The 63,524-nt window shown below is 36.9% G+C and overlaps 8 protein-coding genes and 1 pseudogene across 12 annotated transcripts; all 9 read right to left on the reverse strand.

Moving 5' to 3' along the window:
• Nucleotides 1-7,337: 7,337 nt before the first annotated feature.
• On the reverse strand, nt 7,338-9,460 carry LOC132644498 (ankyrin repeat-containing protein BDA1-like). Its single transcript, XM_060361092.1, has 2 exons — nt 8,378-9,460; nt 7,338-8,075 (listed from the first exon to the last, which is right to left on the reverse strand). Exons 1-2 carry the CDS (start codon nt 8,951-8,953, stop codon nt 7,338-7,340), a joined length of 1,314 nt encoding a protein of 437 aa, XP_060217075.1. The 5' UTR covers nt 8,954-9,460.
• Nucleotides 9,461-10,206: 746 nt separating this feature from the next.
• On the reverse strand, nt 10,207-11,817 carry LOC132600072 (ankyrin repeat-containing protein BDA1-like). The gene is made up of 2 exons (XM_060313201.1): nt 11,218-11,817; nt 10,207-11,132 (listed from the first exon to the last, which is right to left on the reverse strand). Exons 1-2 carry the CDS (start codon nt 11,788-11,790, stop codon nt 10,314-10,316), a joined length of 1,392 nt encoding a protein of 463 aa, XP_060169184.1. The 5' UTR covers nt 11,791-11,817; the 3' UTR covers nt 10,207-10,313.
• A 2,030-nt stretch (nt 11,818-13,847) lies between these two features.
• On the reverse strand, nt 13,848-16,315 carry LOC132644499 (ankyrin repeat-containing protein BDA1-like; annotated as a pseudogene).
• Nucleotides 16,316-17,676: 1,361 nt separating this feature from the next.
• Nucleotides 17,677-19,300, reverse strand: LOC132645821 (ankyrin repeat-containing protein BDA1-like). The gene is made up of 2 exons (XM_060363035.1): nt 18,728-19,300; nt 17,677-18,635 (listed from the first exon to the last, which is right to left on the reverse strand). The coding sequence occupies exons 1-2, from the start codon at nt 19,298-19,300 to the stop codon at nt 17,820-17,822; spliced, it is 1,389 nt and encodes a 462-aa protein (XP_060219018.1). The 3' UTR covers nt 17,677-17,819.
• Nucleotides 19,301-21,539: 2,239 nt separating this feature from the next.
• On the reverse strand, nt 21,540-23,143 carry LOC132645822 (trihelix transcription factor ASIL1). The gene has a single exon (XM_060363036.1). It carries the CDS (start codon nt 22,773-22,775, stop codon nt 21,828-21,830), a length of 948 nt encoding a protein of 315 aa, XP_060219019.1. The 5' UTR covers nt 22,776-23,143; the 3' UTR covers nt 21,540-21,827.
• A 7,134-nt stretch (nt 23,144-30,277) lies between these two features.
• LOC132645824 (ankyrin repeat-containing protein BDA1-like) lies at nt 30,278-34,630 on the reverse strand. Its single transcript, XM_060363043.1, has 3 exons — nt 32,024-34,630; nt 31,235-31,477; nt 30,278-30,915 (listed from the first exon to the last, which is right to left on the reverse strand). Exons 1-3 carry the CDS (start codon nt 32,594-32,596, stop codon nt 30,538-30,540), a joined length of 1,194 nt encoding a protein of 397 aa, XP_060219026.1. The 5' UTR covers nt 32,597-34,630; the 3' UTR covers nt 30,278-30,537.
• A 149-nt stretch (nt 34,631-34,779) lies between these two features.
• On the reverse strand, nt 34,780-41,053 carry LOC132645823 (uncharacterized). Of its 5 annotated transcripts, none has more exons than XM_060363041.1 (12): nt 40,518-41,053; nt 38,105-38,661; nt 37,935-38,024; nt 37,590-37,829; nt 36,853-37,074; nt 36,492-36,777; nt 36,099-36,409; nt 35,880-35,989; nt 35,686-35,792; nt 35,490-35,566; nt 35,307-35,400; nt 34,780-35,107 (listed from the first exon to the last, which is right to left on the reverse strand). In XM_060363041.1, the coding sequence occupies exons 1-11, from the start codon at nt 40,735-40,737 to the stop codon at nt 35,308-35,310; spliced, it is 2,313 nt and encodes a 770-aa protein (XP_060219024.1). In that variant the 5' UTR covers nt 40,738-41,053; the 3' UTR covers nt 34,780-35,107; nt 35,307. The 5 variants fall into 5 exon arrangements, with proteins under 5 accessions (XP_060219024.1, XP_060219021.1, XP_060219020.1 ...); XM_060363038.1 differs by having other exon boundaries at nt 34,932-35,154; nt 40,518-41,051; XM_060363037.1 differs by having other exon boundaries at nt 34,932-35,162; nt 40,518-41,046.
• A 5,087-nt stretch (nt 41,054-46,140) lies between these two features.
• LOC132645825 (uncharacterized protein At1g28695-like) lies at nt 46,141-48,535 on the reverse strand. The gene is made up of 3 exons (XM_060363044.1): nt 48,221-48,535; nt 47,759-48,139; nt 46,141-46,851 (listed from the first exon to the last, which is right to left on the reverse strand). The coding sequence occupies exons 1-3, from the start codon at nt 48,380-48,382 to the stop codon at nt 46,300-46,302; spliced, it is 1,095 nt and encodes a 364-aa protein (XP_060219027.1). The 5' UTR covers nt 48,383-48,535; the 3' UTR covers nt 46,141-46,299.
• A 3,545-nt stretch (nt 48,536-52,080) lies between these two features.
• Nucleotides 52,081-56,161, reverse strand: LOC132645826 (rac-like GTP-binding protein RAC2). The gene is made up of 7 exons (XM_060363045.1): nt 55,710-56,161; nt 55,509-55,596; nt 54,606-54,715; nt 54,409-54,472; nt 53,351-53,415; nt 52,660-52,725; nt 52,081-52,382 (listed from the first exon to the last, which is right to left on the reverse strand). The coding sequence occupies exons 1-7, from the start codon at nt 55,845-55,847 to the stop codon at nt 52,284-52,286; spliced, it is 630 nt and encodes a 209-aa protein (XP_060219028.1). The 5' UTR covers nt 55,848-56,161; the 3' UTR covers nt 52,081-52,283.
• Between the last annotated feature and the right edge of the window lie 7,363 nt (nt 56,162-63,524).

Consider the following 63,524-nt stretch of genomic DNA (forward strand, 5'->3'; position numbering starts at 1 on the left):
TTCTCTTGAAATCTCCATATTAAGGATTTTCTTTGCAGCTCCCAAATCATTCATGTCAAATTCCTTACTCAACAGTTTCTTCAAAGCATTTATCTCTGTAATGTTGTTAGCAGTAATAAGCATATCATCAACATACAGTAGTAAATAAAGCATTGAGTTACCAGACATCTTCTTGTGACACACGCAGCTATCAAATGCACTCCTTGAGAATTTATGTGTAGTCATAAATGCATCAAACCTCTTGTACCACTTTCTAGGGGATTGCTTCAAACCATACAAAGACTTCTTCAGTTGGCATACATGATCTTATTTTCCCTCAGCTAGAAAATATTTAGGCTGATCTATATAGATTGTCTCATCTAGATCACCATGTAAAAAAGTAGTTTTGACATCAAGTTATTGAAGCTCCAAGTCAAATTGTGCAACCAATGCTAGTAGCATACGAATTGAGCTATGCTTCACGACTGGATAGAAAATCTAATTGTAGTCAATTCATTCCTTTTGACTGAAACCTTTTGCAACCAATCTCGCCTTGAACCTAGCATCTTCCACTTCAAGAATTCCCTCTTTCTTTCTGTAGACCAATTTGCATCCAAGTGTCCTCTTGCCCTTTTGCCTTTTCACTAAGACCCATGTATGATTCTTGTGAAGAGGCTCCATCTCTTCATGGCTAACCACCATTGTGCAGCATCCTTGTAAGAAGTTGCTTCAACATACGAGGAGGGCTCCGGATCCTTAATCTCTTCTTTTGCAACTACGAATGCATATGCAATCAGGTTTGCTTGATCTATAAGGCATTCCGGTCTTCGTATCTGCCTCTTCTCCCTTCCCTTCGTAATTGTGTATGGTTCATTGACAACAAGTTCTTCAAGATCTACATCTTTTGACTCATCTTTCACCTGAGTCTCTTGATCCTTTTTTCCTGACATGGAAACTTTACGGGGATCAAGTATAGAAGATTCATCAAAGGTGACATCTCTACTAACTAAAGACAAACACCAAAGTTTGTACCCTTTTACTCCATCCACATACCCTACGAATATGGCCTTTTTAGCCCTTGGTTCAAGCTTTCCTTCGTTAACATGATAATAAGCTGGACACCCAAATACTCGTAAGTATGAAAAGTTTGAGGGTTCACCTGACCATACCTCATTCAAAGTCTTAAAGTCAATCGCCGATGTTGTAGATCGATTGACAATATGACTAGTAATGTGAACTGTTTCAGTCCAAAATACTTTGGACATTTTGGCTTGTAGGAGCATATAACGAGCCTTTTCAAGAAGAGTTATGTTCATCCTCTCGGCAGCTCTATTTTGTTGTGGGGTGTGCCTGACAGTCCTATGTCTTGAGATCCCCATGAACCTTGTAGAAATCATTAAACTCTTCGCTGCAAAACTCCAAGCCACTGTCGATGCGAAGATATTTGAATTTTCACTCCATTTGATTCTCAACCAAAATCTTCCGCTCTTTAAATGCTTCAAAAGCATCACTTTTTTCCTTCAAAAAACACACCCTAACCTTTCGTGAGAAATCATCAATAAAAGTGAGAAGATACCTTTTTTTGCCCTTTGACGGAAGTTTAGAAAGACCTCATAAATCTGAATGGATGTAGTCTAGCACCCCTCCTGTCTTATGCTTGCCAGTGCTAAAGTTGACCTTCTTCTGCTTCCCTAAAACGCAGTGCTCACAAAATTCAAGTGTACTAATCTTCTCACCTTTCAAAAGGTTACAGTTGCTCAACATATCTAGTCCACGTGCGCTCATATGACCCCAATCTCATGTGCCATAATCTTGCCTTGTCATCATTAGATAACTGCACTGTAGATGCATTTAGGAGCCAACAATGGTGCTTCCTTCTAATGTGTAAAAGCCATCCTCCAGCTTGCCTTTTAGGATGACTAAAGAACCATTAGTCACCTTCATAATTCCTGCTTCACTCATGTACTTATAGCCTTGTTCATCTAGAGTACCCAGAGAGATCAAATTCTTCTTCATATCAAGAACATGACGGACTTGTGTAATAGTCCTCACAGCTCCATCATGGCAGCGAACCCGAACTAAGCCAATGCCAACTATTTCACAAGTTACATTATTGCCCATTACTACTGTTCCTCCACTTTTCTCATAGTTGCTAAACCATTCTCTTCGGAACGTCATATGCAGAGTACAAGCAGAGTCTAACACCTATTTGTTTCTATAACTTTCATTATTGCTTGATGTTGTAAGTACATAATCATTATCATAATCATGCACATGTTCAACTGTGGATGCAGTCGCCTTTTTCTTGGACTTTGAAGTTGGGCAATCTCGTTCAAAGTGCCCCTTCTTGGCGCAACCCCAACAATCTGCATTCTTCTTGTTCACAAGAGACTTTGATCTATGCTTTACTTTGCTCCTTCCCTATTGGTTAGTCGTACCTCTCACAAGGAGCCCACTTGCCAGATCATCTCTGTCTCCTTCAAAATGCCTCCTCACATCACTAGAGTTAAGTGATTTCCGCACTTGCTCAAGGTTGATAGGCTCCTTGTTGTACATTATTGAATTCTCAATATCGCGATATCCTGAAGTCATTGAAAATAGCAAAGCACATGCATGCGTCTCCTCGTCCTTTTTAATTCCTGTAATATGTAAGTCCATGACAAGTTTATTGAACGCATCTAAATGATCTTCTAATGAAGTACCTAACCCTTTCTTAAATGTGTGAAGATGTCGTTATAACAACATCCTTGTTGTCACCGATCGTGTTATATCCCGTATTTTTGAACGTCAGATTATTTGCTGAAGTGGGGCTCACACATCGAGATTTTTTTTGGGACATCTGAAAAGTCATATGAATCACATATGTGAAGTTAAACACAACTCAAGAAGGACCCTTGGGCCAAATCAAAGTGGAAGTCTTCCAAACGAATATTTTTAAGAAAACGTTTTCGGGTGATCTGACTTTTAGGGGCAAACACGGTATTATAAGTTTGGAATTTGGAAAAATACCAAGAAATATAAGTTGTAGATAATTGAATTAGCTTTCCAACCATAGGTCGTGGGTTCCCAGGTGACGTCGGTACAAGGAGATATGAACATTTTAAGGCAGAAAGGTCGAGATAAACAGTGAATTCGGCCCAACCCGACTTCAAATCGGGTCAGGCCCATTTCTATTGTCATTTAATGAAAATTTTCGGTCTTCTCTCCACATTTCAGACCAAAACACACCCATAAACATTTAGAACATTCTAGAGAGAGAAAGGGAGGAGAAACTTAGAGAAAAATCAATTTTGACCAAAATCTAAGCCCCGAATCGCGAAGCTCATGAAGAGAAAAACGTCGTACGTTGCGTTGCCTTCAATTTGAGCTAAATATTGGTCTTGGGGGATGAAATTTTCGTGGTGGAGCTGCTGCTAAGGTATTTATAAGATTCATTTTATTTTATTAAAGTGTTTATTTAGAGTTTTAACGAATTAGAACGGAGAAAACAACATTATAAACTCGTTTGTTGTTTTGTTGATATTTATGGATTAGGGGCTATTTTAATTGAAATTGATGGACTTATTTGAATTAATATTTTGGTTGTTATAATCAAAGATTATGTGAGGAGAATGAAGGAATTTAATGGTTAGAGTTGGAGTTAAAATTGTTGTGGGTTGTTGTAAGGATTATAGAGATAATAATGTGGTTTTCTTGCATATGAGTAGATGATGTGGTGTCGTGTGGCTGCTGTTGTATTTCCCTGAAATTTGCTGAAAATATTGCATGAAATAAGGTATAAGAAGTGTATATGGGCTGCTTGGTGTATTGTAAGTGTTCGTTAGAATTTCGGGCATCGTTATGTTATAGTTGGGGGTTGTTTTGATATTGTTGTTGGTATGGTTGTTGATATTTGAGCCGAGTTAAATCTCGGGGATGTTGTATTTATAGGGGAGATGCTGCCCAAATTTTTGTAGACAAGTATTGGTTAAGATTGAAATCTTAAAGCCTTACAATTAACATTTGGTAATTGTGACCAAATTGTAGATTTTGGCGAATTTGAAACTTGATTTTGGAGACGTGTATGAAGCGGAAAAGGTATGTAAGGCTTCACCCTTCTTTCTATGGCATGTCTTAGACGTAATAAGTTGGGTACGAGCCTCGGGGACAATTCTATTCCCCGGAATCCGCACCTAAAGTTTCCCCTTTTTCATTCAGTAGAATTGAACTAGAAAGTGTGCGAAATGTTGGAAAAACCTCCTAAACCCCTAGAACTTGCATAAATGGGACCCGACTACCCTAAAACCCTCACAAGTAACGCCATGACATGTAACATATGCAAATCGTATAGGCTACCTCATTCGGCCCGAGGTGGGCCCCATTGCTCTCGGATTTTCCTTATAGTTCTGTTTGACTTACTTTAAGGATCGAATCCAAAGAAAACCTTTGATCCTAATTTCGTTACCAAATGACAAGTACTATAACTACTCTAACGAGAATACTTCTATGACGATAATGATAACGACGATGTTAGAAAAGAGAATATGCCCATGACAAATATGACCAGAATGATTCCATGACTAAGATTTTTAAGCTAAGGATTCAATGTGAACTTGAGGGTGATAAACTAGTTCTTGAACCTTATTTCTATTTCCTAGCTGTGACACTATTTCCTAAGGATTCCAAAGCCTATGAGTTGACGTCTATGATGCCCATGATTTCATTCTATGTTTACTTCTAATGCTATTCTCCGTTGGTAGTCTCGCCTTAAAATACTTGTTCCTTCAAGGAGAGACAAAGCGATCACGATTGTTCCATAATGTAATCGGAGTTCACCGAACTTACGTCACTCCGATGGCTACATGATTTTTCTTTGGGCTCTCTTGCATGCCTATATGATATATGTATATAAGTTATGTAAATGTATATAAAATATGTATATGTATATAAGATATGTATATGAACATGGGATGGGGGGAAGGGATACATGGGGGAATGGGAAGGGAAACATGTTTCATTGCCACCTGGTCAGCTGGCTTATCATCCTGGACGCGGGATGCCCGGACGCGGGATATATGGGCGAGCCGGTATTTCGGCGCTATGTGGGCGAGCCGACACTGTTCGGTGCTATGCTATGACATGACATGCTATGCTATGACCTGATACGCTATGACATGCTATGTTATGATATGATACGCTATGACATGCTATGCTATGACATGATACGCTATGACACGATATGCTATGACATGATACGCTATGACATAATATACTATGATATGATATGCTACGACATGATATGATACGACACGCTATGAGATGACAGGATATAATATGATAAAACATGACATGATATAAACCCTATTTTCTATGCCTATGAAAACGGAACGTTTTAAAAAGGGAAAGACAAGCATGCACGGTATCCGGCCTGAAAGAGGCGTTCCTACGTACAGGTCACTTTCTAGCCCCATTATATGTCCTACGACCTCATGATATTGTTAATCGTACTCTATGTTCCTGCTTGTATTATCTTTTATGCCTTACATACTCGGTACACTATTCGTACTGACGTCCCTTCTTGTGGACGCTGCGTTTCATGCCGCGCAGGTCAGCAGACAGGCGGATTTGGTTCCTAGAAGCTCTATCAGCAGTATTTGACAGCGCTCCAGCTGTTCCTTGAGAGTGCTCCAATTGATCCGGAGCTTCAGCCTATTGGTACTACTTTTGTGTATATAATCGGGCACGGCAGAACCCGGCCCTTCCTATGTATATATGCACTTTTTTTAGAGGCTCGTAGACAGATATGTACAGTTAGATGTGTTGTATTTTGGAATGTTCACGTCGTCGTATAACGTGATAGCAAAGTTTACTAGTCTATGTTTACGATGATGCTACTAATGTTAATGTTCAGTAACGAAAAAAAATATATGGCACAGTTCCTACGGCCCGCTGAGAAGTAAAGGTAAAATGATAGATAAGGGGTGCTCGGTACAAGTATCGGGTACTCGTCACGGCCCCTAGTTGGGTCGTGACAGATCGGTCCAGGTAAAGCGCTTGTGGCTTGTCCCATAACTTCTTAGCCGTTTCTACGGTACTTGTACTCACTTCACAAAGCATGTTAGGTGCAAGGGACAGTTGGATTACACTCAATGCATCCCCTCCAATCTTCTCCTTGTCGAAAGTCGATGTACCATCGGGATACTTTCCGTTAATAGCATGGATTGAACCTTCCCTCCGCAGTAACGCTGTCATCTGGATCTTCCAGATATTGAAGTTGTTGCGTCCAGTGAATCTATCGATTTCAAACTTCATGGAACTCATTTTTGCTTGTTCTTCCTCCTTGGATCGTCAAAGAGCCCTAGCGCTCTGATACCAATTGTTAGCTAAAACGTAAAAGAAAGAACACAATTTAACATGGTTCGGATCAAAATGATCCTACGTCCACCAGAGAACAGTTGTCTTTATATTATTAACAAAGGAAGGGGAGATTTCCCAATTACACCTAAGAAAATTGTTCTATCAACTCTCTACTCACTACAATGTATTATATGATTTTTTTGGGATGATGAACAAAGAAGAATTGACTCTTCTTTTATAGGCAAACAATGACTTGGGCTCTAAGTGTGCTACATGGGCATTTCAATTACCCTCCACATCTTAGCATCCTTTAGCTCCAAGCAATGCATCTTTTGGCTCCAAGTATTCTTTGGCTCAAAGTAATTGAGCATTCTTTGGCTCCAAGTAATAGAAAGTCATCCAACTAAAATTGGCAAATGACTTTTCTATCACATAACAAAAACCAACTCTTTCAAAGATCATATCCAAAGTCCTTTTACCACCATTGCATAATAGAATTGTATCATCTGCAAAAGAAAGGTGTTTGATTCTTGGGCCACTAGTGCTCATATAAAATCCTTGGTACCCTCTTCTTTCATGGAGATTGTTCAGCATTTTTCATTTCGCATTTGCAACTTCGGCTTTCAGAATATAATATCAATAATGTGTTGAGTACGTAAAGAAAGTATTGAATCACCTTTCTACCTGAATAAATCAATTGACTGTCTAAAATATAAAAAAGATAGTAGTAGAAATAGAAGCTGTGGCATCTCAGTTTGCTAATTCATTGCTATCTTCAAGGAAAAATTTTAACTTGATTTTTCCAAATCACTAGAAAGGAAGCATGTCAAGACTTGTGTCATTTCCCATTACTTTCTGAAGACTCAAAAAAATAAGAAGATTACAAGTTCTAGGATGGAAGGTAACGACAAGACATTATGAGATTTTTATACAACCAATATAATGATATCCACATACATAGATCCAAGAAGAGAATTTGCTTCCTAACTCGAACTGACAAGCACTAGTTCATCCTGACTACATTAAACAACTTGACCAATAAAGGGAATTTCAAATTTTGGTGCCTTGAAAAAGTTCCTCAGCACAACAGTCGCGATGGGTGCCACAAATGGCATAACTACAGAGACAACAATGAAGAGAGTGGATAAGCGGGGTGCCATCGCATTCATAGAAGTATTATAAGTGAACACAAGGGATGTAATCGAAACTTGCAACTCAAGTCTCATAGGAAATCCGATTGTGAGGAAATTTATCATGTGAAGAGATGTAAAGAAGCCAACTGAGTTGCAAATCAAGAATATGCGGTATGATTTTGGATTATGATATCCCATAATTGATTCCCCTGCAACATGGTGTGTGCCAGTACCCGAGTTGTCGTCTTGCCAAACACCACCAGGAGGACTAAGCACAGCCTGATAAGTTGTTGTTGCAATGAGTACTGCTAACACAAGCAAGGTATTCCTCACACTGCCCGGAGAATCTTTAATGGTATCATACTTAAAATAGTCAAGCAATTGTTTAGCTGGTGATCTTGATCTGTTTTGTTCATTAACATGAATAGCTGATTCTTGTGCTGTAGTTTGTGATTCTCTAGCCCTCATTGCTCCAGCCTCCCTAAGCATCTCCTCGATTTCCCTCTCACCAGCTTCACTTTGAAATAATCCTAAAACATCCAGGGGCGTTAAACCCCCCTTGTTCGAAGAATTCACCTCCACCACGCTCCTAAGAATAACTTGCTCACGAAGCAGCAACTTAACTACCTAGTTAACCAAAAAAAAATTATCAATTTTGGATAAGATAACAAGACAAGTATTCCCTCCGTTTTAGTCTTACTTTCTTTTTTAGTATGTTCCAAAAAGAATGTCACTTTCTGTATTTAGTAACTTTTTATCCCCAACATCCTACATGGCACAATTTAAGACCATAGGATTCAAAGGGTAATTTGGTACATCACACATCTTTAGTTTAAGACCACAAGTTTCAAAAGTCTTCTTTATTTTCTTAAACTCAGCGTCAAGTCAAACTAAAACAAACAAAGTGAAAGTAACAGAGAAAAACCAACCTCGTATTGTCTTCTTGAGACAGCAACATGCAATATCGTGTTCCCCTGGTCATCCTTTTTGTTAAAGACATCCTCCTTTTTCAAATTCTTGATGTGTTCCACCAAAACTCTGAAGGCCTCGAATTGGTAATTCATTGCTGCAAGGTGAAGTGCTGTCTCATTTCGAGCTGTAAAATCCATAATGCAATCAGGAGAAGCTGTAATAAGTTCTGTAATTACTCGAACTCTTCCCTTAATAGCTGCATAATGTAAAGGAACCCTTTGTTCTCTACCTTTGATCTTGCAAAGATTATGGTCTAAATTTAACAGCAACTTTATGATATCCATGTTCCCATTAGCTGATGCAATATGAAGTGGACTTAGACCATCTTGGTTCAGTTCACCAGAAAATTCTCTCTTAAGTTTAATCAACTCTTTTGCAAAATCAACATGTCCTAAAATACAAGCAATATGAAGGGGATTTTCTCCACCAGCTAATGAAGCAGTGTCCAGCAAAAGGGGGTAATCTTTCAAAAGATTGTGCAAGTATTCTGTATTCCCTGTTCTTGCAGCTTGAAATAATAACCTTTGATCCATTCTTTTGAACCATCCAATAAGAAAAATGCTTTACAAAAAGTTTTAGCTTTCTTTTGAGCTTATATATTCTGCTAAAATGATCTCTTATTTTGCTTAATGGATTAATTAATTTGGTTCGGTTTGACTTGTTTAGGATGAGAGCTATCTTCTTGAATTAATAATTGGCAATCTCAGGTCTATTGAACTAGTAAGATAATGTTAATTATCAATAAGTCGCTCACATTTGGAGATTTCTGCATTTATTAATCGTGTGTTTTAGATCTGTAAGCAATTCAAAGTCAATGAAATGTAAATAATTGCGCTGCTAATCAGCAAATTTGTTGAATAGATTAGTTTAATTCAGTTCACTTTGACTTTTTAACTTTTAAGAGGTTTCTTCTTGAATTAAGTATAGTTAATCTTGAACAGATAATGCCCCATTCTACGTTTTTGCCTTCCCCAGAATTTTGAATTCAGCATAGTGTTGCCACTGGATGCATACTTACTCTTTTTCTTGTTCATACAGCTATCTTCTTATTCTATTTTGAATTCAGATTATGAATTTTAAAGTTTACGTTTAACCACACTCTAGGTTTTTACTTTTGTTACAATAACTCCATCTCTATCCTACTTTTTTTTTTTGTAATATTGTAAGTTTATTAACTTCAACCTAGATTAAATAAGGATTAATATAGTCTTTGGTGCCCAAGCCAGTTTGCGCACGCATCCACTATTCCATTGGGTACCTATATAGGTATTGAGTAACTTTTTTCACAAAAACTTAGAGATGGGAAGAAATCACCTTGCCTTTTTTGGACTCTGTTGAGTTTTTTGGTCTCCCATTATTTTGCTTTACTTCACTGACCACTACGCTACACCTTTTCCCTTGGGAATGGTCTTTGAGAAATTACTGACAACTCCAATACTTGATAGTGAGGTAATATTAATGTTCCAGGTGTACAACAAATTCAAAGTCAATGATACTATAGAATAATGTTCTGTGCCTGAATTTAGGCCTGACTCAGGTTGGTCTTCATTCGAGAGTTTGTTTAACAAATTACTATGAAAACATCAAGAAAACAACACGTCAAGCTACTTTCATGAATGTTAAAGTTTGATCAACATCTATGAGATCCTATCATCTCAAGAACATGGGATCAAATTCAAAAGGACTTCTATGATTTTAATTTGATGAATGATTATGAATGTCAGTGAGTTTTTTTTCCATTATCATCAATTAACCAGGATGATTGGAAGAAAATATCTGTAAGAGATAAAGGAAAAGAGATTGTAATTGAATCTCGTACACGAGTTTTATTTTAGAATCTCAATATATCCTGATTGAACCTCAAAGGAAGAATATAATACAAGAAGATGTTGCTCAAGTAGCTGGACAGTTTATAAATCTTGACAAGAATCTAGGTTTCTTGCAATAGTTTCTCACAAATTTTGTAATGTAAGGCAACAAAATTGGAAAGACTGAAGAAAAGATAAAAAAGAAGAGAGAAATTCCTCTGTTAGGCGTTATGGCAGACATCACAGTATCATAGGTTGCTACCAAGGCAACAAGTGAAACTTGCAGTTCCAATTGCAAAGGAAATCCTATGGTGAGGAAATTTATCGTGTGAAGGGACACGAAAAATCCGATGGAATTGAAAACCAAGAACAAGCCATAGGTAATTGGATTGTTGGTTCCCATCACTGACTGTCCAGCGATATGTGGCAAGGGCATTTCGCCATCATTATTGGTGCTGTTATTGGCCTCGAGCCAATAACTATCTTGCCAAACACCTCCTGGTGGACTAAGCACTGCTTGATAAGTTGCTGTTGCAATTAGAATAGCTATCACAAGAAGGGTGTCTCTTACTTTTCCTGGAGGATCTTTGGTTTTATTGTACTTGAAGAAATCTTGAAGCTTCTTAGAGTGAGATTGACACCGGTCCCTTCTTTGCTCTCTGCTAGGTTGTTCATTTGAGGGACCTTGTACTGGAACAACACAAGATTGGGGCAAAGCTTCTTGTTGCGATGACTGTAAGTTTTCAACAGATACAGCACCAGATGCTCCTAGAATTTCCTCAATATCTCTATCTCCAGATTCCTTAAGTAGTACCTCCAAAGGTGTAAGGCCTGCTTTGTTCAAAGAATTCATCTCAATAGTGCCCGTAGCAACAACATTTTCATTGAGCAATAGATCAACAACCTGGATGATTCATTTATCTCATCTGTTAAATTGGAAGTTGAAAAGCAACATGAAGAGATAAAAGATGCATAATGACTATACTTGCCTCGTATTGCTTAGTCGACACGGTAAGATGCAAAACAGTGTTTCCTTGGATATCCTTCTTGTTTAAGAGATCATACTTGTTAAATTCCTTGAGGTTGTCAAGTAATAATTTGAATGCTTCAAACTGATAATTCTTGACAGCTAAATGAAGACAAGTCTCGCCACGAGCAGTCACTTCTTCTGCAGAGTCCGGAGAAGCCACAAGAAGCTCCATTATGACATGTTTTCTGCCTTTGACTACTGCATAGTGAAGAGGAATTCTTCTGTCCTTCCCCTTGAGAAGGCATAGATTACGGTCAATGCTCAAAAGCTGCTTCACAATCTCTATATCCCCATTTGCTGAGGCAATATGCAAAGGGCTGAAACCGTCCTGGTTTAGTTCTCTTGCAAATTCTGGCCTCAAATGAATGATCTCCTTAGCAAACTCAGAATGGCCACTCAAACAAGCAATATGCAGAGGAGTTCCATTTCCTGCTAATGAAACTGCCCCGAGCAAAAAAGGGACTTCTTTGATCAAGCTTTGCAAGTGATGAACATCTCCTTTCTGAGCAGCCTCCCATAGCCTTCTGTCCATTAACTCTACCAAAGAATTATACAAACTTTTTTGCTTTTTTATATTCTAAAATCAATCCGCAGATTTTAGTTTCTTACTTTCTTTCATCAAGTTGTGCTCATCACAAAGGAATATCTCAGCTCTGAAAATCTCAAATTTAACTCTTTTTGTATGGGAAAAAAAAGAGTTGAATTCAGTTTGACTCGTTTAGGATGAGAACTTTCTTCTTGAATTAATAGTTGGCAATCTCAAGTTTATTGAATAGTAAGACAAATGTTAGTTATCAATAAATCGCTCACTTTTGATATATAAGTAAAATATGTCAAGCAACTTATTTGGAGAATTTACAGTATTCATCTGGTTCAAAAGTTCAATATTTTATGAATAAACTTTTCGTTACTCGATAAGGACTTATACATTTGGAGATTTCTGCATCTATTAATCGTGTGTTTTGATTTGTACGCAATTCAAAGTCAATAAAATGTATATAATTTCTGTGCTAAAATCATCTAAATCGTGCTGAATGGATCAATCAATTCAGTTCACTTTGACTTCAGGTTTTAAGAGCTTTCTTCTTGAATTAAGAATTGACAGACTCAAACAGATAATGCCATGTATATAATGACTTGCTCTTTTTAGTGATTATGAATTTTAAAAGTTGTGTTTAACCAACTTGTATGACTAATGCAAGTCCAATGCATTAAAAAAACCTGAGGATTAGGTTGAATTGTTAGGAAACGTGTACCAATGCCATAATATAATATGCGACATCTACAGGTGAAATTCTAAAATTTCTTTTGAATATACCTGTGGTAGTTAAATAAATTAAAAAAAACTGAGGATTAGGTTGAATTGTTAGGAAACGTGTACTAATGCCATAAGATAATATGTGATATCTACAGGTGAAATTCTAAAATTTCTTTTGAATAGACCTATGGTAGTTAAATAAATTATAATATGCATTTCTAGGTTTCATCCTATACACATTTTAAAAGCCTTTTTTACAAGATAACAAAAACTAAATTGAATATGAATTACCATGGTTTTGGTGTCCAAGCCAGCTTGCGCCCACATCTATTGTTCCACTGGGTACCTGTATAGGCACTGAAAAATTGTCCACACAAACGTAGAGATGAGAAGAAATCATCTACCCTTTTTTTACTCTGTTTGGGGTTTTTGCTCTCCCATGGTTTTCCCTCCACTTTATTGACCATGACGCTACACCTTTGGACGGGTCTCTGAGAAACTATTGACAACTGCAGCCAATACTTGAATTGAGGTGATCCTAATATTCTAGGTGGTTAGCAAATTGAAAGTCAAATTGATAATATAGAATAATGTTCAGTGCCTGAATTCAGACCCGAGACAGGTTGGTCTTCATTTCAGAGTTTGTTTAATAAAATAATACTCCGTATGGAAGAGTCAAGAACACAACACGTGAAGCTACTTTCACGAATGTGAAAGTTTGATTAATATCTATGTTGAAGCCTATGTCACTATGCCTTTTTCTTTCTGGTGTATTTTTACGTGCCTCCACACCGCTGCTGCTAATGTTCCTATGTTCAAAAGAAGAGGAAGATTTCTTGATCTAAACTATATCTTAATTGTATGTTCAGATTGCTAAGCAATTCAAAATGTAAATAATTGCTCTAATGATAATCTGAAACCTGATATGGACATTTGTGCTATTCAATTCACTGGTTTCAGCATCAGGGGGTTTGTGTTTCCTTCCAAACATATCAATATACATGGGATTATGGGGTACTTTGTCTAGCCAAGTATAATTTTGAGAACTTCAAATTTTCAAGAAATATTGGAACAAGCCTAATTGTCCAACATTTTATGTCAGAGAATTGAAGTAAAGATGCAATATAAACATATAAGACCATTTATAGGTAAATTAACAAGGATATTTTATTTGTATCGGTATGAAATGTACCCATGAGTTCATTTTCAATTAGCATAAATTAACCAGGATGATTGGAAGAAAACTATCTAAAAGCGATCAAGGAAAAGAGATTGTAATAAATCTCATAAACAAATTTTAATTTAGAATCTCAATATATATATATATCCTGGTTGAACCTCAAAAGAAGAATAAAATACAAGAAGATGATGTTCAAGTAGCTGAACAGTTTATAAATCTTGATAAGAATCTAGGTTTCTTGCAATAATTTCTCAACAACAGTAATGGAAAGACTATGGAAAAGATAAAGAATAAGAGAGAAATTCCCCGGTTGGGCGTTATGGCAGACATCACAGTGTCATAGGTCACTGTCAAGGCAACAAGTAAGACTTGCAGTTCTAACTGCTAAGGAAAACCTATTGTTAGGAAATTTATCATGTGGAGGGATACAAAAAATCCGATGGAGTTGAAAACCAAGAGCAAGCCATAGGAATTTGGATGGTTGGTTCCCATAATTGACTGTCCTGCGATATGCCGCGTGGACATTATGCCATCGCTACTGGTGCTGTTATTGTCTTCAGGCCAGTGATTGTCCTGCCAAACGCCTCCTGGTGGACTAAAAATTGCTTGATATGTTGCTGTTGCAATTAGAATAGCTATCACAAGAAGGGTGTCTCTTACTTTTCCCGGAGGATCTTTGGTTTTATTGTACTTGAAGAAATCCTGAAGCTTCTTGGAACGAGATCGAGGCTGATCCCTTCTTTGCTCTCTGCTGGATTGTTCATTTGATGGATCTTGAACTGGAACAACACAAGATTGTTGCAAAGATTGCAAGTTTTGAACAGTTACAGCACCGGATGCTCTTAGAATTTCCTCAATATCTCTATCTCCAGATTCCTTAAGTAGTACCTCCAAAGGTGTAAGACCTGCTTTGTTCAAAGAATTCACCTCAATTGTGCCCTTCGCAACAACATTTTCGTCGAGCAATAGATCAACAACCTGGACGATTCATTACTCTTATCTGTTAAGTTCAAAGTTACAAATCAAGATGATAATATAAAAGAGGCATAATGAAGATACCGGAGATACTTGCCTCGTATTGCTTAGCTGACACAGCAAGATGCAAAACAGTGTTTCCTTGGATATACTTCTTGTTTAAAAGATCACACTTGTTAAATTCCTTGAGGCTCTCAAGTAATAATTTGAATGCTTCAAACTGATGATTCTTGACAGATAACTGAAGACAAGTCTCATCACGAGCAGTCACTTCTTCTGCAGAGTCTTGGGAAGCCACAAGAAGCTCCCTCGTGACATTTTTTCTTCCTTTGATTACTGCATAGTGAAGGGGAATTCTTCTGTCCTTCCCCTTGAAAAGGCAGAGACTACGATCAGCGTTCAATAATTCCTTCACAATCTCTATATCCCCATTTGCTGCGGCAATATGCAAAGGGCTGAAACCATCCTGGTTAAGTTCTCTTGCAAATTGTGGCCTCAGGTGAATAATCTCCTTGGCAAACTCAAGATGACCACTCAAACAAGCAATATGCAGAGGAGTTTCATTACCTACTAATGAAACTGCTCCAAGCAGAAGAGGATATTCTTTAATCAAGCTTTGCAAGTGATGCACATCTCCTTTTTGAGCAGCCTCACTCAGCCTTCTGTCCATTAATTATATCAAAGAATTATACAGTTTCTTTGCTTTTTTATCCTTTGAAATCAATCCGCAGATTTTAGTTTCTTTTCATCAAGTTGTGCTAAGCACAAAAGAATATCTGGGCTCTGAAAATCTCAAATTCAACTCTTTTTGTATGGGAAAAAAGAGAGTTGAATTTCATAACCTTCAGAGCTAAATGTCAATTGTGAAAGGAATATAATATTTCTCACTTTCCTTTGCTTTTCTAACTGTGTACAATAAAATAAATGTCAGTGACGGCAAATTCGATCAACTACAATATAGAAGCATTTGGTTGCCTCTTTTTTCCCTTTCTAAGTGTTCCCTTTAGTTCAAATGCTCCATAAACAGATAAAATTTCAAATTCTATGTTAGAGAACTCTCTTGCAACGAAACTTGTGAGACAGCTACGTGCCTTAGTTTGAGGATATCACTATTCGCTTAGTATAGCCAAAAAACAAATAAAATTAGTTGTGGTCCGTGGTAGGGGAAGTATTTCAGTTACAAGCTGCAGATGATTCGCTGATCCTTTGCAACTCCACAGAGGACCAAATGAGGCATCTAAGGCTGATTCTTGTCATTTTTTAAGCAATCTCAGGCCTTCATGTCAACTGGAGAAAGAGTCTCATATATCCTGTAGATGAAGTGGACAACACAGATTTTGGCAACTATCTTAGGTTGTCAGATGTGGTTACTTCCAACAACTTATCTTGGGCTTCCAATGGGGCCGGGGCAAAGACAAAATAAACAGCAATATGGCAGGGGGGAGTTGAAGATGTGAGAAAAGATTAGCAGGCTCAAAGAAGCATTATCTTTCACTTGGATGTAGGCTTATATTAATCAACAGCGTCTTAGACTCTTTGCCAACCTATGTTATGTCCTTGATTCCATTATCAGTCAAGTTTGATAAGAGAGTTGACAAGTTAAAAGATGATTTTTAGAGGGAAAGCAACCAGGAAGAGACGCATTTTAGTTTGTTCAAATGGAGAACTTTAGTCAAGAACAAGAAGGATGGAGGACTAATCAAATATATAAGAGCACGAAACAGAAGTTCGCTAATGAAATGGCTGGCTTTGGAGATTCAACAATGCAAAAGTTAGGGAAGGAAGTTACTAAATGCAAATACGTATGGAGAGTCATTGGTGTACAAAGAAGGACAAAATCCACATTTGGAGTTTCTACCTGGAAGAACATTAGATAGTTATGGCAAGACCACTTTAAATTGGGAGATGGTAGGAGAATACTTTTTCGGCACAACGCATGGTTGGAAAACACTCCTCATAAGGATCAATTTCTAGATCTTTTAGTTTGGCAACCCTCCTGATGCAGCAGAGAGTTCGAGGTATGGAATCTCTCCTTCAGAAGGCGCTTCTTTGCTTAAGAAGCACTTCTTACACAGAACAATCTACAGAGAAAAGGATACTTATTCTGCAGAAATTGTTATTTATGCAGGGCACAAGCTGAATCCATTGTTGGGACTGACAAAGGAAGGAGGAAATGGTTGAACACCATAGCAGCTTGCATTTGGTGGATAGTTTGGAAAGGGAGCAACTTGACACGTTTCAAAGACAAACACAGCTCCACTCAGAAGATATAGGCTAACAGCATCTTTTTGTTTTAATTTTGGTGCAAAATGGAATTTGTAAATGAAGCTGACTCTGTTCTAGAGTTACTCTCTAAATGTCTAGGATGAGATATACTACTATTTATTTTATTTTTTTTCACTTCGCCACATTGTACAGAGCTCCTAACACAGTCTTAGTGCTGTTCTGGTACAATCCTTACCATTTCAAAAAAAAGAAGGTATTTGAATAAGGTTGTATTTACAGTAGTCTTGAACTTTCACTGTTCACTTCCTCAACAGCAAAAGCATTCTCTCTGCCCTTTTAAGTAGAAGGACAAGAAAGAGACAGAGTTCGCTCTTTCTAATGGAAATTCTTAGCGTTGTCTGAGGGTTAAACTCTCCACAGATCAGATCATGAATTCTTTTAGACCCATAGTTCACACTTTGGTCGGGGCAGAGTTTCAGCCCGCCTATGTCTAGTGCACAAAACCCTAGGGCACAAGCTCCAAAGAGAGGCCCGGTGGGTGTCAGATGCAATGCCCTACATCTGATTAAGATCATGTTGGATACTCTTTCTAAAATGTAATATAAGTTCATTTATAGGCAAATTGACATGGAGTTCTCTTAGTTCGATAAATGAGTAAGAACGTCCCAATCTTTAGAGTTGGACGAATGAGTAAGAATGTCCTAATGAGTTCCTTTACCTTCTCCATTATCATCATTTAACCCGAGTGATTGGAAGAAAAACATCTAAAAGCAATAGTGTAAAAGAGACTGTAAATTAATCTCATTGAAAGGTTTCACTTTAGAATTTCAATACATCCTGGTTGACCCCCAACCGGAAAAGAAAAAAAAACAAACAAACAAAAAAAAAAAAAAAGAGAGATAAATTACAGGAAGATGTTCTACTATGTGAACGGTTCACAGATCTTGATAAAAAGTTTAGGTTTCTTGCAATAGTTTCTCAACAACATTGTAATGTGAGGCAAAAGAACTGGAAAGACTATGGAAAAGATAGTAAAGAAGAGAGAAATTCCCCGGTTAGGTGTTATGGCAGACATCACAGTGTCATAGGTTACTGTCAAGGCAACAAGTGAGACTTGCAGTTCTAATTGCAAAGGAAATCCTATTGTTAGGAAATTTATCGTGTGGAGGGACAAGAAAAATCCAATAGAGTTGAAAACCAAGAACAAGCCGTAGGAAATTGGATTGTTGGTTCCCATCACTGACTGTCCTGCGATACGTTGTGAGGACATTTTGCCGTCACTACTGGTGGTGTTATTGTCATCAGGCCAGTGAGTGTCCTGCCAAACGCCTCCTGGCGGATTAAAAACTGCTTGATAAGTTGCTGTTGCAATTAGAATAGCTATCACAAGAAGGGTGTCTCTTACTTTCCCTGGAGGATCTTTGGTTTTATTGTACTTGAAGAAATCCTTAAGTTTCTTAGAATGAGATCGGGGTCGGTCCCTTCTTTGCTCTCTGCTGGATTGTTCATCTGATGGATCTTGAACTGAAACAACCAACGATTGGGGCAAAGCTTCCTGTTGCAAAGATTGCAAGTTTTCAACAGATACAGCACCAGATGCTCTTAGAATTTCCTCTATGTCTCTGTCTCCAGATTCCTTAAATAGTACCTCTAAAGGGGTAAGGCCTCTCTTGTTCAAAGAATTCACCTCAGTTGTGCCCTTAGAAACAGCATTTTCATCGAGCAATAGATCAACAACCTGGATGATTCATTTCTCTTATCTGTTAAATTAAAAGAAAAATCAACATGATGAGGTAAAAGAGGCATAATGGAGATATCGGAGATACTTGCCTCGTATTGCTTAGTTGACACAGCAAGATGCAAAACAGTGTTTCCTTGGATATCCTTCTTGTTTAAAAGATCATACTTGTTAAATTCCTTGAGGTTCTCAAGTAGTAATTTGAATGCTTCAAACTGATGATTCTTGACAGATAAATGAAGACAAGTCTCGCCACGAGCAGTCACTTCTTCTGCAGAGTCTGGAGAAGCCTCAAGAAGCTCCCTCATGACATTTTTTCTGCCTTGGATTACTGCATAGTGAAGAGGAATTCTTCTGTCCTTCCCCTTGAGAAGGCATAGATTACAGTCAACGCTCAAGAGCTCCTTCACAATCTCTATATCCCCATTTGCTGAGGCAATATGCAAAGGGCTGAAACCGTCCTGGTTTAATTCTCTAGCAAATTCTGGCCTAAGGTGAATGATCTCCTTGGCAAACTCAGGATGGCCACTCAAACAAGCAATATGCAGAGGAGTTCCATTTGCTGCTAATGAAACTGCCCTGAGCAGAAGGGGGTCTTCTTTGATCAAACTTTGCAAGTGATGAACATCTCCTTTTTGAGCAGCCTCCCATAGCCTTCTGTCCATTAATTCTACCAAATAAATAATAATAGAACTTTTTGGCTGTTTCTCCTCTGAATTCGAAAAACCAATCTGCAGACTTTATTTCTTTTCATCAAGTTGTGCTCAGCACTACGGAGTATCTCAACTGAAGATCATGAAATTCAACTTTTGTAGGAAGGAAAAACAAAAGAGTTGACTTCCACAATCTTGAAAGAATCAAAGCTGAATTTCAACTACGACAGGAATATAATATTTCACTTTCCAGCTGTGTACACTAGAATAAGTTTAATTGACTAAAAAATGTGATCAACAAAAAAATAGAGAATTCTGGTCGCCACCTTTTCCCCTTTCAATATTGTTTCCCCCGCTTGTTCAAACTTTTAGTCTCCATAAACAGGTAAGTGTTCAAATTCTATTTAATAAAAACTCTTGTGCACCAAAACTTGTGAGATCGCTGTCTGCCCTTATATGAGACTACTGGTACTCGCATACTATAGAACAACCAAAAAAAAAAAGGAACTTTCACATCTATCTGATTTTCTTTTTTCCATTTTTCAGGACTTCTACTAGCATGCGAAAGCAAAGGTTTAAACTTTCTTGTTTCCTAGACTTGAACTCATGAAAGTTTAAACCACAGATCCGCCTAAACCTCAGCGTGAAAGAGAAGCGGATAATTGATGTTGGCATTGGCACTGACAAATTATTTAAGGTGCACCAATATACAAAACTCCATTTTCAGATGGTAATATCTTCTTTAATATATTAAGGAGTTGTAAAACAATACAGGTGACATGAACAAGAGAGCACATGCAAATGCAGAGTGCAATTTTCGGTAGCGAAAGGTTAATTTTGATCTCCATTATTTAAGAGAATTGAGAGAGGACGAGACGGCTATTTCAGCTGCATAATTGAATCTGATCGTAACATGGTTGCTGTGTTTGAAGCTGTATGCTTCTCTCATGCAGACACAGATGATGGTGCATGGCTGTAGCTGCACCAGCATGATTTGGTAAACAAACTGGAAACAAAGTTTATGTATTTGCTGCTCTAGCATTAGTTGAAAATATGTACAATTCAATCTTTGTTTAGAAAAGCAAAAGGAACTTCAATCTTTTTATATGATTCTGCTTCTGAAAACCATACATAAAGTCACCAAAACCCATGAACCTTAAACTTCTTCAAATTGGCAGGCTCACTAGAATTCTGCCGAGTACTCTGTCCCCACGGCATAGTTATGCTAATCAAAAGTTTGCTTGCCTGGCTGGGGAAATATACTCTTCATTTAAGGGTCGCATCACACTAAACACTTGTGACCAGCTACTCTAATGTACCCACTCAAGCAGGGAACCAACCCACCAACCACTGACAGATCAATTCAAAGGCAAGTCATGAAGACAGGACAGCAAGACAGAACAAACGTCTTTGCCAGTCAATAACAAAGGTATTTATCATGTATGATGTTGTCTTCGACAAAGTAATGACATTCTCTCTTACTATCAAAGGAAAGCAAGACTAACTTGCAGTATTACCATTGAACAAATTACACATTACAGCAAAACAGAACCAGCAAACCTACCAGCAAGGCCGCCTATTGTGTTTCCGAAAAAAAGCTATCCAAAAGACACCTTTTTCTAGACACTTGAAAACAAGCTTCCATGACCTTCAATAGCTGGTTTCAACTCATATCATGTCCATGCCCCTTAGAAAATTTGAGGAAACTAAGGCAGGGAAAGGGGGGCATGTTTGATCTTCGCTATCCTAAATGAACTGCAACACATCACAAGGCAATTCACATTCATGAAGAGACCCAAATTCTACTTCCTTGAAACAAGAGGCTGAAAAAGCACCTCTCTCTGAAACAGAGCCACAAATCACTACATTTAACAATGTTATTTGTAACATTCAAATATTACTATATCAAAGTGAATTTGGGACCCAAGCTCTTCATATCTTGTAACCAAAGTATGTATAGAACATGGCTTATTGGTGCCATTTCTTCCGGTGTGATGTTTGTGTAACACTGTTCAGCCAAGGCAGTTAGATAGTGCACTGGTACTGTTTTGTTACAGAATACAGATGTAATGGCTACTAATGACATGCAGAGCAGGCATTTAGTAAAAGAACAAGCAGACATGGCAACGCGGAGTTTATTTAAGCGCAAATTTTCCTCATTAAATGCTTCAGCTCAAGTAAATGAGGAAGCTTCATTAATAGCCGTTGACCAAATTAAACAGGCACTACAAACTACTAACAACAACTCCAATGTCCGAACCCTGCTCTAAACACATTGCATTACATAATTACTGCAACAAGTAATCAGGCAATGCTAGCACAAATTCATAACAAAAAGTTGCTACAACAATGAACTAATAAGTTCCTATTCTTCTTCTGCTACTCAAGTAAATGGTAAAAATACCAAGAAGGAAGTTAAAGGGATATTGCAACCTCACTAAACATGTGAAATTAGTGTAATCCCATACGCATTCTGCAATTCAATGCTGCCAAAGATTCACCAAAAAAAGACAACTTTTATCACACACCTAAGACCAATCTAGCATTCAGGAGTTGGCATTCTCTTCACCTTCTTATGTTTCTTCTCCGACAACGCTTGTGCAAAAGCCTCCACAATCCTTTGCTGCGATTCGAGTATCATCTCGGTTCTTTTCATCTCCATTTCCATTCTCATCTCTTCCAGCTCTCTCGCCATATCCATCTTCATCCTCTCCATTCTCACAAATCCATCCCCTAATACCTTTATCGCCGCCACCATTTCCCCCATCGGGTCCCCTTTTTTCTTCTCCCCAACTCCTTCACCAACAACCCTTTTCCCCAAATCAGCTTTCTTCACAAACCCATCTCTAAACATCTTACTAGTCCCAAAATTATTAGGGTTTTCAACTCTACTATACGGGTTCGCCATGGGTGGAGCTGATCCAGGCATACCGGGTATCCGGATCCGAAACCCACCACCCCCATTACTCACAACCCCTGGAAAACTAGTCCGATTACCCATATTCACATTGTTACCATACAAATCACCTATAAGTTTAACGTTATTCTGTTTGTAATCTTCTTGAACATCCTCATCACTAGGCTCATCAACAGCATTAGGACCTCTTTCCATATTATCCATACGTTTAAAATGTACCCAAGCAGAGCAATAACGACCAGATCTAGCCCCACCATAAGGAGCAGCACGTTGTATTTCATTACGGTAACGTTTCCTTAGCTTCTCCATTTTGTGACGGCACTGCACGGCGGTCTTGGGAACATCAACGGGGGTTCTAGAAGCCACGTCATCAGCAACGTCTTGCCAGTGATTAGCACTGAGATTACCACGACGAAGGGAATACCATTTGTCTCTGTAGGAATCGATTAGTGATATTGTCTCGTCGTGGGACCAACACGGTGGTGGTAAACGGCGAGAAGAAACTGCAACTGTAACGGATGGGGTAACGACGTTAGAGAAATCTTGGGTTGATGGAGATAGAGTTGCCATTGTGAGTTACGGGATGTTTTAGATCTGTCTCTAATGAATGTGTTAAGATGGATTAAGGGTTTGTAATGATGTGGGGAGAAAAAGGGGAAAGAAAAGGGGTGGTGGGGGACGGAGGAGAAGGGAGGCATAATGTGGAAAAAAGGGTAGGTTAAAAGGGGGCGGCTGATGTGGAGATCTAGAGAGAGAGAGAAGAGGCCACCGCTAAAGGTGTCTAGGGGGGGAGGGGGGCTAACGTGCGCGAGGGGCGTATTGACCGAGTGCTTGCTGTGTTCGGCGCCAACCGCCCAAAAGGGGGCGTCAGCTGGCAGAGGGGTTTTGTGGCCTAAAAAGGATAGTTTTGTGGGCGGAGGCAGACAAAAACACTTTTAATAGGCTGATTTGATTGTATTAATCTTCGTGTTTGTTTATCTCTCTCTCTCCTTTAGTTATTTACTAGTAGAGTTATGCGCACGGACCCAACACTTTAGATTATAGTGTATGTATGTGTATGTAATTGTCTTTAAATAGTGATTATATATATTTATATATATAGAGAGAGTATATATTATGTTTAAAACATGACTAATATAACATTATAGTTTGTGCTCCGTATCTAAAATTTTATTATATTAATGTTTGCTATGAATACAAAATCGGCAAATTTATTAATATTTTTTAAAAGAGAAGACTTGTTTAAAAGGAGACTATTTTTCTCTCTTTGAGATAAAACAATAGCAATATTTAAGCATACTTTCAATTTTAATTCGATTAATTTAAAGGTGTAAAATACTTATTATTTTTTATCAAATTTTGATTTGGATAATTCTAATTCAAATCATGTTGTCTTTTACATTAAATTCTATCTTATTTTAAAATATAAATATTTTAAATATATTTATTTTAGTGAACATAACAACTTGATTTTGTCAATATGGGATACTATGTTCAAAACACGATTAATATAACATTGTAGTTTGTGCTCCGTATTTAAAACTTTATTATATTAGTGTTTGCTACGAATACGCATGGTGTTTAATATGGGGCCCATATTTTTTTTTTAACATTGTTTGTTTTTTAAATATGGGATTCACTTTTTTTCAATATTGCTTGATTTTGTTAATGTGGGGTCCACTTTTTTTTTCCCGTGAGCTTGGATGTGGGTTCCACTTTTTTTCTTTTTTTTTAATACTGGATGGTGTTTAATATGGGGCCCACAATTTGGGATTCATTTTTTTTTTATATATTGCTTGATTTTGTCAATATGGGATACTATGTTCAAAACACGATTAATATAACATTGTAGTTTGTGCTCCGTCTTTAAAACTTTATTATATTAGTGTTTGCTACGAATACGCACGATGTTTAATATGGGGCCCACAATTTTTTTTTTAACATTATTTGTTTTTTTAATATGGGATTCACTTTTTTTTTAATATTACTTGATTTTGTTAATATGGGGTTCACTTTTTTTTTCTTGTGAGTTTGGATGTGGTGGGTTCCACTTTTTTTTTTTAATACTGGATGGTGTTTAATATGGGGTCCACATTTTTTTTTAATATTAGTTGTTGTTTAATATATATGGGGCCCATAATTTTTTTTTTACAATTTTGTTTTTTTTTATGGGCCTGTTTAATATGGGGCCCAAATATTTTTTTTTTATATATACTATGTTCAAAGCACGATTGATATAACATTGTAATTTGTGTTTCGTATCTAAAACTTTATTATATTAGTGTTTGCTAAGAATACAAAGTCTGCATTTTTTTTATATATATATTGCTTGATTTTGTCAATATGGGATACTATGTTCAAAACACGATTAATATAACATTGTAGTTTGTGCTCCGTATTTAAAACTTTATTATATTAGTGTTTGCTACGAATACGCATGGTGTTTAATATGGGGCCCACATTTTTTTTTTAACATTGTTTGTTTTTTAAATATGAGATTCACTTTTTTTTTCAATATTGCTTGATTTTGTTAATATAGGGTCCGCTTTTTTTTCCCGTGAGTTTGGATGTGGTGGGTTCCATTTTTTTTCTTTTTTTTTTAATACTGGATGGTGTTTAATATGGGGCCCACAATTTTTTTTAATATTAGTTATTGTTTAATATATATGGGGCTCACAATTTTTTTTTACAATTTTTTTATTTTTTTATGGGCCTGTTTAATATGGGGCCCAAATTTTATTTTTATTTTTTTTATGGGGGGGTCCACAACGGACGACGAAAAAGGAGCATCAACCGGTGCTTCTTAATAGTAGTAAATGATGACGTATAACATTGTTGATGAACGGGCTATAACTTTTTCAATTGCAAGGCATTTGAATTGGGGCAATTCGCAGAATTGCCCTTCTTTTGGGGTGGTCTTTAAATTTTGCCCCTCATATTTGAAATCTTTAAATTTTGCCCTTCGGCTAAAACTCATGTGTTTCAGGTTCGAACCCCCACTCAATCAAAAATTTTAAAAAAAATCCGCAAAGCAGAGTTTAAATTTCGCTATGCCCCCACCGGCATACACTTGTTAAGGAATTACCAAAGTTATGCCGGACCCGGCATACTTATGCCTTATAGGCAGACTTGGCATAAGTATGTCGGGTCCGACATAACTTTGGTAATTCCTTCACAAGTTTATGTCGGGTCCGGCATACTTATGGGCAAACTTTTAGTTAAGCCTTAACTAAAAGTTTTTTCCTAGTTATGCCTTATGGGGCATACTTTTAGTTATGGCATAACTAAAAGTATGCCCCATAAGGCATAACTTTTCCTTAAGACATAGACTTTGTCTTATAAGACAAATTTTTAGTTATGCCTTAAGGAAAAGTTCCGCCTTATGGGGCATACTTTTAGTTGTGCCTTATGGGGCATACTTTTAGTTGTGTCTTAACTAAAAGTCTGCCTCATAAGGCATAACTATGAAAAGACTTTTAGTTAAGGCTTAACAAAAAGTTTTCTCATTAAACGTTTGCTCATAAGTATGCCGAACCCGACATACACGCGACCCAAACCTTGCCTTGCAATTTTTTTTTAATTTAAGCTTGAGCAGGGGTTCAAACCCAGAATCTCACGATTTCTGCGTGAAAGCTCAAGGTTGCAACGCGAAGGGCAAAAATTAAAGACCAGCAATATGAGAAGCATAATTTAAAGACCACAAATATGAGGGGCAAAATTTAAAGACCACTCCAAAAGAAAGGCAATCCGCGCAAAAAAATGTTTGAATTGAGCCAACCGACGTTTACTATTGTAATTTCAACAATTCTAAAGATTTCTTTCTTGTTTTATACCGGTCAAATCACTATATAATTGTCATCCGTTATATTAGCATTTCACTATAACGGTCTTTTTTTTCTAAAACCAATATTTCATGTCATATTTTATTGCTCTATAACATCATTCTAACTATAATAACAATGTCATTCATTATAGGGGTACAATCTTTGTAAAATTACTTCTCTATAACAGTCATACACAAATTTTGTGTAATAATCTTTTGTAAGAAATATATTATGTATAAAAATATAATATTAAATTATTTATAGTAATCATCATTAATGTCATGCATATAGCAAATTCCAAATATGAATATCTGATAGGGAAAAAATATTTCTCATAGTAATCTGATTTAATTTGGAAAAAATTCTTATATTATCACTAATAGACTGGAACTTACGAAACAACCTACATTTGTAGAATTCTTACGTCATTGTAATATTTGAATTCTCAATCAATTTTAAATGCATATGTTCTTTAGATTTTAATTCTTTATCGGTATGGTACAACTAGTTATGAATTTATTAGTAATTTATTGATCTTTTCAATTTTTAATCAATGAGATATAAAAATCAATTGAGATTTTAAAATTAACAAGTATATCTTTTTCGTTTATAACATAAAAAGTACAGAAAAACAATTGTTTGCGTACTTTTATTTATAACAGCTAAATGAGATCCAAACATCAAATGTCAGTTTACACACATAACACCACCTTATTATAGCAGCCGAACAAACGCTGCCAGAGGTTTGGCTGCAGTAGTAATCTAAGTAGTTGTCACGCCCCGAACCATGGCCTGGGCGTAACACGGCACTCGGTGTCTTGCTGCATGTGACCGAGCGAACCACATGACTTGCCGAGTCTACATAGGACATGAACTGATGCGGAATATAAAGTAAACATGCATGAATTGTGAAAACATGGAGTTCAATAATCATAAGTCTAAAAATATTATTATTATTATTATTATTATTATTATTATTATTATTATTATTATTATTATTATTATTATTATTATTATATCATGAATGCGGAATTATGGTAATGTAGCCATTAAGACCAACTCAACTGAACATGATAACTGACTAGTCTATGAAACCTCTGACACGAATCTGTCTGCTAAACTGTTCACCGGGACAAGGCCCTCGGCATACCTTAAATGCATAACTGACATAAATAGAAGTAAAGACACAACCCCGAATGAGATGGAGCTCACCAAAAGCTGATACGAGCAATGTCCTAACGAGCAAATCTGTTGTCCTGTTAATCAATACCTGCATCGTGAAATGCAGGCTCCCGGGCAATAGAAAGGGGACGTCAGCACATTGAATGTACTGGTATGTAAAGCAACTGAATGAAATAACATGGGACATAAAATAATAATGATAGGAACTGAAACCTGGTCATGAACATGAATATATATATATATAAGACGTGATAAAAATATCATAAGTAGGGAGAGCAATAACTTATAACCGATCTATGGTCTGGTGCTGCGTCTCGCCAGCAGAACACTCAGTCTTTGCCAGGGAACATGAGATTTAATAAAATATGAAAGGATCCAGTCATTATGAGAGATCTTCCGGGACCTGGGTGGAGCGATTCTCATCCTACGGTGGCTACGTAGTTTCAGGCTATCTGAGCCTTCCTCGGTAATTAAAGCAACTCCCAAAATTATGAACATGTAAAATAAGTGGCGCTTGCTGCCCATGGTTTTCATGAATATAATTTGCTTGTACATGGATATCATAAATTATAGCTTTCTTGCACGAACTTGTAAAACATGTATAATATTTTCTTGAAAATAGCATAATATATCATAGACTAGCATGCATGAACCCATGGAATGAGATATATGGGTTTTTCATAGATTACGGACAGATTCTTAATAATCATAGAGAAATATTAAGAACTAAATGATGGAATTATAACAATTCATTACATAATATAATCATGGACATGGACCTAGGGCTATCATGAACATGGTATAGAAACCCTAGTTTTCGTAAAGAATCATAATTTATGAATTATGAGGCGTGGGGAAGAACAATGATGTTCCCACACGTAGATAGTAACTCTTCATACCTTAGTCGCTCCAAAACTTGAATTAAAGACTTGAGCTTTGAAGAAGATTTCCAAAGTCTTGAATTCTTGAACCTTGGGATGGGTTTTCTTGAAAACCCTAGTTTAGGAATAATGATTTCTTGCTTAGATTATTAGAGTATATATTAGAATTGAGTTGGAAGGGTTTACTCAAGTTAGAAAGGGATTAGGGACTTGAATTCAACCTAGAATCATGATAAAACTTACCTTGGAAGGTTCTTGAGGTTTGGGACTTGTTCTCTATGAATTTAGGGTGATTTTTCGTGAATGGGGTGTTGGGGAACTAAACCCCAAATCTTAAATATAACTTAAAACGCGTAAACCCGACTTTTGACCTGAAACCCGACCTTTTATGCGTTGGGTCCGCGACGCATGTGCATCGCGCGGCCTCCTGCAGGTCGATATTCAGAGAGGGTGCTTTTGTTCGATCGGCCCGCGACACGGGTCCATCGCACGCACCCCCACAAGCGACATGCGTCGGTTCTGCACAGTGTTCAGTAAAATAGGCATAACTTCTTATACATAGCTCTGTTCAAGACCCATAATATACCGTTGGAAAGATATTTCAAAGGGCTACAACTTTCATCAAGGAAGTTTTCCCAAATTCCCAAATAATAAAAGGGTTATGGTCGTTGAAAGTAGGACCTTCTACAAACTCACTTGAAAACATCCCCCGTAGAAAGGCTTCTGACTTTGCTTTGTCCAAAGACTATTCTTATGACTTGATTAGTTTCCAAAACACTTCCTATAACCCTCATATTGGTTCCATTATATTATCATCTTATGAGTCAAACCTTCACCCGAAGTTACGAGGTGTTACAGTAGTAACTTATCAAAGCTTAGTAAGTACACTTAGCTTTTTTGATTAAGCATTTCATAGGTTAAAAGAGCTTACTTTTAAAAAAAATAATTACCTTTGGGTCTTTGCACTTTTGTCCTATTTTGTGCTGGTCTTTAATGATTGTCCCTCAAAACAAACAACTTTTTCGCCAATCATAAGTTTATATTTTTGTATTATAATATTTTCTCCAGATCAAAAAGAGTGTTCACTTGCCTTTTTTTTAGTCAAAAAAAATATCCACTTATCAAATTAAGAAAGAATTAATCTTATCTTTCCATATTTGCCCCCTATTAAGTGCTATGTGATCAAATTTCAATATATATTTAATTAGGAACAGTTTAGTCAAATTACCTATTTTTTATTTATGAGTTAATTTTCTTAAGGGATGTGCAAATAGCTAAGTGGACACTCTTTTTTATCGTGAGAGTATCTCACAAGTGATGCCCTACTAGGCCAGTCCATTTTCGCGAGCATGAATTCAATTTGAATGGAAAAAATTAAAGACCAGCCCATTTAAAGGGCAAACCGCGCAATTTCGTCATTACCTTTTTGAGATAAATAAAAATGTTTAGTCAAATTTTTGGTGAAAAAAAATAAGTGTTTTTGATTTATTTTTAGTACAAGAACACTTATGTCAAAAGTTCATATTTATCAAACTAATTAGCACGGTAACTTTTTAGTTTTCATAATTATTCGTTAAATTTTCATATTGTTTTTTATCTATGTGTGTATATATATATTTTTTATTATTATTATTATTTTATTCTTTTATTCTTTTTGAAAAAGTTATCTATGTTATACCAATAGTAAGCGAGAGAAATGTTCGAAGTAAGAATATTTAAAAATATAAATAAAATGTTGTTTTGTTTTTTTGTTCAACAAATCATAGTATTCAATGCATATTTTGTTATATTTTCTTTAACATCATTACTATAAGAGTCAGTAACATTTTTTAACAAGAATTTTCTTCTTTTTTTGTTTACATTTGCTTGTATAGTTATTTGGTAAGCATATTTCATTAAAAGTCAAATTTAAGAGTTATTAACTAAATTAAATATTAGAGATCATAATATGAAGGCTCTTTTGTCTAATTAAATAATATCAATCTCTTATATAATGATGCTCATATCTTATTAAATAGGAGTACTTACTTATGTTAAGTGATAAATAGGTGACAACTTACATTTGTATCTTCTTTTCGTAATTTGAACAATTAAAAAGTTTGAAGCATATATTATCAGCAAAGACATTTAGCAAAATAATTTAATCAAACACAAATTACTATTCTTTCAAGATATTCATTTGGCCCTACGAGCTCTTATGCACCATGCTTTTATATGTCTATGTAATTTGGCATGTTGTGGAAACAACCATAATTATACACTGAGGCGAGTCTAGAGTGTTGGATGTGGGTTCTACGTACACCTACTATTTTCACTATAAATATTTCTTAGATTCGCATCTGCAGTTATACTTGTACATACTGGGATACATTGTGATTCCTAAAACTCTCCAGAAAGAATTTACAGAGAAATAAATGAGTTCTAAGAATACATTTCAATAATCCTTCAAGCTTGGTTAACCATTGAAGGATGGGTAGCTGCTGTAAATTTCCTTGGGTGCAAATATCCCAAGCGTGACAGGCTGAGAGCAAAGACAAGGAAGAATGGTATGCCCACACAATGATAATAGCAGAAGTATATTGGCAGCTTGATCAGTAGGCAACTGATGTAGGTATTCACAAGTGCAAAAACAGAGAATAGCAACTCAAATCTCAAGGGAAATGCCCTTGTAACGATGTGAAACACATGAAGGCTGATAAAGAACCCAAGCGAGTTGAAAAACAAGAATATGTGTGACGAATATCGAATCAAGAGATCAACATTAACATTATCATTAGTATTCTTGTTGGGATCAGCTTCAATCTGGTAATTGGGCTGTTGCTGCTGTAAGTTGCCAGGAGGATTAATAGCAGCTTGAAAAGTTAACAAATATGCCAAAAGAAAAAGGTTCCACAAAACAAATTTTAGGTAGGTTACCACTGAAGAATGACTTTTAGTGGTAACTATATATAATCACCACAAAATCATTATACCTTCAGTGGCAACTTTTATCGCCACAAAAGCTTGAGATTAATGCCGACCGTGGTCAAATCTCACTGTCACCCTTTATAAAAACGAAGTTTCATATACTTAATCCACGAAAAAGAATTAAGCCCGCAAGAGACGGGGGAGTATGTTATTAGAGAGATAAGTAAGACATTACCACTCCATGCTGGCTGTTTGATGCACAAATTTGAGGATATATGATTGGTGCTGCTGGCATTCCTCCAAAATCTACAGCCCTAAGGCCTCCAGCTCGTCGAAGAATGTCCTCAATTTCCCTATCGCCAGCTTCACTTTGAGAAAGAGAAAATACATCGAGGGGTGTGAAACCCATCTTGTTCAAAGAATTCACTCCAATTGCCCGACTAGCTGCTAAGCTCCCATTCAGCAAAAGATCAACCACCTGAAAATATCATTACCATTTACTGGTTGAGTTGTATTAAATGCAGACATCCAATACCCCAATACATGTAATAGTAAGATATACACTATCATTAGTGTAATTTAATATGATATAACAGGTTATATATGCTTTATTTTTCAGATACCAATTTCACTTATTATGTATTGTGATTGTCTTTTAGGCCACATACAACAACTACTACACTATGTCTTAATCACGAGCTAGTTGGGGTTAACTGTAAGAATCCTCAATATCACAAATGTTTTGTTTGGGTCCATAATATTCTATATTGCATTATTTGCGTACCTAAAGATTTATTATCTAATAACGGGGGCTCTCGAATATACTCGATCTAGTGGTAGCATCTCCAATATACTTAAGTGTGTCCTAGTAAATACTCTAAGGATTTCCGTTTGATTATCTTTTAGGTGGAATGACAGTGTGAAATGGTATAGAAGTTATTATACTCATAGTTAGTAGGAAATGATTCTTTCATGTATCAGAATTGTAGCATGCTCGTTCATGCATACTATAATATGTAGGTACCTCGTGCTGTTTCCTTGCGGCTGCAAGGTGCAAGACACTATTTCCCAACTCATCCTGCTTGTTAAAAATCTCTGTTTTACTGAACGTGTTGATGTGCTTGATCAACACTTCAAGTGCTTCAAACTGACCATTCTTAACAGCAAGGTGAAGCGCGGTTTCTCCCCGTGATGTCACAACTTCAATGGATTCAACACTAGCAGAGAGCAATTCTTTGATGACATCAACTCTGCCTTTGATAATTGCATAGTGAAGAGGAATCCTTCTCTCCCTTCCTTTAACAAGGCACAACCCAATGTCCACTTTTAAAATCTCCTTCACGATGAGCAGATCCCCGTTGGCAGCAGCAATGTGCAAGCAACTAAAACCGTTTTGATTTAGCTCTCCTGCAAATTCTTTCCTCAACTTGAGGAGTTCTTTCACAAAGTTGAAGTGGCCACCCAAACATGCGAGGTGCAACGGGGAATCACCATCAGCCAAACCAACGCGACGAACGATAATAGGATCAGATCTTAATATCTCCATCAGCTCCGCAACATTTCCTGTTCTTGAAGCATCAAATAGCCTACTATCCATTCTAGCTTTTTCTAAATCAAGTTATAGCAAGTCCATATTCTTATTTTCAAAATTTATTAGTGGCTCGAATGCTCACTTTATTCACAACTATGATATAGCTGTGTATATATATAGTACTAAAAGGTGGGACAAACAAGCCACGTATTATTTTTTGTCAGTTAGACTTGCTATACCCTCTTAAGTCAAAATATCCGTGCACGTTTTCTGAAATCCAAACCATCAGCTCTTGCTTGACTGAAAGAAAGTGACTTATTAGTATATATACTTAAGATTGCGGAGTCATGAACCGTGATCTTGATTGACGACAAAAAAGTCATTGAGTTGTTGTCTTCTGTTTCCCACTAAATACGGGCAAGACTTCCAAGTCCAGTCAAGATTGAAAAGAAAAGAGGAGCAATACAGTACAACTGCATCTTTTTTCTAGGTCAGTTCCTAATTACGAAATTTTGGGAGCCCCCAGTTGATACAAGTAACATTCAAACAAGTTGATACAAAACAAGTTGAACAGGTCATGACTCAGCCCATTTCAACCCAATGCATTTCAGCCCAAGTAACTTTGAGGCCAATGTTAGCCCAATCCATTTATTATCTCAACCCATTTTAATTGGATCAACTTCAGTTAACCCGCCCATTTGACACCCTACTTAAGTAGAGGTAAGACTGCAGAGTCATGAACCGTGATCTTGATTGACGACAAAAAAGTCATTGAGTTGTTGTCTTCTGTTTCCCACTAAATACGGGCAAGACTTCCAAGTCCAGTCAAGATTGAAAAGAAAAGAGGAGCAATACAGTACAACTGAATCTTTTTTTTAAGTCGGTTCCTAATTACGAAATTTTTGGAGCCCCCAGTTGATACAAGTAACATTCAAACAAGTTGATACAAAAGTAGCAATGCAAAATCAACTTTTTTGCTTTCACCATTACCGTCATGTTACCCATTACAAGAAGCTGTCCTTAATGTGTGTGTGTGTATATCCAACAGTAGGCTCACTCTTAGAAACACTGTACAAGAATGATGTTTTAGATCTACCAAATAGATACAATAAACAACCAAAAACAAAAAGGGAAGTGCCCAGCTGGAACAAGCCTGCAACTGTAACATCAAACTTCAGTTAACAAAAGGCAATTGGACAAAAGCAAAGGAAAGCTGCTCAAACATCCAATACCATTAACTAGTAGGAACAAGCGCTAGCAGATTCATGAACTGTCTCATTCCCTCAACAGCAGCACTTATAAAACTACCACATCATAGTAAAAATTATATCCTGATCCACTTGATTAACTACATCTCTTTTCCAAGTGTTAATCTTTCTACTGGCAATGGAGCTACCACATTAGTAAAGAAAGAACCAAACAAACGAGAGCAGCACAGTGCAAATCTTTAGATTGCCTTTGTCCTCAAGGATATCAGAATGACCAACTTAATGCATCTCTGGTTCAGTTATCTCAATAAAAATCAACTTCAGCTCAAGCTGTCAGAACTAAATGTAATGTGATTCGTGCACACAAAATGTAAAGCAACTGAAAGAGTAGTCTCATTAGGGAGCAAATAGGCATCACATATAAGCAATGACTCAAAACCTTGCTTCGAAAAAAAAGTTCCAGAGCTGGGAGGTATGGAACCCCACCAGACAACATATGTATGCCCAATGATAAGAACTTCATAGCATCTCACAGTCAGAGGACTACATCAACAAAATAGAAGTGCCAAGAAGGCGAGCACTCACAGTTATGGGATTCACGAACACACATCACAAATCAATTTCTTTCTTGCTGCTCAAGAACAAGTGTTGGTTTTGTAAATCGAGCTACTGACTAACAAATAAATTTCTTCCTTTTGCTTCAGGAATGCATAATCTGCCAAGCATATCTAACCGAATGCTTATTTTCCCTTTACTACAATCATAATCTCACACCTTCAGAAGCAATATTGATTATATGTCGGAATGCATGTCAATCCGTTAACTAAATATAATACCAGATCCTTTGATCACATAAACAAAACTCTTTTTGATATTATGCATTGTGTGGCAGTCCAGAAGGTTAACTTTGTGAGGAGAAGATCAAACGCTGGATATAATGCTATCAGACATTATCCTAATGACCCTCAACGCAGTATATCCAAGAGGATCTTAACTGGATAATAGGTAATTTGCACTTTTATGAATCATTTGCTCTTGAAATAATCATGCAACATACCTCCTCTATTATTCCAGTAAATCTTACACGGAGATGCCATAAGAAAATATTGCATGTTTAAACACCAGAGTGTCTGTTTACTCTAGAAAGCTCAATTTTCCTTACAGCAAGAAAGGAGCAGATGTCTCTTTTCCCAACAGCAGAAATCCAACATTCTGGAGCAATACAACCTAAAACTGAGATACTCTTTACCCTATTTATACAATGAGGTTAAAATGATAGATTAACTCCAGCTTCTTCGAATGAGATCCCATTGCATACGGAGCTTCCAGATACACATATCCAATTGCAATCTCTTTGTCGAACTCAAATCTGTACCATAAACGAATTTGTGGTGACTGAATGCTCCTCATCTTCAACTGCAGCTCTTATTAGAAGAAACACACGTATAAATTTCCTAGCTCCACCTTCCCCATAACTTAACAGGGAGAAAGAACTGCCAGCTCAGTAAGATAGTTCACAAGAACGAAAAATGCCATGAAATAAACACAGCTTTAAACATGTGACATACCTTAGTAATAAGATCCAGAACCACCACTTCCCATATAACCACTACCACCCATGCTACGACTGGAATAGACTGATGAGTAAGAGCTACCAGCAGCCTGAAAATTTCAACAGAGTAGAACATAAATACTGTGGTCCGCAGTCAACACAAAAGCTCCAGACAAATAATCGTCAAAATAAAGTATACATCACTGCTACGAGACACGTAATCGCCACCATAGCCGGATGAATACATTCCACTGACATCACTGCCATCATAGGAGCCTGTAAACCCCAAAAAGAAGTTAAGACAGCTAGCCAAAGTCAACCCTATAATACCACCTACTGTAACCCAAAAACATTCACATGAGCACCAGATACTTCAAAGAACACTAAGAACTCACCTCCACCATAGCCTCCTTGACGACTGCTATACATTCCATGAGAATCTTGACCAGAAAGGGAACCCCGGCTGCCACTATATCCAAGACTTGATCTCCCTGGCCTACTGCTATTCAGTAATAGGAAGTCAGTATATAACAGTAGAACTGCAAGGGAGATAACAACAATTATCATCTCAATTGCAAAAACAACACACCTGTCACTGTAATCCCCATATTGTGTGCCACCAGCACCACCAAGTTCATAATCCAAACGAGAACGAGAAGGGCGGGGTCCTGCCTCAGCATAGCGGGGAGGAACATCATCCTGACATGTGGACACACTAAATTAGATCTTACGTCTTTATGTAGATCAAGAAACCTACAAAAATCAAAGGTATTCAGTAATATCTGATATTCTGACTAAGACTACATACCATTGCACTGTATGGACGTTTGGAGCCTGACATGGAGTCATATTCCCTACCTCGCCCCTCACGATAAGGAGGAGGCCTTTCAAACCGTTGTTCATAACCATCATCAACATAAGCTCTCCTTGTCGTTGTGCGAGCACTACCTCTCGGAAAATCAGAGTATCCTGAGCTGCGAGAGGAATAGTCATCCCTGTAGGAGACACGTCTGTCGGAAGGAAATCTAGGATAGTCCACTGCAGCTCTGCTTCTAGGAGGAGGAATTTCCTCATGTCGTGCGTACTCCCTCTTGAAGTTACTCTTTGGATATGAGGGAACTGCAATTCAGTTTTAGTCATCTAGAAAGAAAGTAGAGTGGAAGCAGCAGAGCAAAACAAAAGTTCAGAACTGATCCCATACCAGGTGGTCTCCTGTCATAGGACCTGCTGGATAGTGGAGCCACAGGTCGGCCCCTAGGGGCCACAGCCATAACTGGTCGCCTATCCCTCATTGTGACAGGTCGTTTGAAACTACGATCAGCAGGGTGAGGGACACGTGGACTAACTCTAGATCCACGAACAGGGAGTCTGTGAGGGACTGGACGACCCCAAGGAGCAGGGGGACCACGTCGAGGTCGCAGATCACGTGCACCATATCTGCCTCTTCCCCTCTGAAGTGGTCGTGATAATCTGGCCCTAACTTTAACCTGGAATATACAGCTATAAGCAGGCACGCACCAGAATGACATGTTCAGATAAGAGATTCAAGACAAAAAACAGACCTTCTTATCTCCTTCCCCCAACTCTTCATTGTTAATGCTTTTGACACAGATAACTGCAGCTTCATGAGTGTCAAAGGAGACAAATCCAAAATCCTTCCTCTTGGCTGAAGGCATATTACGGGCTAGCTCAATTTTTTCAATCTTGCCATATTCTTTAAGTAAATCTCGCACACGATCCTCATCCCAAGACGCAGAAAGACCATCAATAAAAATTGTTTTAACCTGAAATCAATAAAAATCCATTGATTGTCAAATAATGAATTGCTGCACTGCAAGATCTGCATAAAGCTACAAAGTCATCAGAAGAGCACCTTAATGGATAGAAAAAAATCGAACTCACTTAGCTACCCTCTACAGTAGAGGCTCTACTCACCCACCCCGAACAAGAAAACCAACAACAGCAAAAAAGATAAAAGAGCCTCGGACTGGAACACAGTAATTTGGACACAGTTATCCAGTCTAACTGAACTAGCAGATACAATCAGTAGCATCACCCATCTTTCTTTCATGTTGAAGCATAAGGTACTAAAATAAGGGGGTAGGAAGCAAACCATCAAAGGATAAACTACGTCAGTAACAAATTCAAGAAAAGGTAATACCACATAGTCCACTGCAAAATGACTAAGCTCCTCCAATAACCTAACTGTAACCAACTCCATTTGGGAGATAATATTAGGCAAACTTAGCCAGAGCCACAGTCCATTTCAAAAACAGATAGATGGGTCCGAATAGCTTACCTGTGCCATAATTTCATCTCCAGGGTCAATGAATGAATCTGCAAAAGAAACCTTTGCAGGCCTATCAACTCCAAACACAATATCTCTCTTCTGTAGACGTTTAAAAGCATCCATGGCCTCTGAGCGAGATGAGAACTCCAAAAAAGCAAAGCCCCGATTCATTCCTTCAGTATTAGTGTCTTCAACCAATGTCAAATCCTCAACATTATCAACGCCATAATGCTTCAACTTGTCTTTTAACTGGAGTGAAAGTAAACATATATCAGACAGTAGTTAAGCAGGCAGCTCTTCGAACCTAAGAAGTTGATGTTTGGTGACCGTATAAATTTGCTTGAGTCTACTTACAGCTTCTTTTGTCCAAGATTTGCATATGTTACCCAAGAATAGAGTATCACTGTCTTGACTAGGGGAAACACCACATTTTTTGCCGTTCACCTGGAAGTAGGGTTGTTAGGAAATAAGCTTTATCAAGTAATGAATCAGGCACCCTGATAACTACAGAATCAAGAGCATACCACTGGATTTTTCAACTCAATACAAGCTCGTTTAGCTTGTTCCACTGTTGCGAAACGCAGGAATGCAAATCCTTTATTCTTCTTTGTCAGAGGATTCATCAAGAGTCTCACTTCTGTGACCTCGCCAACTTGACTGAAAACTTTCCTAAGATCATCCTCAACAGCATCCTTGTCCAAGCCACCAACAAAAACTTCGAATTCCTTCCTCTTAAGTCTTTCTTTAGCAACTTCATGATGTTCTTCATCTTCAGCTGCATCAACCCTGTCAGCATGCTCCTCCCCTGCAGCATGCTCATTGTCTTCCTCACCCTCAACTTCCTCGTGCACATCTTCAACTTCCTCTTCAACCATATCACCCTCCTCCTCCTCACCATCATCTCCCTCTTGGGGATCTTCCTCTATTTCATAATCCTCTTCCTGAACATCCTCATGTTCAATTCCTCTCTCGTCATAATCAACAGCACCATACTCTTCGGGCTCAAATTCAGGATCATTATCCTCTAAATCTAATCGCTCGTCTTTTTCGTATTCATCAACCGAGTCTTTGACATCGTCCTCTGCCATCAAAAAATAGCCATCCAGGCCAGTAAAAAAAACTGAACATAGAAGGGTCTAACCCCTTGACCCATGTAACCAGATTTATCGCAAGTCTTGTGAGTTGTAACAACTTGAAAGTATATACAGAAATAACATCAAAATCTTGATGAAGAAAACATGCTCCGAAAGAGGTTTACGACCCTGGAAAGGGAAGTACTACAAAGGAAAGATTCTTGTTCTAAGGTCACCGGAACATAACTACCCTCGTCACTGTAACCGTTCTTTATCTTTCTCCTTGAATAATAAACAACTGTTTGATCCATCTCCGAATTCTGAATGAATCCTGAAGCTACACTTTCTCTATAACTTTCTATAATTACAAATTGATCCCAAAACTTTCCCTCATAAAGGTGGACACAGGTTGCTATAGTGCCGTATGCACCTAGAGCTTAAAAAGGTAGAGACTATTTTCCCAGCAAGGAGTTCCAAAATGTATTAATGAAAAATAAAATAGAGAATCAACACAAAACATGCTAAGGGACTTCTTATCCAAAAGAAAAAAAAGGACATGCTATGGGAATGAATATCGCCATAAATGGCTAATCATCATGATTCATTGGTTTGCTATTTCATTGATTTCTTCATATTGCTAAGGGCTCTAACCAATAATCACCAACACCAAAGCAGAAATTCCGAATTAGGACAAACATGTATCAACCAATTTTCAGCAGGTCATATTCTTCGTTTATTAATTCGAATGTCTGAGCCAACAAAATCTCACACGGATTATAAGAACCGCAACCGTAAAAGCAACAGCCTTTTTGTCCCTATACTACAATGATGTTTAATACTATATTTTCTATAATTTATTAAACGGCGAAAACTCAAACTACTATATAACAGAAAAGAGTCCAAAATATTCTTTATATGGATTAAACAGCATGAATTCGAATTACTATAACAGAAAAGACACACCGGTAATACAAATATTCTTCAGTACTGAACTTTTTTAAACCTGATTAAGCAACAAATTTCAAAATTTACCATAATAGTCGAGAATAATTGCCAACAGGTATGATACAAACAAGCTAGTCTAAATTTCCAAGCCACAAATTCATCATGAAAGTTCATATAACACCCAATTTACAACAAAAAGCAACGGCCTTTTTGTCCCTATACTACAAAATTGTTTAATACTATGTTTTCTATAATTTATTAAACGGCGAAAACCCAAAATACTATATAACAGAAAAGAGTCCAAAATATTCTTTAATCTTTTATATGGATTAAACAGCAAGAATTCAAATAACTATAACAGAAAAGACACACCAATAATGCAATATTCTTCAGCACTATAACTTTTTAAACCTGATTAAGCAACAAATTTCAAAACTTACCATAATAGTCGAGAATAATTGCCAACACGTATGACACAAACAAGCTAATCTAAATTTCCAAGAATATAGTAATACTTCTCTTCCCAGAAACCACCCCGTTCCCCACAGATTTCACATCCATAAAAGCAACTCTCTTTTTGTCCCTATATTTTCTATCATTTATTAAGCAGCGATAATTCAAATTACTATAACAGAGAAAGAGTCCAAAATATCCTTTATAGTGATTAAGCAACAAGAATTCGAATAACTATAACAGACCAGACACCCAATAACATAAAAATCTTCAGTATATTAAGCAACAAGAATTCGAATAACTATAACAGACCAGACACCCAATAACATAAAAATCTTCAGTATATTAAGCAACAAGATTTCAAATTTACCATAATTGCCAACACGTATAATACAAACAATCTGGTCTGAATCAAGAAAGCTCATACATATAACACCAATTTACAAGAAATTAGTAATATACTTACTCTTGTCAGATTTCACCGGTTTCTCAGGCTCCACCGGTTGTTCCAGTTTCAATTCTTGTCTGACCTCCACCTTCTGATTCTTCTCCTCCTCAACTTCTACCGGTTCATCCGGTACATCTACCGGTTGTTTTTCCTTTGACTTAGGTGTCCCTCGGGCTGTCCGACTGCCCCGTTTCGATCCGGATCCTGTCGGTGTCTTCCTTGCACCTTTCGGAGGCATTGTTTCGGAGAATTCGCCTAAAAATTGGATCTTTTTGGTACTTGGAAGAATTAAGAATGATCTGAAAGATTGAGGAATTTGTATTGTGGTAGAAAATTGAGAGAAAACACACCCGAGAAAGTAGGATTGTGGAATTTTGGGAACCCTAATTTGCTTTATATGTAAAAGGGAAATATGGCAAAAGAAAAGGGAATAATTATATAGGATGTTTTTTCTTTTTGGTTAAAAGGGAAATTTCATTAATAATTAGACGGCTACAGATCACGTTAAGGTTTGCAAGACTTTGGCCGGTCTATTGTACATTGGTATTTCTACTTTCTAGTAATTTACTATATATCACTCTATTTCTTGTCTGCCTCAAGTGTTGCTATGGCAATTTCAGAAGGAGTTGTCAAAATGGATAGCTAATTACTTGTTGGTAGGTTGGAACCCTGCTTCCTCAACTCATTTGCAAGCTTGTTTTCCTGTCGGAATTTATGTCGGACCGCTGAATTCTCCAGTTTTCTCAATAGCGACTTGTATGCATTAATGACGGAATGATAAGTAGAACTACTTTGTTGAAAGAGTTGAATTATAGAGTCAGTTTCCACTTCGAGGGGTTAGTTCTTGTAGCTGTTGCAGACCTTGGTGGAGGACTTGTAATTCTGCCGTAGTGTGATTAGACACGTGAATTTGTTTACAGCATCCTAAAATCCAAATCTCCAATGAAGTCTCTAACGACTCCACCAATGCTCCCAATACTCCTTTTATGAGAAGGAGACATCATTTAATTTGTAATAATCAAGGTGAGGGTGGGAACCAAGTGATTTTTATCTCCTTTTTGTTGTTAATGCTGCAAGTTGAGGAGGTAGTATATTTAAATTTCGTAGCTCTCATGATTATTTGATGTTAGCAAGACAGTTACTAAAGACATTTTGATTACAGTTTAGCCAAATGTGTCATAGGAAAAAGGGGTAGAATTTAGCTCACCAAATGAAATTGTTGTCAGGAAGAGGGGATGGTGAGATCACGTGAGATTTGCATTCAATGGATATGAGTATTGATGATACTGTGTATGTTAGGCCCCAATTCTAGCCAGATTTTTCTGGCACTGGACAATCCAAGAGAACCTGGGTAATGGTTTCATCCATGGATTTGCAAACTTGACAAAGGATATTAGTGTTGATTCTTATATGTTGGAGGTAAGAATAAGTAGGGAGTCATTTACACATTGATATTTCTAGTAATTTACTATATACTACTCCTTCCTTGTCTGTCTCAAGTAGTACTATGGCAATTTCAGGATGAGTTATATAAACGGATAGTCAATTACTTGTTGATAGCTTGAAATCCTGCTTTACTAAAACATCTGCAAGCTTGTTTTTCTGTCGGAAGTTATGCCGAACCACTAAATTCTCCAGCTTTCTTGATAGCGACCTGTACGCATTGATGATAGAATGATGAATAGAACGACTTTGTTGAAAGAGTTGAATTATCTCAATAGAGTCAGTTTTCACTTTGAGGGGGTAGTTTCTTGTAGCTGTTGCAGACCTTGGTGGAGGACATGTAATTCTATCGTAGCGTGATTATACACGCGAATTTGTTTGCAGTATCTCCGGATCCTTGCTGGAGGACTTGTAATTTTGTCTTAGTGGCATGATTATACATTTGAATTTGTTTGTATTATCCTAGGATCCAGTCTCCAATGAAGTCCCTAACGACTCCTCCAATGCTCCTAATATTCGAAGGAGCCATCATTTAATTTATAGTAATCAGGTGAGGGTTGAGATCAAGTGATTTTTATCTCTTTTTTTGTTGTTAATGCTGCCAGTTGAGGAGGGAGTATATTTAAATTTCATAGCTCTCATGATTATTTTATGTTAGCAAGATTGTTATTAAAGACATTTTGATTATAGTTTAGCTAAATGTGTTATAGGGCAAAGAGGTAGAATTCAGCCCACAAAAGGAAATTGTGAGGAAGGGGGGACAACCAAATTCAATTAAAGGTGTATTCCACACTAATGTATGAGTTTACGAGCTTAAAGGCAGAATCTTTAATTAAGCTGTCATTATCCCGTAAGGACCAAGAGAAAGAGAGAATGGTTCAGTCTCAATTGTTACCAGTTCAAAGATTGCCAACCTTTAAGTTTGATTGTTTCTAGTTTAAAGGATCATGGATTATAGATCGTAGAGGGGGAGGTATTCAGGATTCAACTGTCGTTCTAAATGTCCAAAAGCTGTGTCCGACCCTGGAGATTGTGCAACTTCTTGTGAGCATAGATTACCACCTTTCACGATATTTTGCTAGATAAACAAGCTAGAAGAGAGAGAAATTTTCTTGCCTATTTATTTATAAGAGTTTTCGCCCATAATGAATCGTAGTTGGTTAAAGTTTCCAAGCTAAGCTGACAAGAAGAGAAAGGTTTTTATCTCGAGATCTACAAAGACCAAGACCTCATTTGCGTTTGGATAAAGTAACGGTATCCCAATTTATTATAGTGAAGTTTCCTTTTTAAGAAGCAGATCCCCATACGAAGTCCCTTTGACAATTGCGGCCCTTGCAAAATCTTTATTGGATATTGCATTGTATGGACAGGTATGACATTTAAAGTGGACTTGATAAGAGTTAATCGCCCAACAGGGTTAAAAAAGTTTATTTTCTAGTTTAAGATTTTATTTCTCATATTGTCAAGTATGCATTGAAGGTCGAAGGTTTTCATTTTTTTATTTTTTTATTTTTTTATTTTTAAGATGGGAAAGCCTAGATGTTTACCAAAACTATCAGTGAGGGTAATGTTGAGAAGATGGTATACTTATCTTCGGATTGTCATATAGCATGAGCCGGAGAATATAGCTTTTGATTTTGTAGGATTTATCTTCTGACCAAATAATTGGCAAATTAGATAAGATATGGTGGATTAGCTTGTTGTATTAAAACAATTGAACACAAAATTATTAAATTATTTGTTTTTTCATTATTTGAGTGTGAACAAATTATTATTTTTTAAGATTAAATAATATACAATTTAAATAAACTATTAAGAAATATTGTACTACTGTAATAAAATATTAGAATAAAATTATATGGTATTATAAATTGTGTTCATTGTTAAATCACACTCTAAAAACTAGCAACATTTGTTAACGATGATAGTGATTGACTATCATTTGTTGTAAGGTGGTGGCATGATTGTATGGTTTAAGTTGGTGATAAATGGTTGCAATGATCGTCAAATGTCATGGATGTAAAATAGTGTTTAGCTAGGTGATGGTTCTGTGGTAGAAGTGATTAGTCATCAAACATTTATTTTTTTATTTCTAATATACTAAGTAAATATAAACGTCTAATCTTCGGTATCACAAGATGATACGATTAACTTAAATAGTGAATGGTTTAATGACACAAATGCTCTTTATCACGTCCCAAAATACCCGCTAGACGTAATTGGCACCCAGCAAACACCACCCGCCAAGCAAACCATATATTATACCCTTAATCATTTACGAAAGCACTAAAAAAAAAGTGCAGGTCCAACAACGTTATTAATGATAAAAATGCGAAATAGTCGTCAACCAAATCCATAATCGATTTATGAAAACCAACCAATGCTAAAATAAAAAGAATCTCTAGCTCACATCCCACGCTAAGACCATGAAGCATCTAACAGAGTTACATGAGTTTGAATGTCGGGCATGTAAACCCAAAATAAAAGAATTAACTAGAAATAAACTAGATAAAGCTGAAACGGTTGCCTCCACGAACAATGCGGTGACTCACCTCAGCAACAGAATCCACTCACGAAATCTTCAACCACCAGTCTCGTTCTCAACGACAGTATCTACATGGACATACAGGTAAGGAGTGAGTTATACATAAATATAACCCAGTAAGATCCTCGACCCGCCACTTTAAATACCCCTGAAACAAGTGTTAGAAAATAAAATACAAACACACAACAAGCACAAAATATTATGCACGTGAATATATCATTATATAATAGCAACCAAGGCCCAACCACTGTTTATCAAGTATATTATATATCTCAACACAATTTACACTAAGGACCTATCATAAACGGCAGTTACAAAATTAGTCAACACCATGAATCTACAGCAACATACACAATGTGCCAAATATGTCGGGAAGCATACACAATGCCACAAGATCATCAAGAAGCATACGCAATGCTAAGGGAAGCATACACAATGCCCCAATATCATGACTCACAGCTGTATCACATCACAAAACAATTTATAAAGAGAGTTTTAGATTATTTGAAAATAAAGTATGTACGGCTGACCTTAAGAACCACCGATTCTGCCAAGCACACGCTTGCTCCAACACATCGACTAGGCAAACAAAACATATTTTTAAAACGGGTTTTGAAAAGCAAGTACCCAAAGCTTAAAGTCTCACTTACCTCAAATTCACAATTCAAGCACACTTCCCAATAATTCAAAACTACGTTCTCGAGTCTCCGGATTGCCTCAAACTACACAAAAATGGATTTAGAATGGTCAAAACCCTTAGGGTAAACCACTTCTATATTTTTAGAGGCTTAAACAGTTAAAGTCAAATTTTAAAGGACGAAAACGCCCTCTGGTCAATGTGTTCAAAACCCAACAAGACATATGTTTTCGAGAAGACCTTAACGAGAGGATTCCAACGATATATAGAAATCTAAAATCCGATAATATTTGTCCTTTCAAATCAATGATTTGATTGAAGAACCCTAGAGCTAATCTTTATCAATTCCTCAAAATATACCCATATTTTCACCATATAGATTTACTCATAATTATGTAATAAACTTAAATAAAATATTAGAGTTATTACTTTGATGATTTGGGATGAAAGGTCTTATTTTTATACCGTTTTTTTCCTTCTTTTTCTTCCTTTCTTTTCTTTTCTTTTCTTCTACTGTTTTTTCCCTTCTCTGTTGCTCGTCCTTTTCTTTTTTTGTTCCTTTCAGATAGGTGTCACGTCTGATGGTCTAACCATCAGACTTTTAAAGCCCCTATTTTTTTTTTTTTCTTTTTTTGGTTTGGTCTACTAAATTTCTTCTTTTCAATTTTCTTTTTAATGCTAATTTCGAATTTCTTTTCTTTTTTAATTCCTTTTAGCTAAAATTACCAAATAAACCCTAATTTAAAAATTGGGTTATTACACTCTTAATAATATAGAGCGAGAGTGACTTGGTGTTTGAAGAAAAAGAAAAATGAAGCATATCATAGTTTAATAATTATTCTCATCTTATCAAAAATTAAATTTTACCTCTAATTTAAAGTTTATAGCGCACATTGTCGTCACATATAATACAAATAGTGTTTTATCAAAATAATCTGTGGTTCATGAAGAACATAGTTGTTTGAGTATTTTAAAAAAAAAAAAAAAGTAAGTTGAAAGCATTAGAAAAGTTTAAAAAATATGAAATTTAAAAAATTGAAATCTAAAACAGATTCTCCTAAAATTAGGTTTTATTCTCCAAACGTCTTAATATACTCTACTTATTCACCTCCATGTGTTTGTATTCTAAATAGTGCACTGACATGCTATGGGTGTAGAGAAAAAACCAATGCTTTCTACCTCAAAGTGGAATTTAGTACATGCCATGACTTGACACAAGAGATAGGCTTAGACCATTTGAAGCTATTTTTAATTGTACTAGTATTATTTCTTTCTTCATGACCAGCAGCAACATGACCCTTCTTGAATCTTTTCCAATCCATTAGCACATTCTTTAAATCAGCCACCTTGGCTTCTATGCTCCGGCAACAATTGGCGTGAACGGTCACAACTAACTTAACATGTTTATTATTACTACAGAAACCACCGAAATGAAGGGTGTCCAAGAATTTGATTCTAAGACCGAGTTCTTTAGTCACGCCTTCACGTATCAATTTGGCCAACACGTCTTGCTCTTTCATGCCCTTCGAATTTCTTCTCATCAGGTACCATATTTCAAACAGTGAGATGGTTTTTGCGTTGGACCTCACATAGTAGAAGCCTGTGTTGATGGAATTTGAGTTGGAGAAAGGGTCTCCATTGAACAAATCAGTACTCATTTGTAAATCCAATTTGTTAGACTTGTTTAGCATCAAAAATGGATTTCTGAGCCACATTACATCAGTGTCCTGCCAAATTGCAAAATCAGCTCTACTTATTTGAGCATTAGGGAAAAATAAATGGGCCTAATGTAAGTCATCTATAAAAGGGCTTTAAGTGGAAAAGGAGGATCAGCCCAATGAACCCATGTGGGTCGAAAAGGTGAGAGGTTTATTTGACTAAATTGTAACAAGAGTACTCTTTGAATGATTTAACTAAACAAAATTAAATTGCAAATGTACAATTATTACATTACTTTACTTACTATATAGAAAGATGAGTTTAGATGTAGGATCATCGACCAAGGACATTATTGTAATTCACTGTAAAAATTAATGGCATTTTATAGCCAATTAGCTAATGTACTTGCTGGGCCCAGTTTTATTCAACTATATAAGGTAACTTGTTACAACATTTTAAAAAAAAATTTGAACAAATAAGAAAATAAACCAAATGAATTGAAAGAAAGGTGTAACAAAAAAAAAAAAAAAAAACACGTTAATAATTGAAAAAAAAAACAATGGTTGGGCCCGGGCTAACACAGGCCATATAGTAAAATCAAGAATCTTGGACTCTTATTTCAGGGGAGTCTGATTTGACTACCAAAGTTGGTAGCAATTTTAGCAAATGAAAAAGTTTATCTCTCAGCTGTTGGTTCAAGAAAATCTTATCTCTTAACCGTAAGAGTAGAGTTTACAGACCTTACCCTTCCTCAATTACTTCCTGTAAACCCTCGATAAGAGAACAAGCAATTCAAACCATCATATATAAAGCCAATAAAAAACATAGTCATAAAATTATCTGAAAAAAAGAGGCCTGTAACTATCCAATTTACAAATTAATACGATAATGAAACTATAAAAAAAACAATAGATAGGATCATAAATAGAAGGATAAAAAGCTACAAGATCAATACGACAAAGTGTAAGTACGTACCGTGAATATGAAATTGTAACCATGTTTAAGCACATCCATCAAAAACTTTGTCCTTGTCCACATCATCTTTATAAACTCCTGCGACATATACATCTTCTCTCCAGCGAAATCCACGTCACCGGTGACCAACCGGTAACAATTTAGTCGCCGGAACTTGCAGCGTTCGTACGCCGTCTGATCAACGGTGACAACTAATAAATGGTCCAGTAATGGTCTTGTACTTTCTCCTTCCCAAAAACTCTCTAGAAAAAGATCAAACATTGATGGATACTCGCCGTTATGGGACTCCACGTAAGCTTTGTTTATTACAGTGATTATAACTGTTTTTTCTTCCGTTGAAGCATTTTTTAAAGCTTCTTCAAGCTCATTTTTCACCATTCCCTACATGTACCGAAAAATAAAAATTAAGAGCTTTCTAATGTAATAAACGATATTATGGAAAAGAAATGATAGGGTACTTACAGTTACAGGTGAAGAGTTTGTTGGATTAATTTGTACAGAAAAGAAAGTTTTAGGGCAGAAAGGAGATAAAGTAGAAATATAGATAAATCCAGCAGCTCCCAAAAGAAGAGAAAAAACTGCAAGAGTAGATACAGAGTTCTTGGTGTATATATCCATTTTCATTTCTTTGGCAATATTGTTAGTTTAGTGGATTTTGAATCTTTCCCAAAAGTCCAATTTTTTTTGGGGTTTTACCTTTTTGTCGTTGATGCAGGAGATTTGGGGGTGTGGTAGGTGAGGAAGTTTTTTCTTCTGTTTTGTTTTGTTTTTATCTTTCGGACTTAGGAAGGTCATGCAATGGAAATGAAGTGGGAAAGATAAAAGGAACTAAGAGCCCGTTTGGATTGGCTTATAAGTTGCTTATAAGTTATTTTTAGCTATTTTGAGTGTTTAGCTGACCAGCTTAAAGTCATTTTATGCTTAAAATAAACTCAAAAAAATAATTAGGCCCATTTGACTTAGCTTATCTAAAGCAGTTTATAAGCCAAAAATAGTTTTTTTAGCTTATAAGCTATTTGCAGCTTATAGGCATAAGCCCATCCAAACAGGCTCTAAGAAAGCCGCCCAGGTAATTATAATTGGGTATAATTACATAATTTGATCTATTTATTTGACTAAGTAATTACACAATTAGGTGGGAATTGAGTGTAATTCAGAGGGTGTAATTACACTGTTCAATTCTCAAGGGGTGGTTGAGAATTGGGTGTGATTACACCCTGTAATTATAGGGTTACTTTTTAGTTTGTTTCTTTTTTATTTATTTTAATTTCTTTTGATTTTAAAAATTAAATTCAATTATTTTAATTTCTTTTTAATTATTTTTATTTTTTAAAATGTATTTTTATTATTATTTATTTTTCATTTCTTTCTTCTCATTCTCAACCTTTACTTCTTGTGTTTCCATGTTAGCATAACCGTGTTATTATTCTAAATTTTGAAACTATACCTCTTAGTATTGGAAAGAATGAGTCATTAACAAACTTGGCATATAACGAGTGACGTTATTAAAGTAGAATTTCGTTGTGAATGAGGTTATCGACTTATATTTTCCCTTTCTTTTGAATTATTTACTTAAGTTACGTTGAAACTTTCTTATGTAAAGTTGGAATTTGATATAAGACTATTATGTTAAACTTTTTCTTTTGGATTTTGAATTTACGTTATATTTTGAATTTTAAGTTATTTGCTTTCACATTGCATGTTGTTTATTTTTCACTTACGTTTGATGGATTTTTGTGTCAAATAGAATAATGTTATGGCATTATATTTATAAATATTATTTTTTCGTCAAACATCCAATCTATGACGTTCTCACAAAAAAAGTCTTCTTTTAAATTTTATAATTAATTAAAATTAAATATTATTAATTTGAAAAATATATATCAAATATTGTTTACAATATTAGTTACAAATATATGATTATTAATTAATACATTTTCAAGAAACAATGTGTTATTGAATAACTAATTTCATATCATTCATAAAGGTAAATATTTTTAAATATTAATTTTAAATTTTTTACAATTAAATTTTATTTTTAAATTAAACTAACTATGTAATTACACTTGTGCAACCAAACAGCACGCTTGTAATTACACTGTAATTATATTATGATAAGCAAACAAATCGTTAGTGTAATTACTAGGCTGTGTAATTACTACCCTAATAATTACACCAATTCCAATTATCAGGTGGCTTTTCAAACAGGCCCTGAGTAAGGAGAGGTAAATATAGGAAAATTGTTTGTTATGGATTCTTGTGGAAGGCATTTTCAACGTGACCATTTCTTCATTTCTGTTCAAATCCTTTGATGGTCCTAAAGAAACCCAAACAAGCTTAAATGGAGTATATTGTCAGTGACGACTTATTTAGGATTGAGATGTAATTATCGTGGTAGAAGTCCCCTTCTTTAAAGTTAAGTCGGACATTTTTTTTGGGACGGATGAAATGATATGCAACTGTAAATTATGTATACTACTCCCTATGTTCATTTTTATTTATTCATTTTTTATTTTGCACGCTTTTAAGATTTAATAAATGAAGTATATATTTTATTATAATATTTATATTAATTGGTGTGTAATTTCATTGAACTTCGAGAGTAATTTAAAAATGAGTAATTAATGTTAAGGGTAAAATAAGAAAAAAAAAGTTTATCTTTACTAATATGCTAAAGTGAACAAGTAAAAGTGAAAATTAATTTTTAATATAATTGATAAATAAAAGTGAACGGAGGGAATATTAAAATTCCACAGTATAAATCATTTAGCTTCGGCCTAAGTACGATACCGCAAGGAGTAAATTTTTGTCAGCGTACATGGGTATAAAGATATCTCACCTTCAGAGTTGGGGGCGTTTGATTGGTGAGTGGAAAATACTTCTTAAAAATATATATTAATAATAATGACAATAATAATAGTAAATTAGAGAGTTTTCTTGATAAACTTTAGAATTTAAATTAAATATTCACAATAATATAGTAAATGATTTCCGTCTATAAGTGAGGGAAACTATTTTTCGCCTTTTGAAAGAAAATAATGCCCCTGTAAAATATTGTTTCATGCCCAACTACTAGAAAGTGACTCTGCAATTGATAACATTTTCCTCAAAAGAAAAGACGTCTTTCACACAAAAATAAACGGGTAAATTCACAAATGGTCACTTAACTATCATTTTTTTTTTCCACAAACGTCACTTAACTATCATTTCTAACACTAAAGTGACACTTTTTTCACAAACGTTATTTAACTATCGTTTCTAACACAAAAGTCACTTAACTTTTAGTATACTAACACAAAAGTCACTGAACTACTTTTCGGTGTCACTAAGCCACTTTACGGTGAGTAACTCATCTTACTCTCTCTTTTAAAAAAAAAAAATCTAATAAACTAAAAATTACTTAAAAATTCAACCCGACGCAAAAAATTTATTCTCTCCTTCCCATTTTATGTGGCACCTTTCGGATTTCAAGATTCAAAAAAGTGTTTTTTGATTGTAATTTTTTAATATATCTTTTAAATATTTTGAATTGTCAATAATCGTGACTTATAATATTTTTTACGTAGTTTTCAAATATGTACCTTTTATTTCAAAAAACTTAAAGATCACATGCCCAAATTCACGGTCAAAATTAAACTGTTTTGACTCAAAATTCGAACCGTGTCATATAAATTGGGACAGACGGAGTAATAATTAATTTTGGGTCGGGTAGGGTTGAACCTTTTAAAGTAATTTTTAATTTATTAGATTTTTTAAAAAAAAAAAGGGTAAAAGATGATATAATTGCTTCAATAAAGGCATGTTTTAAATAGTCTACATATACCAATAAAATTGAGGTGGAGTGATAATCACTCTAAATTTTTTGTCATGAGTTTTAGATTTAAGCTTTGCTGGACACAGAGTGATAATATGAAAGGATTGTACTCTACCTTCCACTTAAATCAGAGTATTGTACTTTGCAATCCAAATGAAAATCACACCAAGTGAATAGTCTTTTAGAATTTCCAAGAATTATGTTCTCTTGATCAAATTAAATTTTTTCTGAGTTTTTAGAAGTCACGACAGTTGGAAATGTGAAAACATTTTCATATTACATGCCCTACTCTCACCCTTCCCAACTAGTGTCACATACCATAACCCAAAATGATTTAGGAGCGACTTATAAATGTTCCTTCTTTAGGTAAGACTTAAGAGTAAACAATTTTAGGTCCTGAAGATTTCCATTTCAAGAATATTTTCGACTATGGAGACCAAAACAACGAAAGAAATACAGATCATTGCATAAAATACAGCATATTCTGTCTACACCAACGAATACCACATTGGCAAACAAACATCTTCCCACTTTCCATCACATAAAATCATGTACAAGCCAGTAATAAGCTCAACAAGCACATCACACATACTATGAACTGAGAAAACTGGCACTTCTTAATAAACCAAATAGGAAAAAAGGAAACGAATTTAGTACCTCACCAAAGTGGAAAAGATTAATGTACAAACGTCTCTCTTCTAGTGACTTTGACTAAAGTATCCAGCAAGCTCTGTGTTTTCTTTTCTGTTTCTTGGTCTTTGGAGGATGAAGAACCACCTTGATTGCAGTATCAAAAACGGCCTTCACATTCTACATTACAAAGAATATTTTCTCAATTTCCATCTGTTTAATTGTGGCAATTAACAAGCTACATTCACGGTAGCTTCTACCTTGAATTATTGGTTTCAAAGATGTTTTTTATTTAGTATTTCAGGAAGAAGGAGCTGAAAACTTCATCTATGATTTTGTTCATTTTTTATTCATCTACATTGTTTACTTGTTTTGGAAGTTTAACCTAGACTTGCACATCATGTTTCATGCACAAATCTTTTTAAGTTCCAATGACACTAAAAGGTTCAGATGTTACCTGTTGTGTCTTGGCACTGCACTCAACGTATGCCACTGCACCTATTTGCTTTTTCAGCTCTTCACCCTGTATTAATAAAGAAGAGAAGTAAAAACTCTAGCAAATTTGCAATATGAAAAAGACTACTTGACTAAATTTTCCTTTCTGTATCATTTGGTAATCTATGACTTAATTTATCATGTCTATTTCAAACTTGACATTGTCTCACTAACATCCAAGGCCTTGGCCTTGAAAAACACTTTCTTTATCCTTTACAATTCAACAATATACAGAAGAAGCTGCGCTTGTTTGCACTGTTCGATCAAAAATAGAAGTTCAGATTTTCATTTCTCGGTTTCATCTTTCGATAGGAGAAGGTGTTGGGGACACTGTGATGAGGTAGGGAGAGGATCAGCTCGGAAATTGGTCATTGTTCCTTTCCAGAGTATAGTTCAGCTGGTCATTTTGATAAAACGTTCAGCAGATTGTATATAGTCTAAAAGTTTCTAAGCATATTATTAGGAGAGATTCATACACTTAAAAGGCTCTCTTCACGTTTTCCTTTTCTTTTGGGACATAAGTCTTACTTTATGTTCTCCTTTCTCCTTTCCTTTCTTTATAGAAGCCGGGGCATGCACCGGATTTTTGGAGAAGCAACAGTAAACTTTTGACAGATGTAGTACATATACATCTGTCTAAGAAATACATATACCTGTTCTGTAGAAATTGTACATGCACCAGGGTAGTCCCTTCTAAACTGCTTGTCCTCTCTTAAATCTGTCATATTTAAACTTTGTTTAGATAGAGTTTTAGAAACAAAGAGTGATAGATAAGCTCGGTGTCATCCTATGCGGCAACCAGCTGCCCTAGATTATAAGATAGTGGAAGATTATATGCCAGTAAACATTTAACCTGCATTGCTATGTCCGCAGAACAAATTGATTAACTATCCATTGTTAAACAATCACTTATAAAACACAATCAGATCATGTTACAAGGCCTTTTTCTACAATTAGCCTTTGTTGGTTGCTAAAAATAGCCTAAATTATCAAAAGAATGGTGTAGTCTATGTACCCCCAAGATAAGTTTGAAGAAGAGTCTTAGCTCTAAGTATAGTGGGGGAGAGAGAGAGAGAGAGAAGACTGAATCAGTTGGCTTGGCTTTGAACACTAAGTAATGATAAAGAAGTCATATTAAACTAAAGAAATAGATGAAGCATCAGGTCTTGGAGAAGAATAAGATCATAGCTAAACCGTGTGAGTGTAACTTCTTGCCTATCATGAATTTGACTTGTGCTATAAAGTTGTCAAACTTTCAGCCCCGTGTTAACCACATAAAAAGAGAGTTAATTCCATTTCATTACATTTGAATAAAGCCTAGAGGATATTCCAAAGTGGACTTTCGGGGTCATCCATGTGAAATAAGTAAAACTTATGTACGATACAGTGTAAACAGATGCAAAGGGTAGGTCTCCCCCTCCAGAAAATGAAAAAGCAGAAAGAGAATGTAGAGCAAATGTGCAATATTACCAGTTTACCACTACATATTTCATATATGCAAATAAATTATGGTTTCTGTTAGCTCTTTTGTTGATTAAACATTAACAGACTAGTTCATTTCCAGGATTCATTTTAACATACAGTATCTGCTAAATCCACAAGTGTTAAACGGAAGCAAAAGGGGAAAGCAGTTTAACAAAGGGGAAAAGGCATATATCCTCTCAAGAGCTGCTAGTAAAGCGGAGGAATCTTAAAATGAAAGAAAACTCACCCAGTTTAGTCCCCACTAGAACAATAGGCACTGATGGGGCATAATGTCTTAGCTCAGGAACCCACTTTTCCAACATAACAAGAAATAAAATAAAAAAAGTTAAAATGATATCAGGATTACATGATGAAAAGAGCAAAAGAACAACACAACCACTGGAACAGCTATCAAAGTTGAAAGTTGAGGAAGCAAAAGCATACCTTTTTTGATATGTTCTCAAAGCTAGGCCTACTTATGAGAGAGAAAGCAAGCAGGAAGACATCGGCTCCTCGATAACTAAGAGGTCTAAGCCTGTTATAGTCCTCTTGACCTGTGAAAAATAGTTGAAAACATACAATTTTATCATGTATAATGACTTCTTGAAGATGACGTGTTAGTTATCTTGATCATTAGTTATTACAAGTTATGTACTAAAGACTCCAATCTGGTTTGAAGCTTTTTCTATGTCAAAGTTCCATAAGATTTTATCACAAGAATCCAACAGAAAATGGTTTTCTTATTTCAATTCTTCCCTTAATTTGAGCTTCAATCAATGCACATGATAAGTAAGGGGACCACCATATTGGTTGAAATACATTTTACTAGTCCATGAGGATGACTATTGACTTTATTGCTGGCCTGAGTCTTAATTTATTGGGAAGAAAAAAAGGTTAGAGATCATTCTGGAATAACTTTTCTAGACACTTTGCCTTGTGAAATACTGAAAGCAAACAATTCTTTTGTTAATGTAAAACTACTGGAAGCAGAACATAATCTTGATTAAGCACTAAATTTTCATCTGACTGTTGCTGATGATGATCAATTGATTGTTTGGAAGAGATAGAGTTAACAATTTGCCAAAGGCTTAATTTGAATTTAACATTGACATTTCAGTTACCAATTCTGGTGCAAGATTTGCACTAAGGCAAAATCTTAATTGAAGTACAAAGACCCCCTTATCTTTCTTTGCTTAAAAATTAACAATCAGAGTAATGCAGGATTTTATATGCAATAAAATGTGTTAACACAAAGAGAACAAGAATGGCAAAGACCAAAGTTGACAATTTTGATGAAAAAATATGATTTTTATCATGATCAGTAACAAAAAGAGGGTATTGTCATACCAGCAGTATCCCACAGGCCAAGATTCACAATCTTCCCATCAACATTGACATTGGCACTGAAATTGTCAAAAACAGTTGGCACATAATCCTGGAGAAATAAAGACAAAGAATACATAATGAAAATTTCAGGTGGGAATGAAATAGCAAGATGCAAAACCAATACAAAAATAAACACAAAGAAGAAAATGTATAGTTGCATACAGTGGGAAAAGTGTTGCTAGTGTAGGAGATGAGAAGGCAAGTTTTCCCAACAGCACCATCTCCAACTGTAACACATTTGATGAACTTTGTTCCTGTTGCAGTAGGAGCATTATTACTAGCACTAGTACTAGTATTCATCTCATCAATATTAAAAAAAAAACACAGCTGTGGAGAAAAATTCAAGAACCCTTTGGAGAAAAGTGTTGTTGCCACTCTATATTAGTGAGGGGCATAAAGAGGATGTGGGACAAAGGGGGGGAACAAGAAAAAGTACAACACAAATTTATAAGAGCCTTTTTAGGCACGAAAGTAGTGAAGGTGACTTTATTTCGAGCTGTCAGAGAGGGAAAAATATGTGAGAGAATTTAATTACAGAGTGCTTCGTATTGCACACATGATCATGACGTTCCCAGCCGGACCGGGCTGGTCCAGCCCCGAAAATTTGGGAAAGAGAGAGGTGGGGTGTGGGGGCGGATTGTGGTTTCTCGATTTCAAATATTATTTTATTGATTTCTTAGCAAATTCAATTTATTTTTAATTTGCAGGGATCTAATAGCTCAATTGATTGACTATCTGAATTTTTACTTTATTGGTGAGGGTTCGAATCTCACATTGTAATTCCCTCCCCATTTTTCCTTCCCCTACCCCTATGTAATAAAAAAAATTAAAAAAAAATTATTTTCAATTTTTTTATAGTTGAAAAAATGTTGTTTATTACTATTTAATTTAAAAGTATCAATTAAGTGAGATGTTGGAAAGAAAAGTTTTGCCTAAGATGATATGCTTAGAAGATCAAATTAATTGGAATATTTTTCACCATGTGTCCTCCTTAAGAATTGCAATTTAACTTTTGGCTTTGTTACAAGAAAGGTTGTGTGTCACGTCCTTAGTCTTCAACTAAGCGCACGTGCGGCACTTGACAACTCGCTCACGTTCTTGCACAACTTGCTCATGATCTTGCTATGCCAAGTCAGCCTAGTTTACTACACTCAAGATCGCTAAGGAAATAGTAATTGAGAAAGACAAGAGAAATTTGCTAGAAGGAAGCTTTTTATTATAGAAGACTTAATTGATTTTGCTTGATGGTTTTTACAAATGGATGCCCCTCTATTTATACTACTCACCTAGGGACTAGTATGCAAATAATAATTAATGTATAAGTCCCTACTTATTTACAAAGAAGTCCCTACTCTAGAAATATCCACTAGGCTAGAATGTTCTAAGGCCTTCCTAAGAAATCTTCTAGGAAGTCCATAAATATCTAGAGCATCTCCACATGAATCTCCATAGCTCTAGAATCATCCAACACATGCTAGACTTTTTTTCCATGTAAGCATCCACATGGCAAAAATAGCTCCAAATGGCACTTAGGTGGCATGATGACGTGGCGGGTCATCACACTCTCCCCCACATGATGTTGCGACGATCGCGGCGCATTGCTGCAACATAAACTCTCGAATCTTGTCTTTAAATTGCCACAAGTCTTCATAACGCTCCCATGTGGCCTCTTCCGGTGGTTGCCCCTTCCAGTGGACGAGGAACATGGCGGTGGCTTTCTGCCCTTATCTTCGCCTGTCCTGGTAATCAATGATAGCCTCAATTTCCCGATCATAAGAGACGGTGATGGTAATCGGCGCCCGACTCGACTGACCTCGACTGGGATCATCCTTGTCTTCATGGTATGGCTTGAGCACGCTAGCATGGAAGACGGGGTGAATCTTAAGATCAGGCGGTAACTCCAACTTATATGAGATCTTTCCCACCTTGGCAACGATCCTAAACGGCCCCTCATACTTCCGTACCAAGTTCTGGTGCACGTCCCGTAGTGTCTTAAACTGCCTCGGATTAAACTTCACCAAAACCATGTCCCCAACCTTATAATCTGTGGGACGACGATTGCGGTCAGCAAACTTCTTCATCTTCTTTGCTGCCTCATCCAAGTAGGACTTAGCAGTGTCAAGCTGCTCATCAAACCCCTTGGCCATATGGTAAGCCCGCAAAACTCTTCCCCTCGAACGCTGCTGATAGTGAATGTGGAGTTTGTGGTTGTTGGCCTGTGGCTAGCTCAAATGGTGTCCGACTTGTGGACTCACTCCGTTGCAGGTTATAGAAGAACTGGGCTAGGTCTAAGAGCCTTGCCCAATCCTTCTGGTGTGCACTCACATAATGCCTCAAATAGCACTCCAATAAGTCATTAACCCGTTCTGTTTGTCCATCCGTTTGCGAGTAGAAATGTCATGACCCAGCTAGGGGCCGTGACGGGTACCCGGGACTAGCCACCGAGCACCACTCGTTCTAATACTCATCTTACTCATTTAATGCCTTTTTACCAATTTTATACACGAATTGTAGGAAAATCATATTTTATATAAAAACATAAATACTTATATATATTTGCCTCTCGGCCATCAAAATAACATATACATAATAATAACATCTTGCGAGACCATCTGACCCACACTGCGTATCTACGAGCCTCTACTGACATACTAAACATATAGACGGAACAAGACTCCGTCATGCCCAAAATATGCATATATACCAAAAGAAGAACCATAAGCACCTCCGGACAATGGAGTGCTCTCGATCAGTTGACAGCTACTAAGGGTCTGGACCAAGCTCACCTTCCTGTCTACCTGTGGGCATGAACACATCGTCCAAAGAAAACGGACGTCAGTACGAACCTTGTACTGAGTATGAGATGCATAAACAATGAAGAAAGACAGTGATAATATAATGTGAACATGAATATGAAACATCTGAATCTGAATGACAATCATAAAAGAAGTAATGCATGTTGTCTTACTCATACTCATCATAATCTCATATATGCATAATATGCAAGCTGCCCGTCCATATCGGAACGGTGTAATAATCAATAACATTAGCCCGCGTCCAGGCCTCCCGCGTCCGGGGTACCATCTCATGCCGCCCACTAGTGGTGTCTGCCCATGCCAAAAGGTCATGGTGTATCCGTATAGCTGCCCGCCTTGGCGGTGACTGCCCGGCCAACTAGGCGCGGTGTAATATGATCATGACATGCTCATAAAAAAATACTTGTAATAATATGCTTATCATAGTACATGCATAAGACTCAAGATCAACTATACTCTATCGGGGTGACGTAAGGTCGTGATCCCCCGATTTCATTATGGAGCAATTATTGACATTCTGTCTCACCTTGAAGGAATTAGTACACAAGGTGAGTGTAAGCAATAAATAGCATCATTATCAATATGGCATCATCATATCATATCTCTTATCTTATATAGACATTTATGGACTTAGGCTTCTAGCTTCCGGAAAATAGGAACTCATGAAGAGGAAAAGAACTTATGCTATAGGATTCATGCCATTTGAAAGAAAGGACTAGCCTCACATACCTTTTTCGTTTAGCTATGTTATCGTTCACATGCTCTCCTCCAATGTCACGTCGTTACCTTAACGAGAGAATTCATATTAACATTAGTTAATAGATTATAAAGACGCGTCGTAAATTCTAGAGAAAATTGGGCAGCATTTCCCCTGTAAACTTAACAATCCTCGAAATTCCAACTTAGCCAAACATCAATCAAAATACCAACAACAACAATACCAACAATTTCATATCAAACTAGACTTAAATCCATTCTTAAATTACTTCCAAAACAGCTCAATATACATTCGGATGCCAATGCTTGTATACACTTCTTTATTTCCGTATATCCATAATATAACAACAACAACAACTACAGCCAATCCCCCGATATTCCAGCCTACAAAACAGTCCATAACGACCATAAAACAGTCCCCAAAATATCATCGCAAAACAGCCACAAATATTATACCAAACAGCTCCAAAATATAGTCACAAAACAGCCACAAAAATTACATAAAACAGCCCCAAAATTTTATCATAAAACAACCACGAAAATTATATAAAACAGCCCCAAAATATTGTCAATAAACAGTCACGAAAATTACATAAAACAACCCCAAATATCGGCACAAAACAGCCCGGTATACGCTTTGTATACAATATCTTTATACGCTTTATTCTCCCAAATTCAAGAACAACAACTTATCAACAACTTCAACAACAATGCCAACAATTATTATACATCATAACTCAGCTAATTCCATCAATTTAATCCACCTAAAACAGCCCCTTAATCCATAAATCCCAACAAAACAACAAACGAGTTTATAATGCTATTTTCTTCGTTCTAATCCGTTAAAACTCTAAATAAACTTGTTAACAATGAAAAATGGACCTTAATCTTACCTTAATTATGCAGCAACCACTTCCACCCTCTCTTTCTTGGCTGATATTTAGCTCAAATTGAAGGCAACGCGACGTACAACACTTTTCTCTTCAGGAGCTTCGCGATTCGGGGCTTAGATTGTGGTCAAAATTTGGTTTCTTTCTCTATCTCTCCTCTCTCTCTCTACCTCTGAAATTTCTGGGTTTTTTGAGGTCTGAAAATGAAAGAGAATGCCGAATTTTTTCATTAAATGGCAAAGAAAATGGGCTGACCCGACTTGGAATCGGGTTGGGCCGAATTCATTGCCCAGCTTGACCTTTCTGCCTTAAAATGTTCATATATCCTTATCCCGATGTCACATGAAGACCCACGACCTATGGTTGGAAAGCTATTTCAATTATCTACAACTTTCATTCTGGGAGTTTTCCCAAATTCCCAAAGGACGATAAGGTTATGACCTCCCGAAATCAAATCACCCGAAAACGTATCTTAAAAATATTATTTTGGAGGGCTTTCACTTTGATTTGGCTCAAGGGTCCTTCTTGGGTTGTGTTTAACTTCGCATATATTATTCATATAACTTGTCATATGTTCTAAAAAAAAAATCTCGACATGTGGACCCCACCTCAGCTTATGAATAATTCATCGTACGAAAATACGGGATATAACAGGAAACTAGTGGAAAAGTGCAGCTCCGTGCCAAGTATGTCGAACAACTCCCTCCAAAAGTTCCCAGTGAAGCGGGGGTCTCGATCACTGATGATATGCCTTGGTAAGCCCCAATATTTCACCACGTTCTTGAAGAATAGTTTGGCGGCTTCCTTAGCTATACATCCTGGTGAAGCGGGCATGAAAGTGGCATACTTCGAAAATCTATCCACGACCACCATGATAGTTCCATAACCGTCAGACTTCGGTAGACAGGTGATAAATTCCATAGTCACGCTCTCCCATGGACGCTCTGCTATTGGTAGTGGCTCCAAAAGTCCTCCGGGCTGCCTTTGCTCAACCTTGTCTTGTTGGCACACAAGACAAGTCTGCACATAACACTTTATGTCCTCACGCATGCGCGGCCAATAATATACCGACTCAACCAAGGCTCTAGTGCGGCGTTGACCTGGGTGACCGGCCCATAAGGTGTCGTGGCTCTCCTTCATAATACGTCGCCTAATATCTCCAAACTTCGGCACGTAGACTCTCCGACCTGTGGTGAGCAATATACCGTCTTTCACCCAAAAGCGCCTCATCTTCCCCAGGGTGGCTAACTCCATAAGCTGCTTAGCTATGGGATCATGTTGCATTCCTTCCTTTATAGCCTCTCGGATATCCCACCTTGCTGAAGTAATGGCAGCAAGCTCGGCCTTTCTACTCAAGGCATCGGCTACAACGTTACCCTTGCCCGACTTATACTCCAACACATAGTCGAACTCAGCCAAGAAATCTTGCCACCTAGCCTGTTTTGGTGTGAGCTTCTTCTGTGTCTGAAAGTGGCTAGTGGCCACATTGTCAGTCTTGACCACGAACTTCGACCCCAACAAATAATGTCTCCATGTGCGAAGACAATGCACAATGGCAGTCATCTCCTTCTCTTGCACCGTGTAACGCCGCTCCGTATCGTTCAACTTGCGGCTCTCGAACGCTACGGGATGCCTATCTTGCATCAGGACAACCCCAATAGCAAATTCAGAAGCATCTGTATGCACCTCGAATATTTTGCTAAAGTCGGGCAGCGCTAGAACTGGCTCCTCTGTCACGGCTGCCTTAAGGTCTTCAAATGCCTTTTGGCAGTGCTCCGTCCATCCCCATGATTTGTTCTTCTTTAATAACTCGGTCAAGGGTGCTTCCTTACCTGAATAGCCATTGATAAAACGTCGGTAGTAGTTAACAAGGCCAAGGAAGGATCTCAACTCGGTTACCTTTGTAGGTGCCTCCCACTCTTGGATAGCCCGTGCCTTAGCCTCATCCATGCATAGCTCGTCATTGCTAATGACATGGCCCAAGAAGTGCACCTTTGATTGTGCAAACTCGCACTTTTCCTTCTTGATGTATATCTCGTTCTCTCGCAAGACTTGGAAAACCTTTCGTAAGTGTTCCACGTACCCCCCCAAGGTGTTGCTGTAGATGATTATATCATCCAAGTAGACTACCACGAACTGATCCAGGTAGGGATGAAAGATCTCATTCATGAGAGTGCAAAATGTAGCGGGTGCGTTGGTTAACCCAAAGGGCATCACCAACCACTCGAAGGCTCCGTACCTTATCACACAAGCTGTCTTTGGTTCGTCCCCTTCTGCAATCCGAACCTGGTAGTAACCTTTGCGAAGATCCACCTTGGTAAAGTACTTGGCTTGTCCAAGTCTATCAAATAAGTCGGCAATAAGCGGGATCGGGTACTTGTTCTTCACTGTGACCTTATTAAGTGCCCGATAGTCTATACACAGGCGCAATGATCCATCCTTCTTCTTTTGAAACAACACCGGTGCACCAAAGGGTGCCTTCGATGGGCGAATATGGTCGGCATCTAGTAACTCCTTTAGTTGTTTCCTAAGCTCCTCCAACTCAGGCAGTGCCATGCGATAAAGGGCAAATGCGGGTGGCTTAGCCCCTGGCTCTAACTCAATCTTATGATCCACCTCACGTCTAGGAAGAAAGTGCTTAGGTAGCTCATCGGGCATGACATCTTTGTTCTCCTCGAGAAACTTCTCTATGCAAGGAGGCAATGTGTCCTGGGGACCCTTGTATTCTTCCAAACTTGCAATGGTTGCCATGAATGTCGGCTCTCCTTTCTTAAGACCTTTGATTAGCTACATGGCTGAAAGTTGTGTTTGTCCCTTTGCATGCGGCATAGTCACTGTAGGCACCATGCAAGCTCCTTCTCGCTCCAAAACCAAGAGACGTTTGAGGTAGGGGTCGATCATCACGTGGCAATGCCTAAAGAACTCTTGTCCCAGAACAACGTCAAAGATATCCGTAATAGTTGCGGTAAAATTTGTCGTACCTTTCCAATCGCCCAATTTGACACCAACGCCATTAGCTACACCACGAGCATTTTCTAGCTTAGCATTTACGGTTTTCACGAGGGCGTTAATTGGAGCGAGCTTCAACTCTAGTCTCTTCGCTGCAGCCTCGGTCACAAAATTGTGAATCGCTCCAGCGTCCACCAATGCCCGAGCGAGCTTGTTGTTTATAGTGAGATCCACGTATTGATTTTTATTCTCGTCGGGTTGGATGGGTTGCTCCTTGACAGCGCCACCTATGCTTATCATACCTAACTGTGCAGTGCCTGAACTCTCTTCTTGCGTCTGCTCTTTTCGTTCATGAACCATTGCATTGAGGCTCTTCAAGTCGGGGCAATTTCTGAAGCCGTGTGGTCCTCCACATATGTAGCATCCCTTTTTCTCGATCTGCGCCTTCTTCTCAGCATATCCCTGACGACCATTTGACTTTTTGCCATCGAACTTATTGGCATTTTGAGTCCTGGAGTAGTATTGTTGAGACTCATTGTTCTTACCACAGTCTCCCCCACCTTTGGCATTGCCACCCCTTGACTCATGACCTTTGCCTTTGTCGC

This window comes from Lycium barbarum, chromosome 6, assembly GCF_019175385.1.
Source record: "Lycium barbarum isolate Lr01 chromosome 6, ASM1917538v2, whole genome shotgun sequence".
Lineage (NCBI taxonomy): Eukaryota > Viridiplantae > Streptophyta > Magnoliopsida > Solanales > Solanaceae > Lycium > Lycium barbarum.

What these genes read in the sequence shown, in the direction of transcription:
- LOC132645825 (XM_060363044.1), bottom strand. Translation starts at nt 48,382, where the DNA reads ATGAAAATGGATATATACACCAAGAACTCTGTATCTACTCTTGCAGTT. An exon ending in CAAACTCTTCACCTGTAACT is followed by an intron (nt 48,140 to 48,220) that starts GTAAGTACCCTA and finishes CGGTACATGTAG; the next exon opens with GGAATGGTGAAAAATGAGCT. An exon ending in GTTACAATTTCATATTCACG is followed by an intron (nt 46,852 to 47,758) that starts GTACGTACTTAC and finishes GCAATTTGGCAG; the next exon opens with GACACTGATGTAATGTGGCT.
- LOC132645822 (XM_060363036.1), bottom strand. Translation starts at nt 22,775, where the DNA reads ATGGCAACTCTATCTCCATCAACCCAAGATTTCTCTAACGTCGTTACC.
- LOC132645823 (XM_060363041.1), bottom strand. Translation starts at nt 40,737, where the DNA reads ATGCCTCCGAAAGGTGCAAGGAAGACACCGACAGGATCCGGATCGAAA. An exon ending in AACGTCCATACAGTGCAATG is followed by an intron (nt 35,990 to 36,098) that starts GTATGTAGTCTT and finishes TCCACATGTCAG; the next exon opens with GATGATGTTCCTCCCCGCTA. An exon ending in ACGTGTCTCGTAGCAGTGAT is followed by an intron (nt 35,401 to 35,489) that starts GTATACTTTATT and finishes TGAAATTTTCAG; the next exon opens with GCTGCTGGTAGCTCTTACTC.
- LOC132600072 (XM_060313201.1), bottom strand. Translation starts at nt 11,790, where the DNA reads ATGGACAGAAGGCTATGGGAGGCTGCTCAGAAAGGAGATGTTCATCAC. An exon ending in TGTCGACTAAGCAATACGAG is followed by an intron (nt 11,133 to 11,217) that starts GCAAGTATAGTC and finishes TGAATCATCCAG; the next exon opens with GTTGTTGATCTATTGCTCAA.
- LOC132645826 (XM_060363045.1), bottom strand. Translation starts at nt 55,847, where the DNA reads ATGAATACTAGTACTAGTGCTAGTAATAATGCTCCTACTGCAACAGGA. An exon ending in TCTAGTGGGGACTAAACTGG is followed by an intron (nt 53,416 to 54,408) that starts GTGAGTTTTCTT and finishes TAAATATGACAG; the next exon opens with ATTTAAGAGAGGACAAGCAG. An exon ending in GCAGTGCCAAGACACAACAG is followed by an intron (nt 52,383 to 52,659) that starts GTAACATCTGAA and finishes TTTGTAATGTAG; the next exon opens with AATGTGAAGGCCGTTTTTGA.
- LOC132644498 (XM_060361092.1), bottom strand. Translation starts at nt 8,953, where the DNA reads ATGGATCAAAGGTTATTATTTCAAGCTGCAAGAACAGGGAATACAGAA. An exon ending in TCTCAAGAAGACAATACGAG is followed by an intron (nt 8,076 to 8,377) that starts GTTGGTTTTTCT and finishes TTGGTTAACTAG; the next exon opens with GTAGTTAAGTTGCTGCTTCG.
- LOC132645824 (XM_060363043.1), bottom strand. Translation starts at nt 32,596, where the DNA reads ATGGATAGTAGGCTATTTGATGCTTCAAGAACAGGAAATGTTGCGGAG. An exon ending in CCGCAAGGAAACAGCACGAG is followed by an intron (nt 31,478 to 32,023) that starts GTACCTACATAT and finishes TGATATTTTCAG; the next exon opens with GTGGTTGATCTTTTGCTGAA. An exon ending in CAAACAGCCAGCATGGAGTG is followed by an intron (nt 30,916 to 31,234) that starts GTAATGTCTTAC and finishes GGCAACTTACAG; the next exon opens with CAGCAACAGCCCAATTACCA.
- LOC132645821 (XM_060363035.1), bottom strand. Translation starts at nt 19,300, where the DNA reads ATGGACAGAAGGCTATGGGAGGCTGCTCAAAAAGGAGATGTTCATCAC. An exon ending in TGTCAACTAAGCAATACGAG is followed by an intron (nt 18,636 to 18,727) that starts GCAAGTATCTCC and finishes TGAATCATCCAG; the next exon opens with GTTGTTGATCTATTGCTCGA.